Genomic DNA, 72,089 nt, shown 5'->3' on the forward strand with positions numbered 1-72,089 from the left:
GGGTTTTCAGGATGTGTATATTTACATCCATCAGGTGGGTGAATCCCATCTGACAGACCTTTCCAGTGGAAATGCAGTTCACTCCTGTTTTCACTCTGGCAGTTGCACTTAACCTGAAAACGGGTGAATTGCAGCTACTGTAAGCCTGGAGGGACAAGGAGGGACCATGATTACAGCAACTACCTTGGACATTCATTGTAAGAAGCAAGGATTGGACACCATTTCTCCAAACACTGCTCTTGGCTCTCTCCTTTCTGAAATATACCCGAGCTGTGAATGAATTGCAGGATCGAGTCACACACCTAGCTTCCAATCCTCAGAATTAAAACTACACCGACTGAAGTTCATGGCCAATGATATTTATTGACTCCAATGATATGATAAAATTAATGGAATCAGTCTAAACATTGTACACTTAAACTCAAGCCATGTGCTTGACGGAAAGTGAGAGGGAAGAGTGATTATAAAACACTTAATGATAAAATAAAAGTAAACCAGGCACAATACTTTCAAACCTCAGAGGGGAATTGGACAAGAGGACAAAATTTAAAGGTTATGGAAGGTGAGATGAGGACGGAGGTGAAGAATTATTTCTTTACTCATGGTGATCAGATGTCTCGGAAAGTCATTGAGGCCGGAATATTGATTCATGAATGAAAATCTGGATGTTGAAATGGAAAGACTGTGTAACTGACATTCTGGCCTGCACAACATGATCTTATTTTTATGCTTTTGATGAAAATAAGTGGGATATTTGTTGTTTATTTACTAGAAATTTATTGCAGAGGAAATTTACACTCTACCATTGACTTCTGTGAGAAAAATGAGTAAGTTTGATCTCAGGGTATACGGACTCGAGTTTAGAGTGAAAAAAATTAACACATCCAATATTTAGGCTGGTTTAATATCACTTGTTGGTTTGATCTTTAATCATTATTTTTAAATACGTAAATCTACTTTGATAAGTCCCAAACTGAATTACCTCAAGTGGTTGAAGCAGAATGTAGCTGAAGGTGTTCATTCTAACTCCCAATGTAAACACTAAAGAGCACACATTGGAAGCAAGCACATTTCACATGATTACTTTGTACCAGGACAGGGGAAGAAAATAACTTTTGAGGTTGCAAAATAACAAAATGAACCTACTTTCTAAGTCAGAAAACCTAATCGTCGTGAAGCCAAGTCAGGCGTTGTGGCCAAAAGCACAAATCACAGAGAGTAAACCTCGATAATGACTGTAGCACCATAAATGTGGACAAATGGCGTGAAAACTGATTGATATAATCTGTTGTTGACATCAACTTTGTGTCTGTAAATCTGCCTCCTGTTTATGAATTTGATGCATGGAGGTGAGGCACTTACTTAACATCATAATTATCTGACAGAATGAAAGATGACATTTTTAACCTTCTCTTATGAACCCTACAGAAAAATCCTATTAGTTTCTATAGTAACTGTACAGTGTTAAAATCATCAGTGTGTTGTACAGAAACAGTGAGTGCCTGAGAGGATGTCAGAGAATTCAGCTTTATCCTGAATAAAGCACCTTGTTTGTGCTGCCGGAACAGAAGGAATTTGGATCAGTTAAACCACTTCAAACTTCTCTTTCCAGTTTATTTGCATTCCGAAAGGTTGATTTAGATGAAACAATGTGAACCCCCCAACACACATCCCATTTCCAGCACATTCAAGTGTAGATATTCCTTGTACAATCAGCATCATCAATGTTAGATCTGTAGGTTTTCCAGCTGTCTGGAAGAGCTTGTCTGTATTTGATCCAAATGATCGGTCTTCACATCAACCAGTCTAAAAATACAGGAAATATTTTACAGCTGAAATAGATTTGAAATCATCAGTACGATGGAGAAGTGGATTTTAAATTTAAATTTGGAATTTGGAATGAGGCGAGACTAAGTCGGTTAGGATTATATTCACTGGAGTTTAGAAGAGTGAGAGGGGATCTCATAGAAACTTATAAAATTCTAACAGGGTTAGACAGGGTAGATTCAGAAAGAATGTTCCCAATGGTGGGGGGAGTCCAGAACTAGGGGTCATAGTTTGAGGATAAGGGGGAAACCTTTTAGAACTGAGGTGAGGAGAAATTTCTTCACCCAGAGACTGGTGAATGTGTGGAATTCACTACCACAGAAAGTAGTTGAGGCCAAAACATTGTCTGATTTCAAGAAGAAATTAGATACAGCTCTTGGGGCAAAAGGGATGAAGGAATATGGGGGGAAGGGGGGATCAGAATATTGAATTTGATGATCAGCCATGATCAAGATGAATGGTGGAGCAGGCTCAAAGGGCCGAATGGTCTCCTCCTGCTTTTAGTTTCTACGTTTCTATGTAATTGAAGTCAACAATTCAAGTTTCCAAAAACAAATACAAACTTGATCAACCGATGCCATCTCGAGAAACATTCCCCAGGTCTAATGACCATGGTTCCCCAAATTCTACTAAACACAAAAAGATTACCAAGGTCCAGCTGAACACTTTTAAACTTAAAGATGCCAAGCACTCACCCAGAGAACAGATGGACTCACCATTTCATAGAAACATAGAAAAACTACAGCACAAAACAGGCCCTTCGGCCCCACAAGTTGTGTGGAACATATCCCTACCTTTTAGGCTTACCTATAACCCTCCATCCTATTAAGTCCCATGTACTCATCCAGGAGTCTCTTAAAAGACCCTACTGAGTTTGCCTCCACCACCACTGACGGCAGCCGATTCCACTCGCCCACCACCCTCTGTGTGAAAAACTTCCCCCTAACATATCCCCTGTACCTACCCCCCAGCACCTTAAACCTGTGTCCTCTCGTAGCAGCCATTTCCACCCTGGGAAAAAGCCTCCAAGAGTCCACCCGATCTATGCCTCTCAACATCTTATATACCTCCATTAGGTCTCCTCTCATCCTATGTCTCTCCAAGGAGAAAAGACCGAGCTCCCTCAGCCTATCCTCATAAGGCATGCCACTCAATCCAGGCAACATCCTTGTAAATCGCCTCTGCACCCTTTCAATCTTTTCCACATCCTTCCAGTAATGAGGTGACCAGAACTGAGCACAGTACTCCAAGTGGGGTCTGACGAGGGTCTTATATAGCTGCATCATTATCCCGGACTCCTAAACTCAATCCCTCGATTGATAAAGGCCAGCACACCATACGCCTTCTTAACCACCTCCTCCACCTGCGGGGCCGATTTTAGAGTCCTATGGACCCGGACCCCAAGGTCCTTCTGAGCCTCTACAGTACTAAGAGTCTTTCCCTTTATATTGTACTCCTTCATCCCATTTGACCTGCCAAAATGGACCACTACGCATTTATCTGGTTTGAAGTCCATCTGCCACTTCTCCGCCCAGTCTTGCATCCTATCTATGTACCTCTGTAACTTCTGACATCCCTCCAGACTATCCACAACCCCACCAGCCTTCATGTCGTCGGCAAACTTACCAACCCATCCCTCCACTTCCTCATCTAGGTCATTTATGAAAATGACAAACAGCAAGGGTCCCAGAACAGATCCCTGGGGCACACCACTGGTGACCGACCTCCATTTGGAAAAAGACCCATCTATACCCACTCTCTGCCTCCTTTGGGCAAGCCAGTTCTGGATCCACAGGGCAGCAGCCCCTTGGATCCCATGTCCTCTCACTTTTTCTAGAAGCCTTGCATGGGGGACCTTATCGAACGCCTTACTAAAATCCATATAAACCACATCTACCGCTTTCCCTTCGTCAATGTGTTTAGTCACATTTTTGAAGAACTCCACCAGGCTCGTAAGGCACGATCTGTCTTTGACAAAGCCATGCTGAGTATTCTTGAGCATACTAAACTTCTCTAAATGCTCATAAATCTTGTCCCTCAGGATCTTCTCCATCAGCTTACCAACCACTGAGGTTAGACTCACCGGTCGGTAATTTCCTGGGCTATCCCTATGCCCCTTCTTGCAAATAGGAACCACATCTGCAATCCTCCAATCCTCCAGCACCTCTCCCGTCTCCATCGACGATGCAAAGATCATCGCCAGAGGCTCTGCAATCTCATCCCTCGCCTCCCACAGTAACCTGGGGTACATCCCATCCGGACCCGGCGAATTATCTATCTTGATGCCATTCAAAGATTCCAGCACAACCTCTTTGTTAAAGTCCACATACTCAATCTTTTCAGTCCACCGCACGCCCGCAGTACATCCACCCAGGTCCTTCTCCTCTGTGAAAACCATGGCAAAATACTCATTAAGCACCTCTGCCATTTCTACTGGTTCCGTACAGATTTTCCAGCCTTCACCTTTTATAGGCCCTATTCCTTCACGTCTCATTCTTTTACTCTTCACATATTTATAGAACGCCTTAGGGTTTTCCTTGATTCTACTTGCCAAGGCCTTCTCGTGACAACTCGCTTCTTCTGTCTAGCCTATTGTTAACAATGAAGTAAATATTTGTCCAGGAACTGGACAACTGCCATTGAACTGCTCGCTTTCAGATAACATTTTCATTGAACAATCAAATCAGGATCTCTGCTGTAAGGCTGGGGGGTGGGGTGGGGGGCGGGGGCGGTTTGATTCCCATTTACCATTCACTACAATGTGGAAGTCTGCAATCTGCATGTGCAAAGTGACTGTGCATATGTATCTGGCGATCGTGTGCTTCTGCATATTCATATACACATTCAGCATTACCAATGATGGTGTCACATTATACACATACTATTCCAACCTGGGACCAGCCACGCCTAAAATGGAATTGTCCCAACTGACATTGATTCAAATCTCGACACTTGTACGTTGGGTCAATGCGGATTGGGGAACAATTGCACAGAGCTGAATCTCCCACTATCAACTTCCTAGGATTACCACTGACTGAACTACCAATGAAATACTGTGGCTGCAACAGCAGCTCAGAGGCTAGGAGTCCTGCACTGAGTAACTCACTTCCTGACTCCCCAAAGCCTGCCCACCATCTACAAGGCACAAGTCAGGAGTGTGATGGAATCCATTTGTCTGGATGGGTGAAGCTCCAACAACACTCAAGAAGCTCACCGCAACAGGTCCACAGCAGATGCTATCTTCCTGGCCCTACACTCAACTCTGGAACACCTAGATAACAAAGACACCTATGTCAGACTCCTACTTATCAACTGCAGCTCAGTCTTCAACACCATTATCCCTATGAAACCGATCTCCAAACTCCGTGGCCTGGATCTTGGCTCCTCCCTCTGCGATTGGATCCTGAACTTCCTGAACTTCCTAACCCACAGGACCACAATCTGTAAGGAGAGGCAACAACATCTCCTCCATGGTCATCCTCAACACCGGTGCCCCACAAGGCTGTGTCCTCAGCCCCCTACTATACTCCTTATACACCTATCACTGTGTGGCCAAATTCCCCCCCAACTCAATTTTCAAGTTTGCTGATAACACCAAGTAGTGGATCAAATCTCAAACAATGACAAAATGGAGTACAGGAATGAGATAGAGAATCTGGTGAACTGGTGTGATGACAATAATCTCTCTCTCAATGTCAACAAAACGAAGGAGATAATCATCGACTTCAGGGATCATCACGGAGGACATGCCCCTGTCTACATCAATGGGGATGAAGTGGAAATGGTCGAGAGCTTCAAGTTTCTAGGTATCCAGATCACCATCCCTCCCTGCCGATGTTATAGTTACGAAAGCCCACCAACGCCTCTACTTTCTCAGGAGGCTCAGGAAATTTGGCATGTCCGCTACGACTCTCACCAAATTTTACAGATGCACCGTAGAAGCATTCTTTCTGGTTGTATCACAGCTTGGTATGGCTTCTGCTCTGTCCAACACCGCAAGAAATTGCAAAGGGTCGTGAATGGAGCCCAGTCCATCACTCAAATCAGCCTCCCGTCCATTGACTCTGTCTACAGTTCCTGCTGCCTTGGAAAAGCAGCCAGCATAATCAAGGACCCCATGCACCCTGGACATTCTCTCTTCCACCTTCTTCTGTCGGGAAAAAGATACAAAAGTCTGAAGACACGTACCAACCGACTCAAGAATAGCTTCTTTCCTGCTGCCATCAGACTTTTGAATGGACCTACCTCGCATTAAGTTGATCTTTCTCCACACCCTAGCTATGACTGTAACACTACATTCTGCACCCTCTTCTTTCCTTCTCTATGAACGTTATGCCTTGTCTGTATAGCGTGCAAGGAACAATACTTTTCACTCTATATTAATACATGTGACAATAATAAATCAAATCAAATCATCCAGGACAAAGCAGCCCACATGATCGGCACCCTATCCACAAACATTCACTCCCTCCATCACCAATACACAGTAGCAACAGTCTACAAGATGCACTGCAAGAACTCACCAAGACTCCTTTGACAGCACCTTCCAAATCCATGACAGTTACCATCTAGAAGGACATGGACAGCAGATCATGGGAACACCACCATCAAAAAGATCCCCTCCAAGCCCCTCACATTCCTTACTTGGAAATGTATCGTTTCTTCACCGTAAATGGGTTAAGATCCTGGAACTCCCTCCCTAACAGCACTGTGGATGTAGCTACACCAGAGGGACTGTAGCAGCTCAAGGAGCAACTCACCACCACCTTCTCAAGGATAATAAGGGCTGGGAAATAAATTCTGGCCTAGCCAGTGACACCCAGATCTCTGAATGAATATAGATATGAAGATCAAAACTCTGGAAGAATGAAATGGACTCCTTAAGGGAAATGGGGTGTGAGAAAGAGCAATCAAAGTAACTGTGGGAGTCAGTGGTCTTCTCGTAAATATTAGTTGTTTCTATTTCTGGGAATGGATTGAGAAGTCACAGGCGGGAAGAGTCAGTGATGGACCATGTGAAAATGGGAGAGGGTGGAAATTGGCATTCCATCTCCACAATGCGGAAGCTGGTTTGCCGGATAACAGCAGCATTGTCCTTGATGGCAGGTTGGATAACAACGTAAGAGCTGGAACTGAGAGAATGGAATGGAGGGAGTTCAGAGGGAGGCTGGTCAAGTGAATGAGGGGAACAGAGAAGTTGAGATGGCTAATGTCAAGCAGGCAGTTTTCAAAATAAAAATCTAACAAGATGCCAGAGGGAGGGGTCGGGGGGGAAGGGAAAATACAGGAGTCAGGGACAGGGTATGCTGTGTGGGAGGAAGACACCTGCCAAAGAAATCAGCGCAGAGGGAGATCCAATCCATGCGAGGTGGTCTATAAGGGAATGAAGACAAATCAGTCACGATCTCATCGAATGGCAGAGCAGACTCGATGGGCCAAACTACACCTATGCCTCATGGTGTTAGGGAAATGTCAGAAGATATTGTCAGCGCATTGTGAGAGTGTGCACGTGACAGTGCATGGTGAGAGTGTGCACGTGACAGCGCATGGTGAGAGTGTGCACGTGACAGTGCATGGTGAGAGTGTGCACGTGACAGCGCATGGTGAGAGTGTGCACGTGACAGTGCATGGTGAGAGTGTGCACGTGACAGCGCATGGTGAGAGTGTGCACGTGACAGTGCATGGTGAGAGTGTGCACGTGACAGCGCATGGTGAGAGTGTGCACGTGACAGTGCATGGTGAGAGTGTGCACGTGGCAGTGCATGGTGAGAGTGTGCACGTGGCAGTGCATGGTGAGAGTGTGCATGTGACAGTGCATGGTGAGAGTGTGCACGTGACAGTGCATGGTGAGAGTGTGCACGTGGCAGTGCATGGTGAGAGTGTGCACGTGGCAGTGCATGGTGAGAGTGTGCACGTGGCAGTGCATGGTGAGAGTGTGCACGTGGCAGTGCATGGTGAGAGTGTGCATGTGACAGTGCATGGTGAGAGTGGATTGGAGGATGTGGCAACACCAGCAGTTGAAGGAACACTGAATGTCTCCGAGACGTTTGTAATTGCCGGTGGATCCAAAACACACTAAAGATGGAATATCCATTGGAATCCATGTGGAATCTTTTGAAGCTGGCAACAGTTGCTGAGGAAAGGGATGTGGCTGTGAAAGATCCCTGATTTTTTATTTATATTTGTTCATGAGATGTGGGCGCCACTGGCTGGTCAGCATTTATTGGCCATCCCTGAGGGCATTATGAGAGTCAACCGCATTGCTGTGGCTCTGGAGTCACATATAGGCCAGACCGGGTAAGGACGGCAGATTTCCTACCTTAAAGGACATTAGTGAACCAAATGGGTTTTTCCGACAATCGACAATGGTTTCATGGTCATTAGTAGATTCTTAATTCCAGATGCTTTTATTGAATTCAAATTCCACATCTGCCGTGGTGGGATTCGAACCTGGGTCCCCAGAACATTACCCTGGGTCTCTGGAATACTAGTCCAGTGACAATACCACTATGCCATTGCCTCCTCAAAAATCACGTGAAAGGAAATAGAAAGGTATGAAGATGAACAGAATAAAAGCAACAAACGGAATTCCCATCAGAAAGAACAGAATTTGTTCAGGGTGGCTGGCTGTTCCAGGAAGAGAAATAGCAAAGAATTAAACACTGAAATAAAAACAAAATTCAGAGGATGCTGGGTATCTGGAATAAAAACACCAGAAAATGCTGGAAATATTCAGCAGGTATGGCGAGAGTAACAGGGTTAACATTTCAGAACAACCACCTTTCATCAGAATGATGTGGGATCAGGAAAAGCCGCCATTCTGGTGATTATCTGGCTATAATTAGTTGGATAAGAATGGAATAGATGAGTAGAGTCCTACAGTGGACAGACATTGGAGAGAGCCTAGAAAATGATGTAGTTAACCGTGTCAAACTGTGTCAACCAGGTTGAGAAGGAGTTGGAGGAAGAGTTTATCGTCACAATTGCACAGGATGTCATTTGTGACTTTGGTAAGAGTTGTTTTGGTTCTTTGGCAGGGATAGAATCCTGATTAGAGGTTGAGTTTTGGAAAGATGGGTGTGAATTTGAGAGGTAACAGGTTAACAATGGTTGGAAAAGAATGTGTCCGGATTTCGGATCTGCTCTCTTGGCAAAGCAATGTCTGAAATGTATTATTCATTTTTAAAGTTGTAATGTTATTGCTTTTTAAGTTTCTCCCATCATTCCCATGAACCGTGGCTGTGCCATTATCTGGTATCTGTGACAAGTGACTATTCTTTATGAACAGTCCTTGTCGATGCCTGGAATCGGGCTGGAGGGCTGCTCTTATCGTTCAATCAAACTCTTCACATCACACTTTCCAGAAAGAGGGCTGGGCAATGATCGGGATTGAGTAACAGCATACATATCCCCTTTGTGTACCCATCCAGACTGTCACCAATAGCCTGGCTGAGATCAGCTAGCACACCACAGGGTGAACCTGGAACCTTCCTGGTCTCGATGACTTGATACATGACGGTATTCAGCGGAATGATATACTACACACTTAATATCACCTAGTTTGTCACTAATTGGAGACTAAACCATTTGTCAAAGCTTTGCAAGAATCAGCTACTGCTCTTTCTGCCACTCAACTTCTTACAAATCATTTATTCATTTTTAAAGTTGTAATAATGTTGCTTTTTAAATCTCTCCCATCATCCACATGAACCGTGGCTGTGCCATTGGGGCAGCACGGTGGCACAGTGGTTAGCACTGCTGCTTCACAGTGCCAGGGACCCGTGTTCAATTCCCGGCTTGGGTCACTGCCTGTGTGGAGTTTACATGTTCTCCCCGTGTCTGCATGGGTTTCCTCCGGGTGCTCCGGTTTCCTCCCACATTCTGAAAGATGTGCTGGTTAGGTGCATTGACCCGAACAGGCACTGGACTGTGGTGACTAGGGGAATTTCACAGTAACTTCATTGCAGTGTTAATGTAAGCCTTACTTGTGACTTATAAATAAACTTTATTATCTGTTATCTCCTATCTCATATTAAGTTGATCTTTCTCTACACCCTAGCTATGACTGTAACACTATACTCTGCACTCTCTCCTTTCCTTCTCCATGAACGGTATACTTTGTCTGTAAAGCGTGCAAGAAACAATACTTTCACTGTATATTGGTATACGTGTGACAATAATAAATCAAATCAAATCAAAAGTAGCTGACATTGACGTTGCACAGTTGTAATAACACTGCCGTATTTTCATTGCTAGCAGTTATTTTCAAAATGTTCCTTAATAGGTAGCTATTGAGCTGACTTATTTTGAAAATATTATCTTCATTTAGCACCATGGATTCAGCAGTTGAGAAATAATTGCCACATTCGCCCATAAGAACTTAAAGGCCAGTCTCTAAGTTTGAAAATTCATCCACATTGGGATCTGATAGCTTCTCTATTAGGTTTATGAATTTGGAATTTGCAGTCACATGTCAAATCAATTAGAATGATCTCAGATGCTAGGATTATTCCCAGGGTCAGGGAGGCTGATCCTGGGCCACGGGTCAGACACCAAGTGAAGAATCTGTTTGGAGCTGTATTTGGAACTGGGCCACACCCAATTCAATGTCCCAGCTTGACCAGCAGATATTTTCCAGCAGGATTTACTCGATGGGAATCAGAAGCCATCCTGGTCCCCCCATGCCAACACTATAGTTAAGAAAGCCCACCAACGCCTCTACTTTCTCAGAAGCTTAAGGAAATTTGGCATGTCCACTACGACTCTCACCAATTTTTACAGATGCACCATAGAAAGCATTCTTCCTGGTCGTATCACAGCTTGGTATGGCTCCTGCTCTGTCCGAGACCGCAAGAAACTACAAAGGGTTGTGAGCGAAGCCCAATCCATCACACAAACCAGCCTCCCATCCATTGACTCTGTCTACACTTCCCGCTGGCTTGGAAAAGCAGCCAGCATAATTAAGGACCCCACACACCCCGGACATTCTCTCTTCCACCTTCTTCCGTTGGGAAAAAGATACAGAAGTTTGAGAACACATATCAACCGACTCAAGAGCAGCTTCTTCCCTGCTGCTATCAGACTTTTGAATCGACCCACCGTATATTAAGTTGATCTTTCGCTACACCCTAGCTATGACTGTAACACTACATTCTGCACTCTCTCTTTTTCTTCACTATGAACGGTATGCTTTGTCTGTATAGTGCGCAAGAAACAATACTTTTCACCGTATACTAATATGTGACAATAATAGTTGAGTTCAGCAATATGGGTGCAAGCTGGAAAATCACGCTTGGATTTTTTGGTTCAGATGGTTTGACACGGTGTAATGACAGAGCCATCAGGAGATTTACAGCAAAGCTTTAAGCAAACTTAAGTATAGAGTTTCTGTGATAGAGAAGCCTGACAACAACAAGAACAACAACTTGCATTCGCATCGTGACTGTAACACAGCAGGAAGCTCCAAAGAGATTCAAGAGGGTGTCATTAGACAACATTTTACAACACGTCACAGAGATACAGGAACAGGGGGCCAAACGTTTGGTTTAAAAAGTAGGTTTTATGGTGTTACTTTTTGGAGAGAGGAGTAGAGAGGGGGAGGTTCAGGGAGGGGAGGTGAAGGCAACTGAAAGCACGGCCACCAATATTGGAGCAAAGCAAATTATTGGGGTTTTGGGGGGCAGAGTGGGTGACATGTGTAAGAGGCTGAAATAAGAGGAGTGTGGAGGTTAAGGTTTGCTAGATGGCCCCAATGTCATCCATCATCTGTATCTATCTTTGTGAATTATGTTCTTCAACCTATTTACAAACATCTGCAACGGATTCTTCAGCTATGGTCACATGCGGAGCATTTTTAAAAATCTGTGCATTGCGTTGGAATATCCAACTCTTTGCTTTCATTTTATTTTTCTTCTGCCTATAACCGTCTTCTGTTAAATCCTGACAATGTTGGCTCTGTTTGAATTAATTATGGAGAACGAGGCAGGAAGCTGCTACGATGCAGTTTCAGCTGGAAATCAGGCCCACAGGCCTCAAGCAGAATGAATTTGATTATTCTGGTGGGGAAGCGGCGATTCCAGGAGCCAGCTGTTACCGCTCTGTCTCCTGCTGGTGGGAGAGAATTCTTTTCATCCAGCACTCGTCAGTGAAGCAAAATGTAGGCTCCAATATTGTCTCCTCTGAGGTGCTTCTCTCATGGACTGTCGCTTTGTGCAAGGAAAGACATTCACACAGTTGCTGCCGCTAAGAGGGATTGAATTGATTGACTGACCCCACAAGGAGGGGAGGGAAAAAAAACAGTCAATCGAAAATAAAGAAATCCTGGTCAGCAGAGATGCAGTAACGCTGAGAGAAACAGCAATCCATTTCTAAGGCATCTTGGGATACAGGAAAATTAGGATAGCATTACCACTGTGTTTCCATGACTACCATTAACCTTGACCCCACTGAAGTATGACATTTGTATTCATCTGAAAAATGATCTGTTAAAGGCATTGACACACTGAATGGTGGATCAAATCTGCCTTGAATCGCTTTGCTATGAAGCCCCATTGAATGGTTCTTCTGTGCTGCATATCTCACAGCTGGCATCTCAAAAACACAATCCTATTTTTGAAAACATAGTTTGGCATAATTAATTTGTTAATCTGAACATACTCATTATCAAGGACATTCCCAATGTCTGCTCTGAAATGCTGTCATTCCAAATATGCTGCATCAAATCAGATGAAAGATAGATTATTTTTTGTGTCCCTTTGTTGCAATTACTTTCTGTGATTATTATTGCACATGAACCATTGCCGACCAAGGAAAACTACGTTTCACTCTCACTCCCTCAGCACAGCTGCCATTTTCTTTTATTTCCCCAGACTTTTTTTAAATCTGAATTTGTCTTTTTTCCCTGATTCTGGGCAATAGCTGCAGGGACAGCAGTTTCCTGACAGTGCCTCACACATAGAATGGGCTGGTGTGCAGCTGGAGAATGACTATCACCAGGCTATTTGATCATAACCATCTCAATGTCTATATTCTTTTTGTCTTGCACTTGGGCATAAATACTTGCAACAAGGACCATAGTAGGGTGATTCAGTTCGCTTCCAACTACTCATCATGAGCAGCACGGTGGCACAGTGGTTAGCACTGCTGCCTCACAGCGCCAGGGACCTGGGTTCGATTCCCGGACTTGGGTGACAGTCTGTGTGGAGTCTGCACGTTCTCCCCGTGTCTGCGTGGGTTTACTCCGGGTGCTCTGGTTTCCTCCCACAGTCAAAAGATGTGCTGCTTGGGTGGATTGGCTATGCTAAATTGCTCCGTGTCCCATGATGTGCAGGTTAGACGTGGTTAAATACTTGCAACAAGGATCACGGCAGGCTGATTTAGTGTGCTTCCAACTATTCATTACGGGTGGCACGGTGGCACAGTGGTTAGTACCGCTCCTTCACAGCGCCAGGGACCCAGGTTCAATTCCGCTCTCGGGTCACTGTCTGTGTGGAGTTTGCACATTCTCCCCATGTCTTTCTGGGTTTCCTCCAGATGTTCTGGTTTCCTCCCACAGTCCAAAAATGTGCTGGTTGGGTGGATTGGCCATGCTAAATTGGCGTTAGTGTCGGAGGGATTAGCAGCATAAATACCTGGGGTAACAGGAATAGGGCCTGGGTGGGATTGTGGTTGATGCAGACTCGATGGGCTGAATGGCTTCCTTCTGCACTGTAGGATTCTATGATTCTAGGTGGATTAGCCATGGTAAATGTATGAAGTTGTGGCAAGAGGGCCAGGGTAAGATTCTGGCCGGAATTCTACTGGCACGCCCACCCCAATTCCGGGAGCGGGCGAGGCTTGGAGAACGTTATTCTTCATTGGCCTTGGGCTGGATCGTACAAATCTCGGGTAGATGTGCCGGTAAAATTCCACCCACTGTATCAGAGAGTTGGTGCAGACTCGCTATGCACTGTTGTAGGGATTCTAAGATTATTTCTTCAGAAGCTTCAGCAAGCACTAGAAGGTGCAGCTGCTGCATGTTTGGTGGATTAAGATAGTGTAAGATTGGGCATTGCCCATTTACTCCAGAATCAGAATTCGCTCTCTTTTAAAGTTTTCCTGCCTTATACCTTCTTATCCATTTTCAAAGATTATTATAAAGCAAAGTTTTCTTCTGAGAAACAACCATTGACTGACGGGCAATATTCCCTTGCTCTGCAATGGTTCTCACAGGTTCGAAGGGAAATGAGTTGAGCCAATCTTAAACCAGTGTGCACTGTGCAAAACCAGGCACAAATTTGTTCCTAATTAACACTAATTTAGCAATTCTGTGTCAGATAGCACAAGTGCTGAGAAATAGATTGGTGTAACAGGGAATGTTCTTCTGAGGTCAGTGCCAAGGTTCATTGTCAGGGCAGTGCATGGGGGCTTTGCATTCCATTTCTTTCTGCTGTGGGAGTACCTGATACATTTACAGATTGTAATTAAGAGTCAAGTTCCATTCTTTGGTACCCCCATTTTTCAGTTTGATAAGAAACACGAGTAAAAATTTACTACTATTTATGCTATTTATGTGGTAATATTTCAATAGAAATAAATAGTAAAAGAAATGTCTGTATAAAGATAAATATAATTGAAAATATCCTGTTGCGTTAATTTAATAACGTACATATTTTATTTTTTTCTGTTCCCATATCAACGATCTCTTTATTAAACTGCAAATATTGCAAATTGGTTATATTTTGTTTTCATTATGAATGTTGTAGGAAGTGTCTCTTCCCTCATGGGAAATAAACCCAATTCAGAAGATGGTCTGAAGAGATGTTTTGATATATAATATTAGCGAACAGCATGCTGAGATACTACATGTATTGCATAGACGCAATTTGAATAAATTATATATACCGTACCATCATAAAAATCCATACAAATGAATGATACAGTTGCTTAGAAAATTAAGTATTTCCAAATGTTAAGGCTTACAAAGTGTTTGAATTAACTATAGCTCTATTAATTACTGATTTCCCCCTGTGCTTTCTGGCAGATACTTAGATTTTCAGAGTGGCAAGGGATTAAAGCAGATTATTCTGCAAATGAAAGTAACTCGAATTAATACAAATCCTTGGACGCAGGATAACGTTTCTCTCAAAAGTGTAAACTGACAAAAATTGGAGTAAGACGGATGAGGAGGTTTAGGGACGAGATAGGTAAAGGCACCAATCGTGGAACAAAAGGAATGGGGAATTTATAAGAGGCCAGAATTGGTGAAAGGCAGAATTTTGCAGAGTTCTGCAGAACTGAGAGGGATTACAGAGGGAGAGAATGTAAAGCCCTGGAGAGAATTGAACATGTTTATGAGAATTTTATGTTGAAGGGCTTGCAGGGTTGATTAAACGAGGGAATGAGGTTGCTTGGCTCGCTCCACAGGGGGCCAGCATGGGTTCAATGGGCCAGATGGCCTCTAGGTGAAAGTCAGTGGGAGCAGAGGGGCACTAGGTGAATGGTCCGAGTGCAGGTTAAGATACAAACACCAGAGGTTTGGAGAAACCTGGGTTCATGGAGGACAGAGGATGGAAGGCTGATAAGGAAAGCATTTGAACCTACAGTCTGGAGATGACAAAAGCATAGCAACAAATTAGCTGAGGTCAGTTTGGAGACTGATGTTAGAGGTGGATGTAGATGAGCATTATGATGGAGACAATGCAGTGTCAGAAACTCAGCTCTGAGTGAACAGGGTATCGAAGTTGGAGACAATCTCGTACACAGCATTCTGCAAATATACTGAAAATAAACAATATTCTGCAAATACACTGCAGATACATGGTTCTCTGCAAATACATGTTGATCTGCAAATACACTGCAAATACACAATATTCTGCAAATACACTGCATTTTGCAAATACACTGCAAAATACACAGCATTTTGCAAATTCACAGTGATCTGCAAATGCACAGCATTCTGCAAATATAAAACATTCTGCAAACATACAGCATTCTGCAAATGCAACATACACTGCAAATACATTGAATTCTTCAAATACACTAAATTCTGTAAATACGCCGCATTCTGTAAATACTCTGTGAATCGTGTCCTGCAAGTACACTGCAAATAAACAGTATTCTGCAAATAAATAGTATTCTGCAAATAAACAGTATTCTGCAAATATACATCTTCTGCAAATACACATAATTCTGCAAATTTGCTGCGAACACAATGTTCAGCAAACACATAGCGTTCCGCAAATATACAACATTCTGCAAACGTGAAACATTCTGCAAATACACTGAAAACACAGCATCATGCATTACACAACTTTCAGAAAGAATTGGGTGGAAAACTCAGAATCCACGTAGCAAGGAAAGTCATTTTGTATGAGTGACAAATACAAGAATGGAGGAGGAACAACAGATTAAAGATTGAGCACGGTTGATATTACAAAGAGACAGCCGCTGGATTTCATAATCTGTAAATAGATTTCTCTTAAATGAGAAAGAGGTAACTCGTGTTGGATGATAAATAAAGGCCATGTCAGTTGGGCAGTGAAAAGACTTTGGCGAGGCAGAGATGAATAAAACATATTTGAGATGGAAACAAACATGAGGGTAAGTTCAGTGATTCTGTGCTCCCGGCAGCAGGCAGCACTTGATGGGAATTCCAGTCAGAACAGAGTACGATGGAGTGACGCTGATTCTACAACGTACAGTGACTTCCAGCAACATTCCTGCACCAGGCACCTCTCTGATTTACTCGATTGTGAAATGTGAATCGTAGAATCATGAAATAAATAATGTGCTTCAAATGACTCCAGCTGGTGTTGAGATTCCAGTGCTGGAAATGGTTGGAGAAATGAAACACTGGGGTCCATGCCCAGCAGAAATCAGACAGGAAAGCAGCTCTAAACGAGCAGTTACTTCTCCCGTTTAGACTCATAGAAGAATCATAGAATCCCTACAGTGCAAAAGGAGGCCATTTGGTCCATCGACAGTGAAGAAGGTTATCTCAGATTGCAACGGGATCTTGGTCAATTGGGCCAGTGGGCTGACGAATAGCAGATGGAGTTTAATATAGATAAATGCGAGGTGATGCATTTTGGTAGATTGAACCAGGGTAGGACTTACTCAGTTAATGGTAGGGCGTTGGGTAGAGTTACAGAACAAAGAGATCCAGAGGTACATGTTCATAGCTCCTTGAAAATGGAGTCACAGGTAGACAGAGTGGTGAAGAAGGCATTCAGCATGCTTGGTTTAATTGGTCAAAACATTGAATACAGGAGTTGGGACATCTTGTTGAAGTTGTACAAGACATTGGTAAGGCCACACTTGGAATACTGTGTACAGTTCTGGTCACCCTATTATAGAAGGAATATTATTAAACTAGAAAGAGTGCAGAAAAGATTTACTAAGATGCTACCGGGACTTGATGGTTTGAGTTATAAGGAGAAGCTGGATAGACTGGGACTTTTTTCTCTGGAGCGTAGAAGGCTGAGGGGTGATCTTATAGAGGTCTATAAAATAATGAGGGGCACAGATCAGCTAGATAGTCAATATCTTTTCCCAAAGGTAGGGGAGTCTAAAACTAGAGGGCATAGATTTTTAAGGTGAGGGGAGAGATACAAAAGGGTCCAGAGGGGCAATTTTGTCACACAGAGGGTGGTCAATGTCCGGAACAAGCTGCTAGAGGTAGTAGTAGAGGCGGGTACAATTTTGTCTTTTCAAAAGCATTTAGACAGTTACATGGGTAAGATGAGAAAATAGAAGGATATGGGCCAAATGCGGGCAATTGGGACTAGCTTAGAGGTTTAAAACAAAAGGGTGACAGGTTGGGCTGAAGGGCCTGTTTCCATACTGTAAACCTCTATGACTCTATGAGTCTGCACCGACCACAATACCACCCAGGCCCTAACCCCGTAACCCCACATATTTACCCTGCTAATCCCCTGACACTGGGGTCAATTTAGCATGGGCTATCAACCTAATCCGCACATCTTTGGAGCGTGGGAGGAAACTGGAGCACCCGGAGGAAACCCACACAGACGCAGGGAGAACGTGCAGACTCCACACAGACAGTGACCCAAGCTGGGAATCGAACCCGGGTCCCTGGCGCTGAGGGGCAGCAGTGCTAACCACTGTGCAACTGAACCCGACCCTTTTCCTGCCATCTCCAATATTAACCTGCAGGATGTTGCAGGTAAATGAAGAATTTGTCTGAAGTGGCAGTGAGGATGGGGACTTATGAATTTATATGAATCTGGCTTCCTCTAATGGCATTGGGATCCTAATGGAATTTTAACTTTGCCTGAAGTGAGAAGTAGCTGCCATAGAACATAGAACATAGAAACAATAGAGCACAAACAGGCCCTTCGGCCCACAAGTTGCACCGGTCATGTCCCTACCTACCTAGGCTTATATATAGACTTACCTATAACCCTCAATCCTATTAAGTTCCATGTACTCATCCAGAAGTCTCTTAAAAGACCCTATCGAGTTTGCCTCCACCACCACTGATGGCAGCCGATTCCACTCACCCACCACCCATAGTCAGCCTAAAATTGGTCAGCGGCTGGTAAGAGGATCGAATAGGCCCTCCGGATAAATTCAACAAATTTCTTTTATTCGTCCATGGGATGTGGGTGTCGCTGGCTGGGTCAGCATTTATTGCCCATCCCTGAGGGCATTTAAGAGTCAACCACATTGCTGTGACTCTGGAGTCACATGTAGGCCAGACCAGGTAAGGACGGCAGATTTCCTTCCATAAAGGACATTAGTGAACCGGATGGGTTTTTACGACAATCGACAATGGCTTCATGGTCATCAGTAGATCCAAATTTTTACTGTATCCAAAAGTCACCATGGTGGGATTTGAAACCGGGTCCCCTGCGTCTCTGGATTACTAGTCTAGTGACGATACCATTACGCTGCTGTCGCCCCTAATTCCCTCTGTGTGGCCAGGAAGTGCAGGAATGTTGTTCGAAACTTATAAGACCATGAGACGTAGTAGTAGAAGTAGGCCATTCGGCCCATTGAGTCTGCTCCACCATTCAATGAGATTACGACTGATCTAATGTGATCATTCTCATTTCCATTTACTTGTCTTTTCCTCATAACCCTCAATTCCCTGAAACCCTTTCGGCCAATTACAGAGAAGGTGGTGGCCGATGAGTGACTGTTCAATCTACTCTGCTAGCATCTGCTCTATGCCCTCTTCAGCACCAAGGCCCCCACCCTCCCTCCCCATTTAAATCAGGTTCCGCGGTGAACACTGTTGTGGCCTCCTGCTGCCTCTGCTGATAGGAAAATGGGCTCAGTTCGTTGTCTGAAACCTGCTACCAAGTTCAGATCCATCTCACTGTTCTTGAGGTCGCCACCATCCTTGTGTTGGAGACAATGAGCAAAGCAATGAGAGGAAACGCCATGAGGGGCTGAGCAGAGGCGAAGGGAGGTCAATATCACACTTGCAAAAACAGAGTGAAGAAAGCAGGCAAATGTCAAGAATGTGGCATAAAACCAGGAAATACTGGATAAACTCAGCAGCTGGAATTTTACTGCCTGCCCACCACGGGAATCGCAGTGAGAGAGGGGCGGACAATGGGAAGATCTGTTGACTTTGGTAGGATTTTACAGTAGCTGTAAAATCATACCCAGCAGGGCTGGCAGCTTCTGTGGAGAGAGGGAAACAGAGTTACCGTTTTGGATCTAAATGACTCTTCAATAGAACAATGTCATGCTTATTTGGAGGAGGAAGCTGTAAATCTGTTTCGCACTAAAAGAGTCCTTCTTGTCCTGGACAATAGCATATGGAGAAATGAAAAATCCTCAAAAGACAGCGAGACTTGCAATTATATAGCGCCTACCATGACCACTGGACCTCTCGTAGCAATTTACAGGCAATCAAGTAATTCCCAACAGAAAGAGGTGGAAGAGAGAATGTCCGGGGTGCGTGGGGTCCTTAATTATGCTGGCTGCTTTGCCGAGGCAGCGGGAAGTGTAGACAGAGTCAATGGATGGGAGGCTGGTTGAGTGATGGACCGGGCTTCGTTCACAACCGTTTATAGTTTCTTGCGGTCTTGGGCAGAGCAGGAGTCATACCAAGCTGTGATACAACCAGAGAGAATGCTTTCTATCGTGCATCTGTAGGAGTTGGTGAGAGTTGTAGTGGATATGCCAAATTTCCTTAGTCTCCTGAGAAAGTAGAGGCGTTGGGTTTTGTGGAGAAAGTGGGGTAATGGCACTGGGTGTATTGCTCATTCAGAGAACTTAGAACAAAGAACAAAGAACAATACAGCACAGGAACAGGCCCTTCGGCCCTCCAAGCCCGTGCCGCTCCCTGGTCCAAACGAGACCATTCTTTTGTATCCCTCCATTCCCACTCCGTTCATATGGCTATCTAGATATGTCTTAAACGTTCCCAGTGTGTCCGCCTCCACCACCTTGCCTGGCAGCGCATTCCAGGCCCCCACCACCCTCTGTGTAAAATATGTCCTTCTGATATCTGTATTAAACTTCCCCCCCCTTCACCTTGAACCTATGACCCCTCGTGAACGTCACCACCGACCTGGGGAAAAGCTTCCCACCGTTCACCCTATCTATGCCTTTCATAATTTTATACACCTCTATTAAGTCTCCCCTCATCCTCCGTCTTTCCAGGGAGAACAACTCCAGTTTACCCAATCTCTCCTCATAACTAAGCCCCTCCATACCAGGCAACATCCTGGTAAACCTCCTCTGTACTCTCTCCAAAGCCTCCATGTCCTTCTGGTAGTGTGGCGACCAGAACTGGACGCAGTATTCCAAATGCGGCCGAACCAACGTTCTATACATCTGCAACATCAGACCCCAACTTTTATACTCTATGCCCCGTCCTATAAAGGCAAGCATGCCATATGCCTTCTTCACCACCTTCTCCACCTGTGACATCACCTTCAAGGATCTGTGGACTTGCACACCCAGGTTCCTCTGCGTATCTACACCCTTTATGGTTCTGCCATTTATCGTATAGCTCCTCCCTACATTATTTCTACCAAAATGCATCACTTCGCATTTATCAGGATTGAGCTCCATCTGCCATTTCTTTGCCCAAATTTCCAGCCTATCTATATCCTTCTGTAGCTTCTGACAATGTTCCTCACTATCTGCAAGTCCTGCCAATTTTGTGTCGTCCGCAAACTTACTGATCACCCCAGTTACACCTTCTTCCAGATCGTTTATATAAATCACAAACAGCAGAGGTCCCAATACAGAGCCCTGCGGAACACCACTAGTCACAGGCCTCCAGCCGGAAAAAGACCCTTCCACTACCACCCTCTGTCTTCTGTGACCAAGCCAGTTCTCCACCCATCTAGCCACCTCCCCCTTTATCCCATGAGATCCAACCTTTTTCACCAGCTTACCATGAGGGACTTTGTCAAACTTGATGGGCCAAAAGGCCTCCTTCTGTGCTGGAACCATTCTGTGATTCTGTGATTCTGAGAATGGATTTTTTGGTACTAGGGAAATGAAGGGACATGGGGATATCAGAAAATATTGAGGCAGAGAAGCACGCCACTCATCCAGATCAGCTACTTGATCCAATCACATTCTCAACTATTTCTCCCCCCCAAGAAATCCCCCCCCCACGATGGCACAGTGGTTAGCACAGCTGCCTCATAGTGCTATGGAGCCGGGTTCAATTCCAGCCTTGGGTCACTGTCTGAGTAGAGTTTGCACATTCTCCCTGTGTTTGCATGGGTTTCCTCCGGGTGCTCCAGTTTCCCCCCATAGTCCAAAAGATGTGGAGGTTAGGTGGATTGGCCATGCTAAATTGCCCCTCAGTGTCTCAAAATATGTAGGGCAGGGGGATTTGAGGGCTAAATATGTGGGGTTGCAGGGATAGAGTGGGGGGATGGGCTGAAGTAAGGTGCTCTGCTGGAAAATTGGTGCAGACTTGATGGGCCAAATGGCCTCCTTCTGCACTGTAGGGAGTCTATGAACTCGACTCAGTTTGGACAATGCTCTGTGGCACATTCTAACGATGCTCAGTATAATGACATTTTTCTAATCTTCATTCTTTTCTTGATTATCCAAAATATTTACACTTTCATTATTGCTTTGCTGAGTAATGGAATCTATCCACCTGACAGGAATCAGCCCGACTTGAAATGTTAGCTCTCTCCACAGATGCTGTCAGACCTGCTGAGATTTTCCACATTTTCTGTTTTTACATCACCATTTATCTTTATCAAAAACTTCTGTAAACTTGGAAGGTGCTATCTCAGTTCACCCCTTAACCTTCTCAGTGCCAGCGAAAAGATTTCTTTACCTAACTGTAGCCTCCTCATTCCTGGTAACATTCGAGTGAATCTGTGCTTCCTCCTTTTCATTGCTTTTACATCCTTTCCAAACAGCCAATACTCCATCTAGTCCTAGTAGGAATCTCAAGTTCTCCTTTGTCTTTTTGATGCTGACAGACTCAGTAAAGTAACGTTTTAGTAAAGTTTATTTATTAGTCACAAGTAAGGCTTACATTAACACTGCAATGAAGTTACTGTGAAATTCCCCTAGTCACCACATTTCAGCGCCTGTTTGGATCAATGCACCCAAACCAGCACGTCTTTCAGAATGTGGGAGGAAACCGGAGCACCCAGAGAAAACCCACGCAGACACGGGGAGAACGTGCAAACTCCACACAGACAGCGAGCCAAGCCACTTACTCTGAACTTGTGTTAATGTTTTTTTATATCTTTCTACCTAACCCCAACTTGGCTCAGGAAAGCTGCTGCACTGGATGGCATTTTATTAGCTAAAGAAACATCCACTCTCAACGTAGCAAAGCTTATTTGTGGGAAAATTCACAATGCATGACCCATAAATCACCTGCTCAGCAACTAAACCGTCATTGCTTATTTCCACTATCGTGCAAAGGCGCTGAATTCCAGAAGGACATGCATTGTAATCAGTAATATCATGGAATATTAATGCTGTACATGCCTAGATTGTATACTCTGCACACATTCATTTTGGACGAGCTTTTCCTTTTGGCTCAATGGAAGTAGAGGCAGCAGCGAGTGCAATGTGCCAGCCAGACAGTTCAAACAAAGAAAGGCTTCCTGCTGGGCATGACAATTAAACAGCGGGATACAAATCCGACTGGAGGAGGATCTGCTACATCTGCTGCAATGGATAGGTGGTAGTAAGGAGCAGAAATGGATAGTTTTTAATATTTCTTTCTAATTGACTGGATTGTATTATTGTGGGCCCCATCTCTTTAAAACTTGTGTTTGAAAGAACCAGTTTAGTGTCCGCCAATAGATTCAACTAATTTGTATTGGTAATAATTTTCAAAGTTGATGTGATTTGGTTCATCAGTCACACCATGTTATTACGCTCTCTCTATTTACATAATGATTTGGTTTACAAGTTATTGTGCGTGAAGGGAATTTGATTTTATGCTGCGGATCTTCACCATGATATTTACATCACAATGAATAGAAATGAGAAATTCCTACATGGGCTGTACTGGGTCTCCTGTGTTCAGTCCCTGATGCATTCCTCTGTACAGATTCAGCAGACAAGCTTAAAATTACAATATTGTGCGCATGGTGGAGTTATTATTGAAGTGATATTCTAATCATAGTTTTATCTAAGTTAACAAGTGGAATGTGGAATGCATAAAACATTTACACTATAAAAGCGGCCTTATGCATTACAACCACATTTCATAACAGCGTTTAAATCCTAGCAACACCCCAAAGCAACTGGGCACATTATGTAGCGCTGCTAGACTAAACCACGTTAGTGGGAAAAGCAACTCGCACTAAAATGTTATAAATCATGTATGTAATAAGTACCTTGAGCCTGCTGCTACTTGATAATAATTTTATATTACACGTACTTGAGACTGGTGTGATTTTTAATTGTTTTGACATCCAGGAGCCCAATTGAACATAACATATTCATGATTTTACTTATGTATGATTTTGTTGAAAACATCTCAATACAGTGGCCCTGGGCACATAGCTCGCTCTGTAAGAGTTCTCATCCATGCTGCACGCTGACTGAATATCGGGCTGGATCTCACTTTCAGTGCCATTCACAGGACAGTTCTGGTTGATCCAGTGATCTCTCTGTGGGATGGATTTCCTCCTTCCTGACAACAGTTTAAATCTGGCCAAGCGATCTCCAGGAACGCGGCAGCAGTGATGTCAGCAAGCAGATAAACGCCCAAAAACATTGAAATATTTACAAACAGCACACCAGCAAGTGCATAAAATATCCTTCAAATTTAATTTAAATATTCATTCAGACAGTGAAACAGATGATGGTCACCTTCGCCTGCATGCTCACCTCTTTGGGCGGAGTCACTCCCCTGCTCACTGGACACTTTCACCCATCTCCTGTAATCTCAAATCCACAAATAGGACTGTCCTGGTAAAGCCATCGTTTCAGCCTTGTCCTGCCCCAAGGAATGCATTCCTCTCCCCTTACCCAATCTCTGCCCACCTATATTCATGAATCTTCTGACTCCCTATGTGATTGAAAGCGTTTCCAGTTTCCTGGCTGGAACTGCCTCCTCTTCCTCTATGGGCATCCAATCTCTCTACACCTCCACCTGCCACCAGGACAGCCTGTCTGTTTCTTCATTGAATGGAGGCTTGAACAATCCCCATCCACCAGCACCACCCTCAGCCTGGCTGAACCTGTGTTCTTTCACTCAACAATTTCTCCTTTAGCTTATCTCACTCCCTCCAGATAATAGGTGTGGCTATGGGGACTGGCTTAGGCCCAAGTTTTATCTGTCTTTTTGTGGGGTATGTGGAACATTCCTTGTTCTGGTCCAACTCAGGCCCTCTCCCACAACTCATTTGTACTGGTGCCACTTCTTGTTCTCATCCAGAATTGGAAAAATACATTGATTCTGCTTCCAATTTCCCCTCTCATCCTCACAAGGTCCACCACCAATACCTTCTTATTCTCATGTTTTTGCTTTCAGACAGTGCTGACCTTTATTCTGCTATTAACACCTACTCTATCTGAGCTTTGTGTCTTTAATGCTGTCGTTTCCAACCCCATTGCTTGTGTTTCATAACATCTTTGTCATTTTATCTCCCCGGCTCTCTGTCCTATCCCTGACCTTCTCATTTGCTCCATCCGTCCTTCCCCGTTTATTCAACAGTATAAAACCCATCACATTTCTGCCTCTCTTCAGTTCTGAGGAAGAATCATACAGACTTGAAACACATCAGACGCTGCCAGACCAACTGAGCTTTTCCAGCATTTTCTGTTTTTATTTCAGATCTCCCTCATCTGCAGTCTTCTGCTTTTATTAAATAAATTATAATGAGGTTGGATTAAAATAGAGGCTAAAATAAAGATAAGAATTACTTTTAAAACATGTGGAGTTTATCATTGTTGGAGAAATTTGATATTCCAAGTTATAAAATTAACTTTCAGAGCGCCAGTGAGGGTGTTTACAATAAGTGAACTATTAAAAACCAAATTACACCTCATTCAACAAGCTATAAGTTTCTCAGTGAGAGAACATGCAGAAGTTCTCATCAATTTCCCAAATCTACAAGTTGCTGTTTCAGTTTCAGTAGGGTAGTGACAGTTCACACTGTCAGTTTCACCAGCATTCCCATCACAAAACACAACTGGAAAGAAAGATGTTGGGCTATAAAAAGACACCTTTCTTCCAGCCCAATGTAAACCTGTGGCAGGGAAGGGTTAACCTCAGTTACCCAAGGGCTTTGTAAGTAGTTACCAATGGAACTCCTCATAACGTTTCCATACATTGCACTTGTAATAGTATTGTTTCCATTCTCCATACATCATGAAATATCTACAAATTTGTATGTGAACTGAGGTGATGGAATTGCTGACAGATTAATGTGCAGGGAGGAATGAACCTGTGCCTGCAATAACATGCATGGAAATAGAAAAGCATGATTGAAAAATCAGAACTCATCAATCACAACTTAGCATCCACCTTGTTTATTCCGATGGATCGGCAAATCCATACAGGGCGCCATTTCAGTCAATCTTGTTTGGAGATGATGACAGGTTTTGAAGAGCAAGGAGTTGTGTGAAGTTGAGAGTTCAATGTTCCAGCTATAGGAGCTGATCTTACGGCAGGGCGTGCGATGTTTCCACCAGAGCTCATGGTGATAGGTTACATTATACCTTTTGTTAATGGCAGGTCATTGACATCATTATCTACTGTGTGAACAGAGGAACATAAGACTGAGGAGCAGGAGTAGGCCATTCAGTCCTTCGAGTATGTTCCACCATTCGATAAGATAATGGCTGCTCTGATCGTGGCCCCAATTTGACTTTTCTGGCTGCTCTCCATAACCCTTTACTCCCTTGTCGATCAAAAAGCTGTCTAACTCTGCCTTGAGTAAATTCGATGATCCAGCCGCCCCTGCCTCTGGGTAACAGAATTTCACAGACTAATGACTCTCAGGGAAAAAAACTCTCCTCGTCTCAGTTTAAAAGGGAGACCTATTCTTGAACAGTTTAAGACTAATTTCTAGTCTCCTCCACAAAAGGAAGCATTGGGCAGAATTCTCCCAACCTGCCCAATGTTTCCACTTTGGGAGCAGATATTCTGATCGGAACCAGAAAACTGTTGGCGTAAAATCATGTCGCACTTTTCCCGATGGTGGGTTAATGACGGGTTTGTCTTCCTGCTGGCTGGTGGCGTGAATTCTATTTGCATTCATTTGCATCTCATGAATACTGATCAAAACAGCTGCCCACCGGTATCCCATCAGGCCTTTCAGTCTCGTGTCACACCAGCAGCATCAAACCCGATTGTTAAAGGTGGTTAAAGGTGCACAAGGTGGCCCTCAGTTACCAAAACACTTCGCGGTGAGAGCAACACAGCTTTCTGCCGCAGTGCCGCGCTGCTCCTGATGCACTGAATATCACTCTGCCGGGGTAGCTCGGTTCCTGCCTCCATCTCCATGCCGATGGACAGCACCGTGCTGCTGGACCCGGGGACCCTCCTGCGTCACCATCTCAGTTCTGTATTGCATCTGGAGCTGGGAATAGTTATGGCGCAGAAGGAGGCCATTTGGCCCATCGTGTCTGCACTGGCTGTCCAAACAAAATTGCCACTCCCATGTCTTTTCCCCGTACCCCTGCAAATTGTCTCTATTCAGGATTCTCCTTCCCCCTCTGGTGCCATGCACCCATGTCTACCTGGCCAGCATTGTGCTATGAGACCTATGCAACCGCTGCATCAAAAGTCGTAATATCACCTGGGGTTTGAGTGCGAGGTGAGGGTGGGTGTGTGGGGGATGGGGAGGGAAGTTTGGTTGGCTGGTTGTCTGATGAAAACAAGGGGGATGAATGTGAGTCTGAACAAGAAGGGAAGGGGGCAGGGGTGAGGGCTCATGATGGCAGACAAAAGGTCGAGAAGGTTGATGAAGAGGACAAAAAATGGAAGACAGAGGGAAGACCGAGGGGAGGGGGCTGGACCCTGACAAAGCTGTGTGAAAAATTCCCAAACAAGGGCGTCGAAAGGAAACCACATTGTTTACTGGAAAGGGATGGATGAAGACTCTAGAGGTCCAGGTTGGGCACAGGCACCTCACAGGTGATGGGCTTGGAGTGGGGGGGAGGGTGTTTAAACTGAGGAATGGTCCTCTTGAGGCTGCTAGCTTTTCCCCTCTGGGTTGCTGATATCCTGCACGATCTGGTGAAGACAGGGGAACTGGAGACAGTGATATGAGTGGATGGGATTTTAATATGGAGCTGGGACCTTCCAACCCATCAGCAAAGGGTGGGTGGGTGAATCAGTGACCAGTCCACCAGGAGATTCAGAGGGGAGCACTCTGTGAATAATGAATGAGGTTCCAAGTGCAGAATCTGGTGGGATCTCACCATTCTGGCCAACAGGAAAGGTGCCATTGGAGCCGCACACCACCACACTTCTCAAAATGGGGGAATTCCAGCCATTCCCGCGGTGTGTACCCGATCAAATCCTCATCAGGATCTTCTGTGTTTCGTGTATATGTGCAATTATGACCAAATTAAAAATGGCTGTTAACGCACAGCAATGGTCGATTCTAGTGTAGGCAATAACCAGTCTGTCCCAGGTTCCATTTCCAGCCCAGGCTCAGTTACCTGATCCACGCAGCTTATTTGAACTAGTGACAAGCCTTCCAGAATTGAACTGCTTGCAGACACTCACTGTCGACACTCATGTGTGAAGAACGGTTACAAGGTGTGGGAGTAAAGATGTGAATGCCCTTCAGGCGTTTCTCATAACCTGTTTTCATTCCAAAAGCTTCAATATTGAATATTTGTAAACTATTCAACATTGAGGCATCACAGTGGGGCCTGATCCCTTTCTCACTTCACATCAAAATACACATATTTCCATTTGGGTAATGATAGTTACTCATGGCTGGAGTGGAACTCGGGGACTAGTCTCCCAAAAACATTCTGGGTGCTGAATACGTGTAAAAACGGCTGTAACTCTGGCTGGTTTTATCAGCGGGATTTTTAAAATGAATCTCCCACACTCTGTACATCATAGAGAGTCTGAGCGGGATTCATAAGAACATAAGAACTAGGAGCAGGAGTAGGCCATCTGGCCCCTCGAGCCTGCTCCGCTATTCAATAAGATCATGGCTGATCTTTTTGTGGACTCAGCTCCACTTACCCGCCCGCTCACCATAACCCTTAATTCTTTTACTGGTCAAAAGTTTATCTATCCTTGCCTTAAACATATTCAATGAGGTAGCCTCAACTGCTTCACTGGGCAGGGAATTTGACAGATTCACAACCCTTTGTGTGAAGAAGTTCCTCCTCAACTCAGTCCGAAATCTGCTTCCCCTTATTTTGAGGCTATGCCCCCTAGTTCTAGTTTCACCCACCAGTGGAAACAACTTCCCTGCTTCAATCTTATCTATTCCCTTCATAATCTTATATGTTTCTATAAGATCTCCCCTCATTTTTCTGAATTCCAATGAATATAGTTCCAGTCTACTCAGTCTCTCCTCATAAGCCAACCTTCTCAACTCTGGAATCAACCTAGTGAACCTCCTCTGCACCCCCTCCAGTGCCAGTATATCCTCTCTCAAGTAAGGAGACCAAAACTGTACACAGTACTCCAGGTGTGGCCTCACCAGCACCTTATATAGCTGCAACATAACCTCGCTGTTTTTAAACTCCATCCCTCTAGCAATGAAGGACAAAATTCCATTTGCCTCCTTAATTACCTGCTGCACCTGCAAACCAACTCCTTGAGATTCCTGCACAAGGACACCCAGGTCCCTCTGCACAGCAGCATGCTGCAATTTTTCACCATTTAAATCATAGTCCATTTTGCTGTTATTCCTACAAAAATGGATGACCTCACATTTATCAACATTGTACTCCATCTGCCAGACCCTGACCCACTCACTTAGACTATCTATATCCCTTTGCAGACTTTCAACATCCTCTGCACACTTTGCTCTGCCACTCACCTTAGTCTCATCTGCGAATTTTGACACACTACACTTGGTCCCCAACTCCAAATCATCTATGTAAATCATAAACAATTGCAGTCCCAACACTGATCCCTGAGGCACACCACACCACTGATCGCCAACCAGAAAAACACCCATTTACCCCCACTCTTTGCTTTCTGCTAGTTAACCAATCCTCTATCCATGCTAATACATTACCCGTAACACCATGCACCTTTATCTTATGCAGCAGTCTTTGGTGCGGCACCTGGATTCACGCTGGAAATCAGTGGGTGGGGCCTTTTCTCGCCCGGGAGGCCGGCAGCATCACGCTGAGTGGGCCATGGTGCATGCGCCAATCTGTCAGAGCAGAGATCAGCGCATGCACAGTAGCCCCACATTGCCACTCTCCCGATTGCTGGCCAGCACAGCAACCCCCCATCGCTGCCTCTCCGATCCCCCCACCCCCTGATCGCAGGCCCCTGGACATCTCCGGGGAAGCCCTCCCCTCCTACCCCCCCCCCCCCCCCCCCCCCGCCACCCCCCCCCCCCCCCCCCACCACACCCACCAGCAGCCACAATCTCCCTGGTGCCCCCCCCCCCCCCATCCCCCTCCTCCCCAATGGCCAACCCCGATCAGCCCCTTCTCTCCCTCTGTCACTGATCCCAACACAGTCAGAGTTTTAACAACACCAGGTTAAAGTCCAACAGGTTTATTTGGTAATTAGCTTTCAGAGCACTGTTCCTTCGTCAGATGGAGTGGATAACTGCTCACAAATAAGGCACACGGAGACACAAATTCAAGTTACAGAATACTGATTAGAATGCAAATCTTTACAGCTGATCAAGTCTTAAAGATACAGACAATGTGAGTGGAGGGAGCATTGGGCACAGGTTAAATAAATGTATATTGTCTCCAGACAGGACAGCCAGTGAGATTCTGCAGATCCAGGCAAGCTGTGGGGGTTACCGATAGTGTGACATGAACCCAAGATCCCGGTTGAGGCCGTCCTCACCCGGCCATTTCTTTACACATTTCTTTAACCTGTGCCTAATGCTCCCTCCACTCACATTGTCTGTATCTTTAAGACTTGATCAGCTGTAAAGATTTGCATTCTAATCAGTATTCTATAACTTGAGTTTGTGTCTCTGTGTGCCTTATTTGTGAGCAGTTATCCACTCCATCTGACGAAGGAGCAGCGCTCCGAAAGCTAATGGCATTTGCTACCAAATAAACCTGTTAGACTTTAACCTGGTGTTGTTAAAACTCTTACTGTGTTTACCCCAGTCCAACGCCGGCATCTCCACATCATGACTGATCCCAACTGCAGAGTGGCAGCGGGATCCCCCACCGATCTCCCCACTAAAGCCCTGCCCCTCCATAGGCCTGCCCCTCCTGGCCCCACCCCCTTGGTACTGCCCAATGCTGGATATCCAGTGACAATGTACCCCTTGGGCATTGCCACTTTGCCCCTTGGGCAGTATTGGGGGGCCAGACTGGCACTACCCAGGGGGCGCCCCCCCTTTACCCCCAACCTCCTGAGGGGGGCCTTCATGGTTCCCTTCCCTCCAACATTAGCGGGGAGCTTTTGTAAACCCCGCTGGAGTGAACACCCCTGGTGGGGCAGGAGGGGGCGACAGCGGGCCCGGAGACCCCCGTCCCAGATCCGCTGGGAATTTCACAGTAACTTCATTGCAGTGTTAATGTAAGCCTTACTTGTGACAAATAAATTTAAAAAAAGCTAATGATTGACAAATTGCGATTTTAATATTTAAATCAGCTCCGTGCCGATTTCCGGAGGCCGGAGCACTGAGCGGGGAGCCCACTAAACGCCCTCGGCTGATGTCTCCTAGCCCTAGAGCAGCACAGCGGACTGGGAGAATCATCCCTAGAATTACAGAATTGTTACAGTGCAGAAGGAGGCCTTTCAGCCCATTGTGTCTGCCCCAGCTCTCCAAATGAGCATCATGACTTAGTATCCTTCCCCTGCCCCTTCCCCATATCCCTGCACATTGTTTCTATTCAAATAATCATCTAACGCCTCGATGGAAGCTGCCTCCACCACTCTTCCAGGCAGAGCATTCCAGACCCAAATTGGAACTTTTTCGACTCGTTGTGTGAAAGGGTTTTGTCTCACATCACATTTGCTTCTTTTGCAAATCATTTTAAATCTGTGCCCTTTCGTTCTTGATCCTTTTCCGAGCGGGAACAGTTTCTCTCTATCTACTCTGTCCGGCACCCTCATGATTTTGAACATCTCTATCAATTCTCCTCTTAGCCTCCTTCTCTCCAAGGAGAACAGTCCCAACCTCTCCAATCTATCCTCATAACGGAAGTTTCTCATCCCTGGAACCATTCTTGTAGACCTCTGTGTTCACATCCTTCCTATAGTGTGGTGCTCAGAACTGTACACAATATTCCAGCTGAGGTCTAACTAGTGTCTTGTTTAAGCTCAGCGCAACCTCCTTGCTCCGGTACTCAATGCTCCTATTAATAAATCCCAGAATACTATATGCTTTATTAACTGCTCCAACTGTCCTGCCACCTCCAATGATCGATGCACAGATACACTCAGGTCCCTCTGCTCCTGCCCCCTTTAGAATATTACTCCTTATTATCTATTGTCTTTCCATGTTCTTCCTACCAAAATGCATCACCTCACACTTCTCCACATTGAACTTTATCTGCTACCTGTCTGCCCACTCCACCAATCTGACTACGTCCTTTTGAAATTCCACACTGTCCTCTTCACAACTTCCAATACTTCAAAGTTTTTTATCATGTGTAAGCTATGAAACTATCCCCTGAACATCAAGATCTGGAGCATTAATATAGAAACAGAGAAACTAGTAGCAGAAGTAGGCCATTCGGCCCCTCAAGCCTTCCGTGCCACCCATTTTGATCCTGGCTGATCATCAAATTCAGTATCCTGATCCCACCTCCCCCCCACCATATCCTTGATCCCTTTATCCCCCCCGCGCCCCATATCCTTGATCCCTTTATCCCCCCCGCCCCCCATATCCTTGATCCCTTTATCCCCAAGAGCGATATCTAATTTCTTCTTGAAATCAGACAATGTTTTGGCCTCAACTACTTTCTGTGGTAGTGAATTGCAGACACTCACCACCCTCTGGATGAAGAAATTTCTCCTCACCTCAGTCCTGAAAGGTTTACCCCTTATCCTCAAACTATGACCCCCTAGTTCTGGATTCCCCCACCATCGGGAACATTCTTTCTGAATCTACCCTGTCTAACCCTGTTAGAATTTTATAAGTTTCTATGAGATCCCTTCTCACTCTTCTAAACTCCAATGAACATAATCCTAACCAGCCTAGTCTCTCTATATCTGGACAATGTTGCTATTGCTCCTTGCAGGGGATTCACATCTGAGTTCCATTCTGTAATTCTGATATATAATCATAATCAATTTCCAGCAACAGTCATAGGTCAGAATTCTAATATTCTTGGAAGACTGAGGGGAAGTTAATGCGGAATATTTACAGAATCTGCTGAGGTAAGAAAACCTTATTGAGAAAGAATTTACTATTGGCTGTATTTTGTCATGAGGTTAACAAAAGATGATGAGATATTGCATCACTTCCTGTGATGATGTATACTGTCTCATTAGCATATTGCACGGTTAGAATTAACCCCTTACCTCCCTGCAAATCTGATTCTCCCCATTACACTGCAACAACAGACCAGTCATGAGTGGAAATGCTAGGTTATGTTTCCCGACTCGAGCCCATGGATGCTCATTTTAATTCATCCACTTTAGCTGAAACCCCAACATATCACAGACTGGAAACTGAACCTGGAACTTTCCCATACTCTTTACTACAACACCAGATGGTGACCTTACCCATTGAACAATTGGAGTGGCAAATAGATTTGAGATGAAATTTTGCAACGCAGCTTGAATTAATCTAAACCAGTAAAGTTTCAGGGCAATTTGTTCCATGGAATCTGAAATACTTGGACAAGCTTGTATCTGAAATCTGCATCACTGCTGATTTCTGTTAATATTATATAACCTTGGCAAAATAATACATTTACAGCCATTAAGTTTCCTTGTCCCCTTTTTATAGAGTATTTTTCCTGCAATTACACTTGAGTGAAAATATACACAGCTCTCTGGGGTAAGGAATTGTAAAGACTAACAGCCCTTTGACTGAAGAAATTTCTCCTGGTCTCAGTTCTAAAGAGCTGACCCTTATTCTAAGTATGACCTCATGTTCTAGGATCCCCAGCCTGGGAAAACACTTTCTCAGCATTTTTCTCTGCATCCAGCCCCTTCACAATTCTATATGTTTCATATTTTCGCCAGATGCTAATTGGCTCTGGTGATTGTTTGCTATGTGTTGGCAGTGGAAGAGGTTTCCTGGCACTCGCCTATCCTCAGAAGATTAGTGTCATTGTGAAGTGAGGTTGTTTTGAATCTTTATTTTCTTCTGAGGAAAACAATGGAACCCTGAGTGTGCATGAAAAAATCATTGTGTTCGGAGGAAATGCCCTCAAATTCCTGTAATATCTCGTGGAAGGATATGCCTCAAATATTTTAATCCCATTTCATACTTTTCCAAAAATTAAATAAAATTCTGAAATAAGATACAGCTGCCATGCTAACGCAACACGACAGGGACAGGAAGTATCCATCAATGTAGCCCAAGACTTTAAACAAAGTCAATCGGTTGTTATAGGAATCATCTTATTTTCTGAAGACATCAACGTCAAATACGTTGATTTATAGAATTATCGTCACCAATTAGCACGAGGTGTCTGCTTATTCATGGAATTAGTACATACGAGAACCAGTGGAACACTGATCGACTTTCTCCATAGTGAGCACGCAAACCATCTCCATGATCCATGGATAGAGGCAATTCATTTGTTATAGTTACATAGAAACATAGAGAATAGGTGCCGGAGGAGGCCATTCGGCCCTTCGAGTCTGCATCACCATTCAATATGATCATGGTTGATCTTGCACTTTCAGTATCCCACTCCCACTTTCTCTCCATACCCTTTGATCCCTTTAGCCACAAGGACCACTTCCAGCTCCTTCTTGAACATATCTAATGAACTGATACCAACTGCTTTCTGTGGTAGAAAATTCCACAGATTCACAACTCTTTGAGTGAAGAAGTTCTTCCTCATCTCAGTCCTGAACAGCCCTTATTCTTAGACTGTGACTCCTAGTTCTGCACTTTCCCAACATCAGGAACATTCTTCCCGCACCTAGCCTGTCCAATCCCATCAGGATTTTATATGTTTCTATGAGATCCCCTCGCATTCTTGTAAATTCCAGTGAGTACAAGCCCAGTCGATCCAGTCTCTCTTCATATGTCAGTCCTGCCATTCCGGGAATCAGTCTGGTGAACCTTTGCTGGATTCCCTCAATAGCAAGAATGTCCTTCCTCAGATTAGGAGACCAAAACTGCACACAATACTCAAGGTGTTGCCTCACCAAGGCCCTGTATAAATGCAGAAAGACATCCTTACTCCTATATCCAAATCCTCTTGCTATGAAGGTCAGCATGCCATTAGCTTTCCTTATCGCTCACTGTACCTGCATGCCAACCTTCAGCGACTGTTCCACCATGACACCCAGGTCACATTACATTTCCCCTTTTCCTGAACTGCCACCATTCAGATAATAATCTTCCTTCCTGTTATTCCCACCAAAGTGGATAACTTCACATTCATCCACATTATATTGCATTTGCCAAGTACTTGTCCACTCAGCCAGCCTGTCCAAGTCACTCTGCAGCCTCTTAGCATCCTCCTCACAGCACACACTGCCACCCAGCTTAGTGTCGTCTGCAAATTTGGAGAGTAAGTTTGAAGATCGCAGTTAAACTGTGTTGTTAAGTAATATATGTTTTGATAAAAGCGTCCTAGTTTGTAAGTAGAATCACACTTGGGGGTGAATTTTCCCATTCCACCCGCTACGGGAATCGTGGCGGCTTAAGGGTGGGCCATGGAATGGTCTGTTGACCTTGGGTGGGATTTTCCAGTTTTGGGGCCACTGTAGCCAGAAAACCCCGCCCCCGGAGTGAAATGCCTTATCCTCAAAATGCCAAATAGAAAAACTGTTGGGGTCTGGTCTAACATCATGACATACCTTGGGGTTTCTGACCTGGTACCTTTACACAGCCATTTGCAATCGGCTGACGCTACTCTGCATATTCTCAGAGAAATTATTCACATTTGAATACAGGAAAATAATAAAATGGGACAAATGCCGGATTAAGCTAAATGAAGATATTCAGGGTTTTTTTTGCCTTGTTTCTAAAAGGCTCACTGTAGCAATATCTAACAACAAGTATCTCTGATTTATTTTTGGACAAAGGTGATGGAAGGTGTCCATATGTGTGTTGCTCAGTGGATCCCCTTAACCTGAACCTGTGCCGAGAGAGTCAGTATTACAGATCTTCACCTTGAGTGTAATTGCAAGCTGCCCCAGTTCCTTAGTGGCTAAAGGCACCACCCAGTGTAATCCTACACCATTCAGATCACAGCTTTGAATCTGAGCCCAGTAGGTTAGCAATTGAGGCACGGCACCAGGGAGCAAGAGAAGAGGGAAGGTAAGCCAGGGTTTCCACTCTTTTAACCTGTGACTCTTGCTGGAATTGCATTTGTGTGTGTGTTCAAACTCTAATAGCTCTCACCCTGTTGTATAGTACACAGGTACTCACCATCTGGCTCCACTTATGAAGGATAGCCACTTTACCGAGATATCAAAGGGCTAATTGTGTCCATGGAACATTAGATTCCCAACCTGCTTTGTTGACTATGTCTCAAAATAAATAATAAGAAAGATTTTGATTTGCTGATGCTTTATCAAGCCTTTCAGAAACATCCCAAAGTGTCTCACCAATTATTTTTTGAAATACACTGTTGCTAAGGAGGCAACAATAATCTTCATTTAACCTGGAACTTAATCCTGTGTTGGTTTTAATTTATTATTTTCCTGCATCCACGTAAACTTTACCACAGCAGGATCCGCAGAAGAGATGTGAACACTGCATTCAAACCATGGTTGCCCATGTGTAACTGAGCTTATCTCTAGCCAGGATCTCTGAAGACGTATAACAGCTGCAGATTCCACCTAAATCTGCTCATTGTTTTCTTAGAAAATACAGGGGTCGGGGTCAAGAATAGTTTTAAAATTAATCTCAGGGTGTGGGGGAGGGAGAGGAACCAGGATGAGACTTGAATTTAAAAGTCTGGAATTGGAATATTTAATTACAAAAATACCTTTCCTGTCTCATGCTAAGAAACTTTAAAGTGCAGTCATAATCTGTTTTTGGTCAAAAGATTTATATTAGATGAATCACTTATTTTTACATCCGTTGTTAAAGATCCCACTTATCTTCCAGCTGGATAACAGTATAACATCCCAATCTCTGATCATCTGTCTGGAAGATTTTCTTTACTGATGTGTATCAAATAACTGCACATTATAGCGACATCTAAAACATTTAATAAAATAAATACAAATTCTATAAAAAGAATTCACAAGGGAGAAAGAAGAGTTCATAGGGTTGAATGAGAATGTTTGCAAGATTCCCATCGAATCTGATTAGCCCTGACCAGGATGAATGAAGATTACTGGGTAATTTTTGTAAGGGGTTGTTTCCAGAATGGGGTCCTGTTCAACAGCAACACAAAAGCAGGGATCAGGGCGAGTCGTGACTCTCTCAATCCTGGGATTCTTATACTCAGGTGCATTGTCAGAACACTCAGTTCAACACCTGGACAAGAACCTTCTTCAAGGGCAGCAGACAAGTCCCTGTAACTCTATAGCTCCTCGTTCACACAACTGTCTGGGGTTACAGTCCCTGTGCCTGGAAGGTGAAGATACCTAGGTTTGACTCACAAACCCAGTTTGCATTAGTGCTCTGGATCTGTCCATATTGCTGAGTAAATGAATTAACCCATTCTCTCCCATGAGCTAAGATTTCACCTAGTAGTTGGGAATGAAGGGCGGCACAGTGGCACAGTGGTTAACAATGCTGCCTCACAGCGCCAGAGACCCAGGTTCAATTCCTGTTTCGGGTGACCGTCTGTGTGGAGTTTGCACATTCTCCCCGTGTTTGCGTGGGTTTCCTCCAGGTGCTCCCGTTTCCTCTCACAGTCCAAAGATGGTAAGAAGTCTCACAACACCAGGTTAAAGTCCAACAGGTTTATTTGGTAGCACAAGCTTTCGGAGTGTCGCTCCTTCTTCAGGTGAGTCACTCCGAAAGCTTGTGCTACCAAATAAACCTGTTGGACTTTAACCTGGTGTTGTGAGACTTCTTACTGTGTTTATCCCAGTCCAACGCCGGCATCTCCACATCATGGAGTCCAAAGATGTACAGGTTAGGTTGATTGGCCATGCTAAATTGCCCCTTAGTCTCAGGGGATTAGCAGAGTAAATATATGGGGTTACAGGGGTAGGGTTTGGGTGGGATTGTTGTCGGTGCAGGATCGATGGGCCAAATGGTGGCCTCCTGCCATTCTGGATTCTATGAGTCTATGAATTCCAATAATAAAAACATGAACCAATTGTTCATAGAATCAGGAGAGATTAGAAATGTGAAACTTGCGAGTCACACAAAGAACCATTCCATGTTCTTCTTTCCTGCGCAGGCGCCAGTGGGCATATTTTAAAATCCTGTCACATCAAAAAGTATTTAAGTTGCAAAAAACTGATAAGTTTACAGCAATGAAACTATGAAAAGGTTCATTGATTTTTAAATCAGGTCACACGCGGTGGGGAACTGGAAGCCCATTTTCAGTCATAAAACCAGGTCACCAGCAACAAATATTCTTTCACACGAAAGATAAAAAATAAACAATTTTGTTTGATTCCGTTGCTTGGTTCTATTGGTTTAATGAAGACTTGTGATCATAAAAATGAATTTTTGTGGCGGCACGGTAGCACAGTGGTTAGCACTGCTGCTTCACAGCTCCAGGGACCTGGGTTCGATTCCCGGCTTGGGTCACTGTCTGTGTGAAGTTTGTACATTCTCCTCGTGTCTGCGTGGGTTTCCTCCGGGTGCTCCGGTTTCCTCCCACAGTCCAAAGATGTGCGGGCTAGGTTGATTGGCCAGGCTAAAAAAAAAAAATTGCCCTTAGTGTCCTGAGATGTGTAGGTTAGAGGGATTAATGGGTGGATATGGGGGTAGGGCCTGGGTGGGATTGTGGTCGGTGCAGACTCGATGGGCCGAATGGCCTCTTGCTGTACTGTAGGGATTCTATGATTTGAGCTGTAATCTAAGCAGCGCAGTATTGAGTGCACTTTGCTACTGAAATTTCTCAATTGCACCCAAAGCAGAATTAGAATATGCAAATAATTATTAAGTAATGGATAAAAGCAACACAAAGGCAGTTCAATCATGTCACTATACTTCAGAATTAAATTTATAATTGAAATCAGTGTCTGAGATTGATATAAACTGGTGAGATTAATTTTGGATTAGATTTTTTAAATGAATTAACAGCATTAGATCTGAACAGATTGAAGTTCATATGCTTATAGCTAGCAATGTTTCCAAAGTTTATACGACTTCATCCTTACTAGCTGGCATGGGGCTACTAATGGCTTTGGGCAGATGGTATTATCATTTGGAGTTTTTAGAGTTAGATGTATCATCCATTCCTCTTACATCCACCGTTTTTGGGGTAAATTCACCTTCAGCACCTGAATGAGTTTGATTTAAATCTCACCCTCCTAATGTCCAAGTGAAACATTTTCAATGTTTGGTTGGCAGAGCTGTACAATTTTAAATTTAGTAACTAATCCTCTTCTATATTGGAGATGCACTTTGCGATGTCACCGTGGGGGATGTGGCCAACTGAGGGGAGGTGGGGTCAGACAGGGGCAGGCCGTTTGGTGGAGATGGGAACCACTGTGCACTCTGCAACAGCAATCAATTGGAGGGGAGGGGTCACGATCGTTCTGGGTGGGGGGGGTGGCTATCAGCCACAGAGCCCCACGATATCGGGTGGGGGGGGGGGCGTGATGGGCCACGAAGGCCGGCTTGCTACAGCAGCAGAGGCAGTGGCAGGTTTCCGGGCTCCCGGAGCAAAGAAATCTGCACATGTGCAATTACGCCCTTTGCTGCTATCAGCCGGTTTTCGAGCGATTTAGGCCAAGCCCACTGCCCCCCACTGGCAGATTTCAAGTTTTGCCTGATCCTCTTGCCAGAGTGAGGTAAGATTCGGTTTTTAAGTCACCCAAAGAAAAAGCAGGACAAATTTCTCCCGTTTTCACGCTCATTTGGCACTCAGAGTTTTTTTGGTAAGATCGTCCCCTGAATCTGTTCAAGAAGCAGTTAGATGTAACACTTGGGACAAAGGAGATCAAATGATATGGGGGGTTGACGGGATCAGGCTATTGAGTTGGATGATCAGCAAATGGCCTCCTCCTGCTCCTATTTTCTATGTTTTTATGACTACGTGGATAACATTAGTTTCGATTGGTGCCGAGTGTAGCTGGCATTCAGCCCCTGCTGCAGCTGTTCACTTCAGCAGATAAAGGGCTGAATTTTCCTGTAGGCTTTGGGACTCCGATGTTGGGGCCAAATGGGCACTCTGCCAACAGCAGTACAATTGGCTGTCTCTGAGTTTGCCATACCATTAGCGATGGTGAGTGGGTTTCCATCATCAGGCCATCAGCTCTGCAAGTTTGGCAGCCCCAGGGAAAGGGGAGGATAGGTATTGAGATGGGTCAGGATGGAGGGGGCATCTCAACATGGAAGCACCCTCAGTGGGGTAGGATTAAACAAAATAAAGCAGACCCTTCTGATCAGAGGGGACAGGCCCTGGGATAGGCCCTGCCTTTCCTGCCCATGGTATCTCCATCTCCCACCATCACCTCGGTTCGCTGCAGGTTGGCCTTCTTCAAAGAGCTGAGATCACCCCCCATCCTCCCCCCATCCGCACCTCCACTGCCCCCACCACCAGGGCTGGGAAATTACTACCCAAGAGGTCCCACATCAGGATGGAAATTATTGTCCCATGGACTATCGACAAACATTGTTACAAGCTGATGTGCCTTCCTGTGCTGATGATGTTAGCCACTCTGAATACAACACCTCACATTGAAATGTATTGGTACATGACCACACACTGCCGCAAAGCGAGAATCTCGCTGTGATTCTATAAAGGGAAGCTAATTTATAGATAACAGATGTCACATTGCTATGGGTTATCATTCATTCAAGCAGTGTGATAGATTCATAACTTGTACAAGCTCAGGTACACGGGAGCAATAAAGCTCTGTCTTGGGGAGTGAATCATGGGAGTGTAGCACTCACATCGCCGCATTCTAATTGTTGGATTGCAGTATAGTGCGATTTCAAAGCAAAGTTTGAAATTCACTCCATATCTTTCCCCTCCTTTGGTTCTGGATTAAGAGAACATTGCAGAATGAAGGAAGCAGTTTAAAGAGGTCTGACTGTATTAATTAGTGAATATTAAATTGCCAGAAAAAAACAAATATATGCATTGACCACAAATGGTTCAAGGTTCCAGTTGAGTTTCCCTGACAAACGCTCGGTTTGTGATGATCTGTCAGGCCATTTATTTTCTAACTGGAGAAGATCAGAGTTAAGCCAAATGAGATGAGAAATATTGTGTACAGTGGCCTCAGTTGACCCATCTTCCATCACTTGGCTGTTGCTATGATTACAGACTGGTTATTTATTTGGTGAATAATATTCTGGTGAGCAGACTGCTTGTGCAACCACATGTGGTGGACCTAATGTGTTGTAGGCAAGCAGAAAATAGCAATTTCTCATTTGACTGGTCAGTAGAGAATCTTCCAATTCACTTGTTAATTAGATCAAAGCCACTGTTAAAGGTCATAGTCTTCAAATCCCAAATAGAAATTCATATTCAAAGGCCACCCTTTCTCTGAAAAAAATATTTAACATATTTCAGGAACAGTTGGAGGAACAGACACCTCCTACTGGGTGCTATGTTCCCATAGCATTCCAGACGTCAAATATGTTCCTACATCCTCGTGAACTTGTTTTCCAGTCTTTCCTGCAGTTTAAAGGTTAGAAATGTGACAAATATTAGGGCATGTTTTCAAGTTCCGTGAGATCAGTGAGACCAATGGGAAACTTTTGAGGAAGAGCTGGGAAATTATGTGTGGGCCCTCCCTGTTGCTACTTGGTGCAGTGCACAGTCTTCTGACCAGCCCGTTAGGTGTTAATCTGATGTTGCGTCATTTTTCACCTGCTTAAAATGGGATCAGACTATACCCCCTGCTTGCTCAGCTACAGCGAGTGCAAAGATAAGCTCCCTGTGTGAAGGAATTCTAATAATGGCTTAGCATGTTCTGAATTTTTTAAATGTATAATTGCTTTCTTTCCTGCTATTTTTTGAAATTGGAAATGTGTTTCCTTCAGATGCTTTTCGATTAATCAAACCAGCTTGATATTCTTTGAAAAATGATAGGGAAGACCAAAATAAATATTTCAGTGACAAGAGTTCACAGAATTGGAAGAACGTAAATGAATCGCAGTTCTGAAAATGGTTCTTGCATCGCACTAAAGCTCAGGGACACATCTCACTGCAGGCTCCTGAGTCACATACAGTCAATCCAGCAAGCCAGTGAAAATAAATGATGTGGGCTTGCTTCTAAAGTGCCATAATTATGGTATCTTATGGTAACGTATGAAAGCAGAGATCTCAGAGAGAACAGGACCATTTGCACTTAGCATTTCATCAACAACTCTATCTATAGGTCAGAGCACCGGACTATGGGAAACTGCCTCCACAAGCTCTGGGTTACGAAACCAGTGGCAGAGTTGTACCATCTGTTACAAGGAGCTTTCTAGTCAAGTTGTACCAAACAGATCACATTGCAAATGGCCCTCAAAGTAACCTTAACCCTGTCTGCTACTACTTGCTTCCAGGATTCGCAGTATTAGCTGCTTGACATTTATCAAGCAGGTGACTAATTCTTGGCCCAAACTTGACCAGCACTCCTCACTCAATGACACCAAAATCCATTGCAGGTTAAGTGATTAAACATCTTAGAATGTGATAATCCCATATTCTGTCTACATTATATTGCCACACAAGAATAAATTCACCAATCCCACAGTCTCAGCAACAGCAACGGGTGGCACAGTGGTCAGCACTGCTGCCTCACAGCGCCAGGGAGCCGGGTTCGATTCCCGGCTTGGGCCACTGTCTATGTGGAGTTTGCACGTTCTCTCCGTGTCTGTGTGGGTTTCCTCCGGGTGCTCCGGTTTCCTCCCACAGTCCAAAGATGTGCGGGTTAGGTAGATTGGCCATGCTAAATTGCCCCTTAGTGTCAGGGGGACTAGCCAAGGTAAATGCATGGAGTTATAGGGGATAGGGCCCAGATGGGATTGTGGTTGGTGCAGACTTGATGGGCCGAATGGCCTCCTGCTGCTCTGTAGGATTCTATGATTTTATGATTGCTTTGAAAAGAGATGTGGGATGGAAATGGGAAAACAGCGCTGGAGTCATCTTGTCCTTTGACTTGAAATTGGTAAATTTCCCTGGCAATATTATGTATTATCATAGAATCCCGACAGGGCAGACAGAGGCCATTTGGCGCATTGAGTCTGTACCAACTCTATGACGGAGTTTCTTACCCAGGCCCTTTTCCCCACTCTATCCCCATAATCCCACACATTTACCATGGCCAATCAGCCTAACCTGCACATCTTTGGAGTGTGGGAAGAAACCGGAGCACCCGGAGGAAACCCACGCAGACACGGGGAGAACATGCAATCTCCACACAGCCAGTGACCCAAAGCTGGAATCGAACCCAGATCCCTGGCGCTGTGAGACAACAGCGCTAACCACTGTGCCACCGTGCCACCCCATTTGTACTAAACATATTCTGATTATATGTAATGTCATAAATATTACATACCGTATATTTTTTATACTCATTGATCCTATATCTGATAGTTATATAATGAGCATCAGATGAGGTGCAGAGATTTCTGTATAACTGTGATGTCTGTGTAGCTCACACCCATTTGCATGTAGGGAGTTACAGGGAGTTACACCCAGACCATGTATCTCAATCGACATCACCAGAACAGATTATCTGGACATTGTCAAATTGCTGTTTGTGGGAGTTTGCTGTGTACAAATTGGGTTCCCTGTTTCTTGCATTATAACAGTAACTACACTTTAAAATACATCTTTGGTATAAAGCACTTTGATACATCCTGTGTTAGTGAAGAGAATTACAGAAAGCCATTGATGAGGTGTGTAAGGGAGTGAAGTAATTGTTCTAATAGAGAATGCTGAAAGGAACAATAAAACAAGACACAATCCAACAATTAGAGCAAGATTAGCAAAGCAACAATTGAGAATGAGACAGAGTCTTCTTTTTAACTTTGACAGCAAGCTATTGCAATCAGATCAATGAGTATTAATGTCAATTGTTATTAGGGCCACAGTGATTTTTAAAAATTCATTCATGGGTGTCACTGGCTAGGCCAGCATTTATTGTTCATTCCTTGGGAAGGTGGTGGTGAGCTGCCGTCTATGTGTTGTAGGTACACCCATAGTGCTGTTAGGATGGGAATCACTGGATTTTGACCCAGCGACAGTGAAGGAACGGCCGATATATTTCCAAGTCAGGATGGTGAGTGACTTGGAGGGGAACCTCCAGGTGGTGGTATTCCCCTTGGATGGGATTTTCCAGCCCTTCCCACTGGTGGGATCTTCCTGTGCTGTTCACAATAAATGTGCAGCAACACAGAGCCTTTTGTTTCAAGCATTTAGACACACTCCAAATCACGTCTATAATCATCAGAACAAGATTAGGACAGCATTGCTCTCAAATTCATATAATAGTGTAGCTTTTTGGTTTAGAATCACACCATTATTCGACCATGGCTTTATTCAGAAGGTGATAGCGTTATGTTCATAGCTATCTGTTTCTATTTTGCAAGGATTATAATTCTCCCCAGTGAGTCAGCAGGAAACAGCAAAACGCCCTTTGTTATTGGACTACATTACAGGCAGTTATATTCAATGCTCCAGTGCAAGATTATAGCTGATACTTGAGATACTATTTCACACTTTGAAACATCCAGCTGGAGTTAAGCACCCCCACTGTTGTCGCTGTGGAATATATGCTGCAGCCTGTTCTAGCAGATAACCTGATACCATGTCATTCGATTTTTCTTTTAAAAGTCGCCTGCAATGAAAAATATAGTTGTGAGAATCAAACAGTGTGTGAACAATTGGTAACATGCTGTGACTGTGGCACATTTGCAATAAAAGATAATTTGATATTCGGTGGAAAGATATGACAAATCTGTATAGCAGCAATTAAACAAAATGTAATTGCAACAAAGAAAACGGATACAAACTCCCATAATTATAATTTTTACCCCAACCTTACAATTAAATTAATGTATGTTATTTACATTATTAATGGGAAGAAAAATATTTCTATACAATATTTCTGTTCGGAGGAAGTGAACTAACAAATGATTGTGGGGCTGAATTTACTTGGCTATCCCACTGAATGTTCAAGCTGTTTTTAAAACATTTCAATTTTTTCATTTATCCTTTCACGGGATGGCGGTGTTGCTGACTAGGCCAGCATTTATTGCCCATCCCCCATTTCCCTTGAGAAGGTGCTGGTGAGACACTTTCTTGAACCGCTACAGTTTGTGCTGTGTAGGTACACCCGTGTGCAGTTAGGAAGGGAATACTCAGCATTTTGATCGAGCAACAGTGAAGGAACAGCAATATATTTCCAAGTCAGGATGGTGTGATTTGGAGGGGTTGGCAGGTGATGGTTTTCCCACATGCCTGCAGCCCTTGTCCTTCTAGGTGATGGTGGGCACGGGTTCTGAAGGTGCTGTTGAAGGAACCTTGATGAGTTGCTGCAGTGCATCTTGTAGATGGTACACATGGCTGGCACTGTGCACTAGTGGTGGAAGAAGTGAGCTCTGCTTGCAATCTGGCTGAGTTGTTCGGGAAGAAGCTGAGATCGACTTCACAAAGCCTGACATAAACAAGGCGTTTCCACACAATCCTCTGTTTGCTCCTTACCAAGTCTTCCCATTCTGGGGACTCTGCACTTCTTTGCCCAATAGGAATATCATTAGCCACAAGCTTCCAGGTGTATCCCACTGGGACAGGGAAGGTGCTGAGTCCCCCTGAAACAGAGGAAAATGTTATTTGACAAGATGCTTGCATTAGGCTCTCAGTTAATTGGGATTTCTCTGAAGGAACCTGGGCTTTTCTGCTATAATTACTAGTCATGTGGACAACTCCCACTTGGATGATGATCATGCATTGGAGTTTCTGAGGTGTAAGACCATGGGAGAGCTTGGACATTCTCATTTAGTGACCCAGACTCCTGGTCCACCATGTTCCTGCCATGAATGGAATGTTTTTTCTGTTGACACCCTGCATGAATGATGAGATGAAGCATTTAGAGATGAATTGAGATGTTATATTCAAGTAAGAAATTGTGCTCAAAACCACAAAAAAAAGCTTCCCTCCATTTTCCCATGAAACAAAACATATATTTTAATGATCCCCAGAATTCTGTGGCTTTTCATTTTGTCAGTAAAATGTGTTCAATGAAATTTCCTTCTCTGATAAGTGACTTTCTACTGATAATATTATCACGATGATGTGGCTTGTACATGAAATGATATTAATCTGTAATTTTATTGACTGACCAAATGTATACTGAACTGTTTAAAAAGGACTTCTTTAAAAGCAAGAGAAGACACTTACTAAAGATGGCTGCTACATGTCACCTGAAATCTGGCATTCCCAGTAACCAATTTCTGAGAAGTTCCAATAAGTCAAGAAGCGATTGCAGGATTGCTTTCAGAGCCAGAATTGTTCTACTGAAATGGATTGGGCATAGCATGAACCTGATTACGTCATTGGCAAGGGGCGCTGAAAATCAGAAGTCACAATCTCACCCGCGCGGTCTGTGACTACCGGGAATTCACCAAATCTTGAGCCCCATCGTTATTCCCACGGATGACAAGAGAGGGCTCAAGATCGCCCTCCCTCTCTCCACAATAGAAATGCAAATATAATGCCTAATATATTTCAGTAAAACACTTCTGCCTCTGAAAGCAATCATGCAATCACTTCTTGACATCCTCAGGTGTGTAATTTCAAGGAAAGATGTCATGTTTGAATTGTATTCCATATTGGAAACTTTTTGACAGGAATGTCCAGAAAATCCAGCTCCATACATTTTCATTCCTAACTAACTGGCAAAAGATTTGTGGTAGAGATTGACCACAAATCATTGGAGATAATTTGGTGAAAACCATTGACCAGTGAACCGTCTCTTGATAAAGATTTAAAGTTGTGAGATTAGAGTACAGAGCAGGTAGCCTGATGGTCACATCGGATACAGTTTAGTCAATTGCCTTATCTGCAAAAACAGTAGATATATCTTGGATATATCTACAAGTTGGTTTCATTGATATCGAAATTGTAGATGTTCTCCAAACTGATCTGATACATTTTGCTCAATGCAAATGGCAAGATCAACAAGAACCGTGAAAGATTCTATTCCACAGAAATGTGGAAAACCATCATTGAAGGATGGCTTGATTCAATTCAGCATGTCCATAAGCACAAGAGACAATTCTGGTCATCAGGACAAGCTAATCACCTTCTTGAGAGTGTTTTTTTAAAGGCAGGCAGATCACCATACTGGAATCTTAGCAACCTGATATTTTTCAACAACTTCATCACTCGCACATGGGCATTGATTGGACGAGAAGACTCACAACAGAGATAGCCTATTGGCTGGGTATGAACAATGAAGTCATTGTCAAGAAGTGCACGGCATGTCAAGAGCATTTGCTAAGTCAGCACAAAGAACCATTGATTCCACATGAAGGTCTCACCCATCATTGTCCTAATGTTGCATCTCACCTCCTTCATGTCCACGGCACTGATTTCATTGTCATCACCAACTACTTCACCAAGTACCCCATGGTTCAACAATTGCACAATATAGCAGCACAACCGCCGTGTGCTGTTTTGAGTATATCTGCTGTGTCTAGACAGATCATTATGGATAACGGTCTGCAATTTATTGATAAACCATTTCGGCATATGTGTGAGAAATGGAATATTGATCACACTACTTTTCTCCTCGTTACCCAAAATCTTACAACCCAGTTGAATGAATGATTCTCACAGTGAAATCTCTAATTCGCAAATGTGGACAGACCAAACAAGATCGACACATTCCAATGCTACATCTGAGAGTGGCACCTTTAAGTGCAACTATTCCATCACTGGCAGAGCTCATGTTTGGCAGACCAATGTGAATACATTTCCCTACTCTTACCCATTCTGCTCTCGGAAACTAGAGCAACTTTTAAAGCGACAAGAGAAAGTGACCAATGTGTCCGATTAAAATGCAGGTGCAGAGTTGCCAGGTTTAGAGCTGGGACAACAGGTTCAGGGAATCTACAGAAGGTTCATGACAACAAGCGGAGGTGACAAGGATTTGTTCAGAACCAAGATCCTTTGAGGTCATTACACAAAAGTTGCAAAGGTGAAGCATAACTGAGGATCTATCCCAGTTCTATCCCAGTTCCACAACTCTCCGTGCAGTCCTGTTACATCAAGGAAAAGATCCCAAATACAATTGGGGACAACACCCCAGAATGACAATCCTACAGATCACTGTGAGCAATTAAAGAAACCTTCAGACTGGGTTACCACCACAGGATCTGGGCGTACCAGCAGATTACCTCTACACTTTAGAAACTGATAGATTTGTCAGTTCTATACATTTATGTAATGGAACTAAACATGAGCATGTATTGCAATGGTTATACTTCTTTGGAAGGGGAGAAAATGCATTGAAAAAGAAAGGAGGATGTTGCAAAATGTCTTTAAGAGATAGCAACATGCCATCACTAGAAGGGAAGTGTGTCATGTGATCCAGCCTGTTTCGCTTTGGCCTGTGAGCAGAACACAGCACACACGGCTCTGCTGCTGCTTTCTACCTTGGTAAAAATATTTTCATGTGCCTAGTCTAAATAAATGAACCCACAACGTGTTTACCCAATCCTTATGAGAGATGCCTTTATATCATTATAAAAAATATTACAGTAGGACGGGGTAGTTATATTTTTGTCCCTCCTCATGTGACTGTGACAGTATCGATTGTAATAAGATTGGGGTATTTGCATATTCTGGGTTTTAGATTTTCTAAGAGAGCTGCATCGCCTAGCTACGATCATCTGCTCTCCTGGTAACCAGTGAGATCACAGCAATGAGATCACACACAGGGTAGAAATCTTTAATTACATTGTCACACTCTCAGTTTACTGGAATATCACCTTTAGCCAGTGAGACTGAGCAACAGCAATTAAAACAAAACGCAGACTAAAATATAAATAGCTCTCATGTTTTAGGACACGTTTCCCTTAAATAAGACTATTAAGGCCAATAAAAGACATTTCCTCGTGAAGAAGATCCATTTCTCGATCCGACATCTAAACCAGTTTTCATAAGAAACAGCACTTGATATTCTCATCAGAAAGCATTTTCTGTTTCATTGCAAACCCTGCGTCCTGAGGGTATTTCTGAGGCCTTGTTCAGCGCAAAATCAAATTCCATCTATATGGTGCAGTGTGATTTTTTTTTTTGGTTGAAGATATTGGCAATTCATCAATCTTTTAGTCACGTTTAATGAATTGCTTTCCGAATTGGGCACAGTGGAACAGAACTGGCTATATCTGATTTTGCTTTAGTTACCAAGAAGGAATGTAAAATAAGAGGATGGGCTGTTCAGTAGATACATTACCATCTGACTGCAAGATTGGCAAATGGAGGTTTCTGTTGTTCCCTGGTCCTTTGGGATTATTCTATTCATCGACAACTGCTTTGAAGACTAAACATGAACTGGCTGGTTGGACTCAGTACACTGGCACTCTGATGTGACTTGTTAAAAATATAACCTCACCCTGATGAATAAACAAGGACTCTGCACAAGCATTGATTATTGTAGTTTATTTATTTTAGTACTCAGTAATGTCATGTCCTCAAACCTTTAATATGCTCATGGCTGAGTGTACCAGTGCTATTTAGTTTTCAATTTTCTCCTGAAGGTGCTGATTCGTTGCTGGGGTACAGTTCCATGGCAACCCACAGTACCTCCCCATGTGGCCATTACTTAGGGAATGAGTGGCTGCAGATTATTTATCATCCATCACAGGCGAGCTTGTAGCACGGGCCGCAGGATTAGAGATCAGAAATGGAAACCGTAGTTAACCTTTATCCCCTCTATGGCCCAGGGGCACTGAGCTCAATTGCAGTTCTCTGAGTGCTGCCCTGGCCGAAATTAACTCTGTACAGACCTGGAATGCTGTGGTGTGTCTGACTCAGTACAAGGGCAACCTTACCCACAAAGACACTGGGATATCATGAGCATCATTACATGTCCTCATCAAGTTGACGGATTTAAGTGCGGCTAATTGTCAGTTTTATAGACTTGAAAACAGGCCACTGCATCAATCACTCCCAGGTCAAGTCTGGTAATGGTCTGGTGCGGTTTGGAGCTCTGGAGAATAGTGTGACGTGCGCTAAATTCCAGACAACTGCTTTTTACAGCATCACATCACTCCGGCCTCTACCGATGGGAATTAGGTCAGAATGGGAAAGTGCAGACAGAAACCCACTGGGACCCAAGTAAATGGTTGGTGTTCTGGCAGTTTGTCTCCTAATTCGAATTCTCCTTAAACCCTCCAAATGAAATCAACAAAGTTACTGCGAATATTAGAATCTCGAAACATATAACCTTCTTATATTTGGAAAGATTACTGTCTGGAGGCCCAAGTAGGCGTAATCACTGATACTCATTAATGCTGCATATTGCCTATTTGGTGAAGAAATACATCCACCGAGGGATGGATTGGTGAGATAATAGAGGGAGACAGGGTTGACATGAGCAGAATCTGAAGTTGGCATTTGGCAAGTGGGCAGATGGAATAAGTGAGGCATTAGATATGCAGGATGTGCAAAGATGATACAGAGAAGATTGATGAATCCCTTGCTATCGCTCTGTCTTGCAGTGTTGGCGACTATGATTAATTTAGCCGATAAATTTCAACAGCATTAAATTTATCGGAGTTGATTTTCACTTGAATCACCCGGTGATAACCTGGCAGCAAGAGCCTCAATACAGAGTTGTTCACCTTGCTGCCAACTACCGATGTTCATACAGCTGGTGGCAGAGTGAAGGGGATCTATGGTTAGGCCCCCGGCCTCTTCCGGTGATACACTGCTTTGGGATGCAAACTGGGGCTCTGTGACATAAATAGAACCCCAAAGGCCATTTCAGATTCGAACAAATTGAAGCGTGAGTCATACATGGGGAGTGGGAATGACGCAGGTAAAATATTCTGGACTGCTGCTACCCTGAAACACTCATTCTGTGAATGTGGCTCTCCCATTCTCAACCTCCCCGCCAACCACCAAATCTACTTCACTGGCAAGCTTTGCCTGATTCTGACTGTGTTACATCAATAACTGCCTAGAAAATTTTAATAGAATTAAAACCAATTCTAATTTCTGGGTTACTATTGTACAGGCCCTCAAACCCACACCAGCAAACCACTATCTCCGCATCCCCCTGCAGGGTTCCCCCACCCTTGAGCCACCAGGTGGCTCCCCCCACCCCCACTCACTACCCCCTGACAGGACAACACCCCCCCTAACAGGACTTTCCCCAACACCTACCGATTACCCTCTCTCCAAATAGAGCTTCCCATCCCCTGGTCTCCCCACCCCTGACTCACCCCTCATCCCCATAAAAGAGCTGCGATTCTCCCATTTAGTGCAGCGAGCCGGGAGTCAGCATTTAAATGATATTTTAAATATCATTTAAATGCTATTAGCGGGCCCAGGACTGAATTCTCCGGGCCCGCTCGCCTCTCCCACCCCGCCAGAGTGTTTCACTCCAAAGGAGATTACACTAGCTCCTCACTTTTGGGTTAACTATCAGGATGACCCCACTGGAATGAAGAGGGGGCAATCAGGGTCCCCACAGGGGTCTGGCGGCAGGGGAGTGGCCCTTGGGCATTGGCACACTGGCAGTGCCAGCCTGTGCCCCTAGCACTGCTTCAGGGGCAAAGTGCCCATGCCCTGGGTGCACGTTGGCATTGCCCACTGGGCATAGGGCAGTGCTAAGGGGGTGGGGCATATGGGGCCAGGGTCTGGGGGGTGATCAGTGGGGGTCCTGTTGCCACTCTGCCCTTTGGGATCGATGGGTGCAGTGGGGAAGCCAGCGGTCGGGGCGGGCTGGGGGAGGCAGCGTCTCGATCCGGGATGGGAGGGTGGGTTGAGGTTGTCCGGGAAGGTCAGGGGACCATGATCAGGCCATGAGGGGATTTGGGGAGGGGGGGGGGCAGCACTGTGGGGGTCCCGGGCTGGCCAGCGATTGAGCTGGCCAGCAATTGGGAGGCTGACAGTTCGGGGCCACTGCGCATGCGCAGCGTTCCACTGGTTTCAGCCTCCCACGCGGGAATAGCCCCTCCCACTGAAATCTAATGATATTCACGCTGGTGCCTCTGCAGTTCAGAGTGTGGGAGATTCTGGTCTAAACTCCCACTCTAAAAACCAGCGTGAATTACTCGTTTTCTCACAAATTCAACACCTTGAATTTTTGGGGGAAAATTCTGCCCAAGAACATTCAAATAGAGTAGTAATCTGACACAATCTCCATTTTACCGGAAGTTACGGCCCAATGGATATGTACTTCCAAATGCAGCAATAACAGATTCTATATATAGGAGCACAAGTGAATCCTCAGCTATTGCTCCCACCCACCACCCCCCCCCCCCCCCCCCCCCCCAAATACTATTAAAAACCCAATGAAAATACAACTATCAGGTGAGGCTCTGACACTGCGTTCGCAGAAATGGTCGAGAAACTTCAACAGGATGGATGTGCTGTTCAACTCAAACATCCAGAAGTTGTTGTGTGCGATGTGTCATTCCACCATTAGGTTGGGAACAAGGCATCTCTCTGCCTGCCTCACCACTGAACAGCTTGAAGCCTCTTGTAATTGTGCAGGAAACACAAACGAAACATGTCACAGAAAGTTAAGTCTTGTCCATTTTAGACTAAGTGCTCTTTTAACCGCATGATAAATGTTAATTACTGCCAATCAATCTTTCTAGCAGTAAAAATTGACTAATGCTTACATGGCAATCTTAACTATTCTGGTTTTGTTTTATGTTGGAGTATCTAAAAATGTAAAATGTTTGATTTTTTTTAGTTCTTCTTCCTATCTCTTTTCTCTATCTCTTAATCCGACCTTTCTTTTCCTCAGTTTCTCTTTCAGCATGTTATTTGACATTGAATTCATCCACTCTAATTTACACTACCACCCAGTCCTTGTGCTGTTAAACTCACAATCCTACAATCCGGTTAAAGGAAACTTCACTCAAATCCCAGACCCATGCTGCCCTCACTGTGACATTGTCAGTCTGTCCTTCCAAAAACTTGCTGTGTGAAACGAAACATTTGTAACTCCAAAGACAGAGAGAAAAGTCCAGTTAAGAGTAGATTCCATTAGGCAAAGTATGACCCCTTGTAACTTCATAGCAACACAAACCAAAATCACCGTGGTTGCAGTATTAAATAACTATTAGAATGATGCAGCTTTCGCATTGCTAACCAAGGCCTAAACATGTGGTGATTTCAAGAAGAAATTAGATATAGCTTTTGGGGCTAAAGAGATCAAGGGAGGAAGGGTGGAATCAGGATATTGAATTCAAAGATCATAATGAATGGCGGAGCAGGCTCGAAGGGCCGAATGGCCTACTCCTGCTTCTAGTTTCTATGTTTCTATAAACATTTCAATTTCCTCTGAATCTCAGTTCTAGCACAACTACCAACATATGTTCACACAAGTGACATTGGATATGATGTACATGCATGTGTATAAATGTTGACTGCACAATGTTAGCTACATGTTGTAAGTAATTATTACCTTGGATTTTCTATCTGGGAATAAAAAGCTAGTATCAGTAAAAGTGAGCATAATGCTATCAGATTGTATTAAAAATGCAATGGGTCCATTCATCTGGGCTATCTGTGACTCCAGTCGCGGTTGACTCTTGGCTGCCCTCTGTTGTGGCTGAGTAAAATATTCAGTCGTACCAAACTAATTTGCAACTCATCATCAGCTCTCCGGCCAATCAGGTGAAGGCAGTGTGGCCACGGCAGCGATGCCCGCATCCTAAAAAAATGTAACAGTCAACTTGAGGAGTCAGATTCAGGTCACAGGTGAGTATAACATGAAGATGTAGATCCTGGAGAATGGCGTGATCTCATCATGTTGAATGTTAAATCTATACAATTCATATCCACTGTGAGGTCCCCAGACAGGGCACTCCTGCTCCTGTGGTTACACTGCAGGGTAGAGTTGCGCAGAAGAGCAATAATCAATGTTCAGTGCTGGATTTATAATCAAACTGGATGGATTATAGAGCTAAGAGATATCAGCAACTGGGAAAGTCTTGGTCGAGCTCAGGGCTGTGGATTTGGCAGGGATCTTGGTGTTACCACACAGGAAAGCAGAAAATCAAAGATACAAGGAAAGTGGAAAAGAAAGAAAAAGTACATTTGGGGATCTCATAGAAACATATAATATCCTGATGGGACTGGACAGGCTAGATGCGGGAAGAATGTTCCCAATGTTGGGGAAGTCCAGAACTAGGGGTCACAGTCTAAGAATAAGGGGTAAGACATTCAGGACTGAGATGAGGATGAACTTCTTCACTCAGTTGTGAACCTGTGGAATTCTCTACCACAGAAAGCTGTTGGGGGCAGTTCATTAGATATGTTCAAGAGGGAGCTGGACGTGGTCCTTGTGGCTAAAGGGATCAAGGGGTATGGAGAGAAAGCAGGAGTGGGATACTGAGAGTGTATGATCAGCCATGATCACATTGAATGGTGGTGCAAGCTCGAAGGGCCGAATGGCCTACTCCTGCATCTATTGTCTATGTTTCTATTTATATCAAGCTTTATTATATGCGAGAGACATCACAAAGGGCTTCACAACTAATGAATTATTCCTGAAGTATGTTGGAAAATGCACCAAGCAGGTTGTACACAGGAAAAGTCTACAAGCAGTGAGCGGTCATTTAATCTGCTTTTAATGGTGTTGTTTGAGAGAGGAATGGTAACCAGGGCATTGTAATGGCTCCCTGCATCTCTCTGAACAGCTTTTTATTGTTTTGAATATAATTAATTCCTCTACACTGTTGTAATAATTAGAAAATCAGAATGATGGCACTGATTTCTTTCTTTATGAGATTTCTCTTCTCCTGGTGGGATTCACAATACCAAGAGAGACCCATCAATGCACCAGCAGAATCCCAACAGTGCTCTGGTATCTGGTGAGAAGCTTCAAAGAGACAGAGCACCTTGAAGACAAAACTGAAACGTTGTTTTAGGTTTTGGCCAAAGTGTAAAAGTTTTAAAGAAAGAATGGAGGGAGAAGAGGCTCCCACGCTAGGCTGCCTCCTCTATTTAGAGCGTTCTCTCAGCTGGATGCTCTATTTCGAGGGTTTACTCAGCTAGATGCTCTATCTAGAAGGCTCTCTCAGTTAGATACTCTATTTAGAGGACTCTCTCAGCTGGATGCTCTATTTAGGGGGTTCTCTCAGCTGGATGTAATAGATCCTATGACAATATTTGAGGAAGAGCAGCTGAATTCTCCCACTGTCCTGCCCAGCAATTCTCCCTCAACTAAGAGTCAAAAACAGATGGTGTGGACATTCATTTATATTTGTGGGAGCTTGCTATGCACAACCGTACAATCTAACAGTAACTTCACTTCAAATGTACTTCATTGCACTTTGGGACATCCATATTTATGAAAGGCACCTTAGAAATGCAAGTCTTTGTTCTTTGTAGTTCTACTTCCTTAGGTGGATCCAATGGAACAGAATTAACTGAGACAAGCAGGTGAAAAATTGGATGGGAGACCAGACGCCATCACTACACCGATAGCATACACAATGCTGCCTGGGTAAATTGGACAACCAGCTGTAATGCTGGCATTGTGACAGGAGAGATTTAAGGGTCAGGCAAAGAGTCAACATGTCCTGCTGTTTCCATGGTAATCCTACTCATTCCAGTGTATTATTACACAGGATACTCCAGCCTCCGGTATCCACATTACGCAAGAAAAACTGATAGAAATATTGCATGTTGATATCATTAAATTGAAAACTGATCAACCTTACACCTTAATGTTCAGTGACAGCACAAAGTCCAAATCCATTTCTCTCAAGTTTAGAGTACTTAAAAACATTAAGAAATGGTCCACTGTTTGTCTCAGATTCTAGAGGTCTTGGTGCCAGTTTCACTGCATTCTGGAACCATTTTATTCCTTATACAGATGGCTGTGTAAATACCCACTCTTCAGAAATGAATGGTGCTACTGTGATACAGTGAAACACACCAATACTATGACATATTTTGCAGTTACTGTAACCAGGCGCATCACTGTCATATTGGCTGCAGATGTTGTAATGGTCAGAGTCATAATGGTTACAGTACAGGAGCCCATCCTGTCTAAGAAAAATCCAGCTAGTCCCGTTTCCCCTGTAGCCCTGCAATTTGTTTTCTCTTTGGGTAATTATCCAATTCCCTTCTGAAAGCCATGACTGAATCTACCTCTACCACATTCTCAGCCAGTGCATTCCAGATCCCAACCATACCCTGCACAATAAATGTTTTCCTCATGTAATTTCTGGTTCTTTTGTCAATCACTTTAAGTTGGTGTCCTCTCATTCTCAACCCTTCTACCACTGGGAACAGTTTCTCTCTGTCTACTCTGTCCAGACACCACCTGATTTTTTGAACATCTCTATCAAATTATCTCTCAATCTTCTGTAAGGAGACAGTCCAAACTTTGCCAGTCTATCCAAGTAACTGGAATCTCTCATATCCAGAACTTTCCTCATGAATTTTTCCTGCACGCTATCCATTGCCTTCACGTCCTACGGTGTTTTGAGTCTTGGAGATATACAAAGATGGTACTGATCAGGTTCTATGTGTTAACAGGAGCTGTATTACAATGCTTTTAAAATGTCTGCCACCTGGTGCTAATGGCTTAGTTTCAGTTTCTCTGTAACCACACCCACAGACTTGACTGACAGAACACAGCACGGTGAGCGGTCAACAGCCATACACAATCAAACACCAAACAATTGAACACAACGCATTGCAAAGTGTGATGCCCAGAACTTGACACAGTGCTGCAGTTGAAATGGAACTAATGCTTTATAAGGATTTGCTATAATTTCCTCGCTTTTCTACTCTATGCCTCAAGTTACTAGGTAGACAAGGATCTTGTCTACCAAGTAAACTGTTTTGTCAATCTGTTCTGCCACCTTCTGTGCATGTAAACCCCCAGAGTCCTCGGCTAATGCATCCCCTATAGAGCTGTATTCTTTATATTGCCTTTCCTTGCTCTTTGTATCAAACTATATCATGTTGTAAATGCTACACAGCATAGGGGGATGTACACAACATTCCAATATAAAATGTGCAAAAATAATCTCTGCTTTTCCTCACTAAATGCTTATTGTGGATTAATTTTAAGATTTAATCCCGGTTAGATACTACAGCGTGCTATAGTCGAGATGCAATATGCTGGAACAATAGGGATTCTTTATAACTGTGGAAGGTTTAATGTATATTCAGTTCTTGCCTTGGCCCTGTGAGTCCTCTGTCTGCAATATGAGAGATTTTATTTAGTTTGTGGATCCAGCTACAGCACATGAGCAGAAAGTGCTACTTTATTCATGAGTAGCATTTCACAGTCAATACAAAGTTGTCATTTAATTATTTTACATTGACACCCCTAGGCAATCTTATCAGTTTTTCTAAGACACAATCAACTTGACTTGACCCAGCAGCTGAAGGGCAGGATGAAACAGAAAAATGTTTCGTTTCTGGGTTGGTGATCTGATTTCAATTCAGTTGCAATTGATTTGGATGTTAACTAAAGTTAAATAGTACGGCCACTCAGAGATTATCATGGAGCTTCCAGGCCACCAGCAATTTTACAGATTTTGTGAAATCTTTGAAGGGTCATAAGCTTAAAATTAGGGCAAAGCTTTACAAAACAGACTGATAGATCTTTATTAGGCAAAGATGTAAGGGTTACCAAACCAAGGAAAATCGATGGTGTCAGCCAGGATCTAATTAAATGGCAAATCAGACTGGAGGGGCTGAATAGCCTACTTCTCCTCTCCCTATGTTCCTATGTACTTGTAAATCTGGCAGCAACAGTTCAAAGTACCTGAAAATAGGCAATCTCACCTGAGAGAGTAAGAAGTTTAACAACACCAGGTTAAAGTCCAACAGGTTTATTTGGTAGCAAAAGCCACACAGGCTTTCGAAGCTCTAAGCCCCTTCTTCAGGTGAGTGGGAATTCTATTCACAAACAGAGCTTATAAAGACACAGACTCAATTTACATGAATAATGGTTGGAATGCGAATACTTACAACTAATCCAGTCTTTAAGAAACAAAACAATGGGAGTGGAGAGAGCATCAAGACAGGCTAAAAAGATGAGTATTGTCTCCAGACAAGACAGCCAGTGAAACTCTGCAGGTCCACGCAACTGTGGGAGTTACAAATAGTGTGACATGAACCCAATATCCCGGTTGAGGCCGTCCTTGTGTGTGCGGAACTTGGCTATCAGTTTCTGCTCAGCGACTCTGCGCTGTCGTGTGTCGCGAAGGCCGCCTTGGAGAACACTTACCCGAATATCAGAGGCCGAATGCCCGTGACCGCTGAAGTGCTCCCCAACAGGAAGAGAACAGTCTTGCCTGGTGATTGTCGAGCGGTGTTCATTCTCCAAGGCGGCCTTCGCGACACACGACAGCGCAGAGTCGCTGAGCAGAAACTGATAGCCAAGTTCCGCACACACAAGGACGGCCTCAACCGGGATATTGGGTTCATGTCACACTATTTGTAACTCCCACAGTTGCGTGGACCTGCAGAGTTTCACTGGCTGTCTTGTCTGGAGACAATACACATCTTTTTAGCCTGTCTTGATGCTCTCTCCACTCCCATTGTTTTGTTTCTTAAAGACTGGATTAGTTGTAAGTATTCGCATTCCAACCATTATTCATGTAAATTGAGTCTGTGTCTTTATAAGCTCTGTTTGTGAACAGAATTCCCACTCACCTGAAGAAGGGGCTTAGAGCTTCGAAAGCTTGTGTGGCTTTTGCTACCAAATAAACCTGTTGGACTTTAACCTGGTGTTGTTAAACTTCTTACTGTGTTTACCCCAGTCCAACGCCGGCATCTCCACATCATGACTATCACCTGAGAGAGCCAGGTTTACACTCATTTGGCTACCCAGAGTTGGAGACATGGGCGAAGGGAATTGGCAGCCAAGGGATTATATGAAAGTGGCTTTTCACACAAACTCCTGGTATCTTCCAGGCTCCTGCCTTGTTGTTGTTTATTTTTACAATGGCCTCTCGTCCATTTGAAAATTGCTGCTCAACACATTGCATCAATTAAATCTGGAATATCGCAAAGACACACGTTAACACACAGGGGTAAACATGCTCATTTAGAATGTAACATTGCACAAGTACATTTCTGTAGGATTGTTTAACTTGGGTTTCCTGCCCATTTGTCATAAATTGACAGTTATACTAGAATTGAACCAGTCCTTTAGAAGCTGCTTAATCCCATATATAAACACGACCGCAAAATTTGCCATGACTTAAATGTCAAAGCAGATTCATAGAGCAAAAATGTGAACTAAATTGTGCAGTTTATTCAGACATTTGATATACTGTTATAGTACTGGACACAGTGCTGAAACATTTTCAGCTTCATGTTAAATCTCTTATGTGAAGATAGTGTATTTTGAAATGCTCTAACATAGTTTCATAAAAATCAAAGAAATATTTCAATATATTTTCATATTGACCAAATTATATTACAACCCCAGACTTTCCCACCAGGGACAGGATTCATATTCTGTGCTTAAAGATAACAAAATAAAACAGGGAACAAAAACCCTTTGGTATTAGTCAGTTATGTTCTGGCCGATTTTATTCCTTTTTAAGTTTTCATGTGCTCAGCCCCCTTGGGTTCCACAAGCACCATTCCTGCTCGATGCAAAAAAAATCCTGAATGATGTCAAAATAAATAAAATTTGATTCCGGTTATATTACGAAATATTCGACCCCCCTGAAGACTTTACAGATAAAGTTACTCTCTCGTCGAAGTCTTTCAGACCAGGAGGTTTCATTTTCCTGTTGAATTCAAACAAGCTGCAGAGAAATTACCAGCCTGAGTTCCTTTTCCTAATTACCAGCCATGGTCCCAACAACTGACCGCCCCCCCCACCCCCCACCCCCCTCCACGCCCCCGCCCCTCCATCTGGATGTGAACCTCAGAAGTGTGGATATTGAGCCAGCAGAAAATTAGCAATGATGTCTTCCAGGGCCTAATTAGTTTTTCAATGCTCTCCATAAAAGTAAAGTTAAAGTTTATTTATTAGTCACAAGTAAGGCTTACATTAACACTACAATGAAGTTACTGTGAAATTCCCCGAGTCGCCACACTTCGGCGCCTGTTTGAGTCAATGCACCTAACCAGCATGTCTTTCAGGCTGTGGGAGGAAACCAGAGCACCTAGAGGAAACCCACGCAGACACGGGGAGAATGTGCAAACTCCACACAGACAGTGACCCAAGCCGGGAATCAAACCCAGGTCCCTGGCGCTGTGAGACAGCAGCGCTAACCACTGTGCCACCATGAATGGCGGGGCAGGCTCGAAGGGCCAGATGGCCTACTCCTGCTCCTATTTCTTATGTTCTTATGCTGCCCTGTAAACTCACACATGCAAAATAGCCACTTAGGAGAGGCGCAAGTCGATTGTCAGTAACATGTGCATCGTGGATTATTACCTTCAGCAGAAGATTGGAAATACAGGAAATTTTCCTGAGTTTTGTGTCCTCCGATTCTACATTGTAACACTCAACAAGCACAATTTGTATCAATATTGCAAACTTAATCCAATTAAACTCCTCCTTGGTCATCACAGCAGCATTATAAAGCAAAGTTTGACACTAAAGCATGTGTGGATATATTAAACCAAGCGACTAAAAGCTTGATCAAAGAGGTAGGTTTTAAAGAGCATCATAAAGGAGGAATGAGAAATAAAGAGTCAGAGAGAATTCCTGAGGTTAGGGCCTATGGAACTGGACATAGGTGGCCTAAATAATGATACGGGCATGTGCTCAAAAGTTCATCTCAGGGTCAAATATGACACCCAGGACGCAAACAGACTAGTTCAGCCTCAGAAAGCTGCCAGTCAGAGGGATGGAGTTGGTAGTTTGGGAGCGGAATTTGTTGAGGGGTCTGAAGGCAAGACTTCCCAATATTTAATTGTAGAAAGTTCCTACTCATCCTGTTGGATAAGCAGTCTGATAATTTCGAGGCAGTGGTGGGTTAGAGTTGGGTGTAGTCAGTGTGAAGAGGGATCCTGCATTTTGGGCATTGCAATTCATCTTTGGGATTGTGTGTAGCTTATGTGTCTGTTTTGAAATGGTGAGTGGAAGGGACCAATGAGCCATTCCAAATATTCATTGGGATTTGTGGGTTTCCTTGGGGGGAAATTTCTCAGGCTCTTGGAGACAGGCTAATAATTTAGGAAGAAATGACAGGCTGATTTGTTACGGTATTCCCACCTCTGGCGGCTTTGTGTTGGGTCCAATTCTGGTAACACACACATCTGTGGAAGCTGGTTAAAAATCACTTTTCAGCTAGGTGTTGCACACTCGCTGGTGGCCATTGTCAAAGGGATTTCCCATTGAATGCGCCCCTCGTCGCCGGGAATCCCATGGCGGGGGTGGATAGTTGGCGGGATTGAAAGATCCCACCAGCGTGAATGGGAGTAAGACTTCGGCGTTGGTATTGAAGAGCAGATCCAGAATTTGAAAGCAGATTGGGAAACTATTAAGTCACAGATTGAAGATCTGGCGAATTAATTGAAAGTGTGTAAGGAATAGTCAGTAACCATGGAAGAAAATTCCAAAATGAACTGGATGCCCAAGTGAAGTTGTTAACCTTGCTGAAGAATTCCATAACTGACCTTGAAACAAGGACCAACTGACTGTGGCACAGTGGTTAACACTGCTGCCTCACAGCGCCAGGGACCCGGGTTCGATTCCAGCCTTGGGTCACTGTCTATGTGGAGTTTTCATGTCCTCCCCATGTCTGCATGGTTTCCTCTGGGTGCTGTAGTTCCCTCCCATATGCCAAAGGTGTCCAGGTTAGGTGGATTGGCCATGCTAAATTGATATGTAGGTTTGGGGAATTAGTGGGGTAAATACATGGGGTTGCGGGGATAGGGCAGAGATGGGCCTGGGTAAGATGCTCTTGCTGGAGAGTTGGTGCAAACTTGATGGGCTGAATGGCCTCCTCCTGAGCTGTGGAGATTCTATGATTTTATGAAACATCAGAGTAGTTGCTAATCTGAATGAAAACTTTAAACGACATTGGAAAAGGATTGGGAAATGGGAGAATTAACAGACACATGGATAAAATTATGAAGGAAGTGGAAATAAAAGTTCAATTTTTGAAACACCAATGAGAAGAATATGAATGTGTGCAGAAGACTGTGGGACAGTCAAGGATAAAGTAAAAATGACTCAAGTAAAGAGGGAAAATCCTTCGGTAAAAGTTTATTCATCTGGTGTTAATCAAAAGGATGAACCGAAAAAATCTATTATGGAAAAATTGAGTATGGGAAAACACTGCTGTCCATTGCAAACGTAAAGGATCCATTGAAAGCTTCTTTCCCTCAGCAAAGAGGAAGAAAAATTCTGTGCTCTTCTGTATTAAAGTTGAGAAACCCTGGGAAAAGTCATTTGTATCACATAGATATGGACGCACATCAATCATATTTGATGCATACTTAAAGAGCGTAAGAGTTTTAACAACACTAGGTTAAAGTCCAACAGGTTTATTTGGTTGCAAATGCCATTAGCTTTCGGAGCCCTGCTCCTTCGTCAGATGGAGTGGAAATCTGCAGATACTAGCAGATATCCACTCCATCTGACGAAGGAGCAGGGCTCCGAAAGCTAATGGCATTTGCAACCAAATAAACCCGTTGGACTTTAACCTGGTGTTGTTAAAACTCTTACTGTGTTCACCCCAGTCCAACACCGGCATCTCCACATCATACTTAAAGAGAGGCAGACAGGCAGAGTATTGGCTCGCAGTCACCCCAGCAAGATTAAACACCCTGGTACAAAATCGGAATACGCTCTGGTCAGTCGTTGCTGGAGGAAACCTCAATGTATCTTCACCATCTTTGGTTGACTATGAAAAGATTATGGCCAAAAACCATGTCATTAATGATCTTCTAATTAGAGTTCAGAGGAAAGGTCTGGGAGACAATGCAGATTCTAAGTCATAATAATTCTATGATGTTTGAATTCTGTTAATTATTGCATGTATTGACTTTGTTTCAATTAAACCTTTGTAATTGTGTAATATAATGGAGGCCATTCTCCCAGCCTGCTGTGCTGCTCTAGCAACCGGCTGGGAGGTATCAGCGGGGGGCCATTTAGCTGGGCACCACGGCCTCCAAGCATCTCTGGTTCAAAGTGTTTTCGAGTCGTCAGCTCCGCACCGGAAATTGGTGCGAAGCTAATTTAAATATTTAAATTTTAATTTCCCTATAATTAGCAAGTCCAAGACTGAAGTCTCCGGGCCGCTAGCCTCTCTTCCCCCCCCCCACCAGGAAGCACCGCTTCACCCCCCGCCAGCCTGGCCCCCTGGCACTGCCCAAGGAGCAAACTAGCAATGCCCAAGGGACACCTTGGCACTGCCCACCAGGCATCGGGCAGTGCCAATGGAATGGGGCCAGTGGAGGACAGGGCCTATTAGGGGGAGCGTGTGAGGGAGCCGATTGGAGGGGGTGGGGCGGGGGGGGGGGGGAGGGTCCCGCTGCTACTCTGCACAGGGATCGGTGGCAGAGGGAGGGAAGGGGGTGATCGGGGCTGGCCATTTGGGGGGGTGGTCAGGGCTGCCAGGGGGTGGCAGCCAGGGAGAGCGGGGCTGGCTGTCGGGAGGGAGACATCGGGGCTGACCCAGAGAGGTCCAGGAGGCCAGTGATTGGGGGGGTCGCAGGGCTGGCCAGCGATTGGGAGGCCGGCAGTGCGGGGACATGGTGCATGCGCCAATCTCCGCTCTGACAGATCGGTGCATGCGCAGTGGTGCTCCCAGCATTATGCTGCCGGCCTCTCCAGCAGGAATAGGCCCTGCTGCTGATTTTCAGAGGGAATCCCACTCGTGCACTCGGCAGTGCTTAGAGTGTCAGAGAGGCTCAAAAAATCAGCGGGAGTTACTCCAGTTTTCATGTGAATTAGACACTTCAAATTTCTTTGGAGAATCGCCCCTGACATGTGTAGTTGTGAAACCAAATAAAAAGTTTATTTGTACCATATGTAATAAGTTATTTATTATAAGCCAATGATGCGTCTTTACGCAGAGAGTGGTTGGGGTGTGGAATGGACTGCCTGCAGTGATAGTGGAGTCAGACACTTTAGGAACATTTAAGCGGTTATTGGATAGGCACATGGAGCACACCAGGATGATAGGGAGTGGGATAGCTTGATCTTGGTTTCAGATAAAGCTCCGCACAACATCGTGGGCCGAAGGGCCTGTTCTGTGCTGTACTGTTCTATGTTCTATGCTAAGTTCCTGTAAAGGAACTTGCACTGTAGTGAAGCGTCATTTCTTCTGAAAGAAGAGATGTTGCGAAATTCAAAATTTGACACTAAGGAGTAATTTAGCATGGCCATTCCATCTAACCTGCACATCTCTGGACTTTGAGAGGAAACAGGAACACCCGGAGGAAACCCACATAGACACAGGGGACGGGACTTTACAGCGTCGCTCAAGCGAGACTGGAAAATCCCGCCCAAGGACAATGGACATTTCCATTGTCCGCCCCTCGTCCTGTCCGATTCCGTGGTGGGTGGGACAGTAAGATTCCGGCGAGGGAGAACATACAAACTCCACACAGACAGTCATCCAAGACCAGAATTGAGCCCAGGTCCCTGGCACTGTGAGGCAGCAGTGCTGACCACTGTGCCACCGTGCCGCCCCATATAGTACTGTTTATTTTGTTTGTTCAAAAATTGTGAAACCTTGTGTCTTTATTCTCTTAGCAAGTATGCTGAATCTCAAACTTGTCTATTTTAAACAAAACATATTGGTTCCTCGCCAGATCAGAACATACACTTGGGGGTCAGGTCCAGGATCATAACAGTAGAAAATCTGCTTAACTGGTCTTAACTGGTCTGGCCTACATGTGACTTCAGAGCTACAGTCACGTGGTTGACGTGTAACTACTCTTAAATTAGGGATGAGCATCAAATTCTGGCCTTGCCAACGAGGCCCTAAACACATGAATGAATAATGAAAAGAAAGATGTGAGAGGTTTGTGACTCCATGAAGAATAGCTGGACAGTGGTTGGACATTGTTGTCGTTGATGTTGGTACCAGCCATTGCATGATAATGAGGGCAACTCCAATGGCCATAATTTAATGCCCCCTCTCCCCTATGAGAGTGGGCTGAGAGCTAGGGGGAAGCCTTTACCCAGGAATGAAAAGCCTCTCATCTTCCCGACTCCCCCATGATTGTTAGGGGTCGGAAAGGGCTGAGGTTGAACTTCCTGCCACAAGGCTAATGAATGGACGCTTGAGGGCTTCATTCTACTCCTGTTGGTATATTTTCAGTGGTGAGGATTGTGGTGGCATGGGGTGGAGGGGGGGAGGTGGATATTGGGCACCCTAGGTTCCACAGAGGGCCCCACTGGTGGCAAGGACCGCCCTGCTGGAAGCAACACCTCCACCCCACTCCCCACTCCCACCCTCCGTAGCAATTACCACCTGCCCTCACTGTGGTTTGCTGGTGTCCCGCGACTAACCTTTAGCCCAAGTCCCGGCCACTCCTCTTGATCCCAGGCCTATTTAATTCCAGCAATGGCCTTCTGATTGGCCAGCAGCTTTTGGAGGTGGAATCTGTCTTCATGGGAATGCTGTTGGCAGCCATTTAAGTGACCAATAAGCATTTTGTTTTGCCAGGACTCCTGGAAATGGCCGCAGTAATGTTACCACGTACTTTCCAGCCAGAGACGCGTCCATTAAAATGAGCCCAGTATGTTCCTGTCCCTCAGCCGTGCTGACAGTGGTGGTGTGTGAGTGTTACTGACCATCCCAGCAGTCACCCCTTGCCTCTAGAAGCTGCCCAGATGAGACAGAAGGTGGGCTCTTCATTAACCGGCTCTTGTAAGATTCCACTTGTCTCACAGCTTTCTGAACTAGGTTGGGACCTGAAAATTTTCAAATTATGCAAAATTCTGCCCCTTGAGTCTACATGAGACAAGGTTGTGTGGCAAATGGATGCACGTAAACGTATAATTCCTCAGTCCAAGGATTTACCGAATTATTTCTGAACTCTAATGATTAAGGACCTGTCCATCATTCTTAACATCTCTTTACGTAACCCTCATGTCAGTCCAATATAGCTAGAATTAACAAAATTACCGTGTCTTCAGAAATTAACCGCATGTGTTGTATGGAACTAAAGGACGTGACCTTCAAAGAACTGGCAGTGTTTATGTTCCACATCAAAGAAGGAGAGATCAATGCTGGGAAAATGAAAAGCGGGCCTCTTGTGACATTTTGAACATTGGAACAAGTATTAGATATAAAAGTTTACCAATTCTTTGCTTTGTCCTATTTTAGTATAAATGATAAGCTTTTGAACAAGACAGTGTTAACTGGCCTCCCATAATCCCAAAAGAGGCTGGGAGACAGGTGCAAAAGAAGACAAAAATATCCTGTTCCCCATTATAATGAGAATCTGTTAACATGGACACGAGGAACTCTCCACAGTGCATCCAGGAGCAGAAGTTCGCTGAAGGGCAGAAAATTCTAACTAAAAAATTAAAACAGTGATATCACCTGTCAGAAACCTCCACATTGTTTAAAAAAGACCCTCCACGGATCATTTCATATTTGCATGAAAATGAGTGCAGGCAGATTCATAGCTTGGAGCATGTGACAGAAACATCCTGGTTCTATTTTATAGCATGCTGTTTCTTCCTGACTTCAGTCTTCTTTCAATGCTTTCATTTCCACATCCTGGGGGGGTTGGGGAGGGGGTCTGTTTTCACAGGAGAGGCACAGCCTCAGAAAGTGTTGTGGTGAATAGAAGATGCAATTCGTCCCACCAAAGGGACAAGTCATCCGGACCTAAATTATTCCAACTGAGTACAATTTAGAATTTTCCAAATTCTCAATTAGCCAACAGAACTGTTTAATGCCCGTCCAATAACGAAGCAACCAGACAAGCAACAGAACACATTCACACAGAACAAGGAGTATTAATTTTAAATAAAGTATGTGACACGAGTGCAGTCCTCATTTTACTTTTCATTGGGCAGCTTATTCTGGCTCACGGTTTGATGAGCTCAGATCGGTTTCGATCAAATATTTTAAAATTAAGGCAGATTTGCTAATTAGTTGAAAAAACATTGTGCTGCTCTTTGTGTCTTCATTCTCCAGACTCATCAAACCATTGATCTGCTGCTGTTAAAATTGATAGAACTTTACACAATCTCTGGGTTTTCTCACTGGGAGAGGAGAAGCTGTGAATCTTTTTCTCCTGCGTCGAGATCAAGCAAGTTGGCATTCTTTTTTGCGAAGCTGTGACGTGTTTTGACACAATTCCATCAGACTGTCTAATCTTCGGCAAGTCTTTTTCTGTTTGTTTACCACTTTCCGAAGATATCACCATTGCTTCCGAACGAAGGAATAAAAATAGAAAGTGAGACAGTAACCTTTTAAATCCGTAGCCAAGGAGATAGGTGGAGGGAACTATTTCAAATAAACCCCAGCACTGATATCAGGTGATGAAATCTTTTGTCTTGATTGCATGTTCCTGTGATAAGAGCAAACACTTCGAAATTCACGTTTCCATTTTTATTCTCTCTATTAGTTATATCATCTCCAGGTTTGGAGCAAATTCATTTCCTCCCCTGAATTTGCAATGAGGACAGATTGTAAGCTGAATCTCCAAGTGACGCTGGTTATAATCACCGCTGCCCCATTATGTACCATTTGTATCACATTTTAAATTTACGAAACCTTGGCGTCTAATCTCTTGAGCTGAGCAAAGCTGTACCTTGTTCTCCAGAACACATTCAAATTTTCAAATGCTCGCGAGCTTTAGAAGCTTCTCCTTTCAATTTTCTGTGGAAAGGGCCAATTTACTTCCCTTTCTGCTGGAGAGAAAGAGCTGGCAGTTTCGATTTGATGGCTGCCTTTCGCTGGAAGGAAATTTGCATTTTAACCTTAGATTCCATTTATCACTTCAAACATGTTTGATGAATCAATAAATTTATCTATTGCCTAAGTGATTAAAAATAATTGATGGGGAAAATGGTGCTGTTAGTCAACTATGTGATGTTCCTCACGCATGACTAGGACATCTTCAGTGTAACTACACACGCTGTATATCATACTAATAGGACTTCCAATAGTTCCTGGGTTATATTCATATTGTACTGTGTGTTCATAAAACAACATCTGCTATTATCAGCACATGAAGGTTGTACATAGCAAGGACTATATTTTTTTTATTTTTTAACTGCTATGAGCTAGTTTTGATGAGCTCCTGACTGCTGTAATTTAAATGCTTCTGTAGAAAATTAACATTCCATGTTAGAAAAGCAAATGAAATTGAAAAAAAAGCCATTTTGTCTGCCAGGAAGTGATTTTTCTGTTGGTAAACTATTGGATGGAGTTAGTGAAGATATGTGGGTCCTTCTGTCCATCATTTTAGCTAAAATAGGCTTCATGTATGTAACAAATTAAAATAAAGTGAAATCATTTCTTTCAACTTTGGAAATCCAATTAGTGGGTTCTGAGCTAGAACACACGAAACAGAAGCAGGAGGAGGTCACCAGGCCCCTCAAGCCTGCCCCACCACTCAATACGATCATGGCTGATCTATGCCAGCCTCAACTTCTTTTCTGTGCCATTTCCCCATAGCCCTCTATTCCCCGATCTATCAAACATTCATCCATCTCCACTTTAAATACTTTTAATGATTCAGCCTCCCTTTGGAGCAGAGAATTCCAGAGATTCACCACCCTCTGCGAGAAGAAATTTCTACGCACCTCAGGTTTAAATGACTGGCCCTTTGTCTTGTCGCTACGTTCCGTTGTTCGAGACTCTCCCACGAGTGAAACTATCTCATCATTAAAGGACCATTAATTCAGAAAACACACATCAATTACCCACACCAGTTATGTGATAGTGTGGCCCCCTTTAGGAGGCAATCACTGAGGGTCACATGATCGGGCTGGACCCTATGGAGTGGCAGTGCGAGAAGCAGAGCCAATCAGGTGCAAGCACGCGTGTCCCGGGTCAGGGAGGGTCCTCAGTTGGAGGCAGGGAGGAGCGGAGTGCAGTCAGTGTTCTGTTCTGCCAAACCCCTGTTTGTATACATTGATTTATCATTGGCAATAAACCCTTTAGAACTTTAAGCCACAATGAGTACTTGGAGTACTGTGCTCAGTTGGAGTACTGTGCTCACTTGGAGTACTGTGCTCACTTGGAGTACTGTGCTCACTTGGAGTACTGTGCTCACTTGGGGTACTGTGCTCAGTTGGAGTACTGTGCTCAGTTGGAGTACTGTGCTCACTTGGAGTACTGTGCTCACTTGGAGTACTGTGCTCACTTGGAGTACTGTGCTCACTTGGAGTACTGTGCTCACTTGGAGTACTGTGCTCACTTGGGGTACTGTGCTCACTTGGGGTACTGTGCTCAGTTGGAGTACTGTGCTCAGTTGGAGTACTGTGCTCACTTGGAGTACTGTGCTCACTTGGGGTACTGTGCTCACTTGGAGTACTGTGCTCACTTGGAGTACTGTGCTCACTTGGAGTACTGTGCTCACTTGGAGTACTGTGCTCACTTGGAGTACTGTGCTCACTTGGAGTACTGTGCTCACTTGGAGTACTGTGCTCACTTGGAGTACTGTGCTCAGTTGGAGTACTGTGCTCACTTGGAGTACTGTGCTCAGTTGGAGTACTGTGCTCACTTGGAGTACTGTGCTCACTTGGAGTACTGTGCTCAGTTGGAGTACTGTGCTCACTTGGAGTACTGTGCTCACTTGGAGTACTGTGCTCACTTGGAGTACTGTGTTCACTTGGAGTACTGTGCTCACTTGGAGTACTGTGCTCAGTTCTGGTCGACTCATTACAGGAAGGATGTGGAAGCCATAGAAAGGGTGCAGAGGAGATTTCCCAAGGATGTTGCCTGGGTTGGGGAGCATGCCTTATGAGGATAGGTTGAGTGAGCTCGGCCTTTTCTCCTTGGAGAGATGAAGGATGAGGGGTGACCTGATAGAGGTGTATAAGATGTTGAGAGGTATTGATCGAGTGGATAGTCAGAGGCTTTTTCCCAGGGCTAAAGTGGTTGCCACAAGAGGACACAGGTTTAAGGTGCTGGAGAGTAGGTACAGAGGAGATGTCAGGGGTAAGTTTTTCACTCAGAGGGTGGTGGGTGCGTGGAATGGGCTGCCAGCAACGGTGGTGGAGGCGGATTCGATAGGGTCTTTTAAGAGACTTTTAGATAAGTACATGGATCTTAGTAAGATAGAGGGTTATAGGTAAGCCTAGTAATCGCTAAGGTAGGGACATGTTCGGCACAACTTTGTGGGCTGAAGGGCCTGTATTGTGCTGTAGTTTTTCTATGTTTCTATGAGTTGCCTTTGATGTTATTACAAGTTAGCATCGGGATCACATGCATTTCCACAAGAATTCCCTCCACAATTTATGAGTGACCAGATACATAAAATCACCCTTACCATTCGGTTAAATTTCCCATTGAGATTACCGGGATGTTGCAATGCACTCACCCAGAAATCAGATGTTGCCATTAGAGCCCCAGTTGGCAGATGTCTTCAGCTTACAAAGTCACAAATTCAGCAACAGATGCCAGTCACTCAAATCATCACATTCCTAGCTGGCATGGATTTGTAATATGGCTCTGCACCTGCCCACAGAAGGTGCAATCTGCATCTGTCCTTACAACAACATTCCTAAAAGATCAATCTACTTGCCTCTTAAGGGCCCTATTTTACCATTTTGATTCTAAGTGCTGGGTGGACTTGAAACTGGGAGTGTTTCAGATCCGACTTTTAGACCCGTTCTCAGGCCCCCCATACACACTCTGCCTGAAAAAATATCAGCGATTCCGAAACCTGCTGTACAAGCCTGTGGGCGGGGCTTAATGCCCCCAAAATCCCGCAGCACCGATTGGTGCCTCCGACTGCATATGCACAGGTAAAGAATGACAGAATGCGGCTCCCCTGTCTCATCTCTCCCTGGCTGGATAATGCCTCCCCCTGGCCCCCACAGACATTGCCCCACCCCCCCACAACATTACTGACCCCCTTATCCCCCCATGCCCTCTGCCACCCAGACCGATCGTGGGCCCCTCCCCCCATTCCCCCCACACTGATCACAGGCAGAGCTGTCAGACGCTCGGCGCTTACCTCCTCACTAACTGGAGGATCCAAATCGGATTTTTGTGCAGCATGTGTGTGTTTCGTGCCGATTCTGGACAGGCGAACGCGGTGGTAAAGGGGGAAGTGCCGGTAAGGTTGTGCGTGCAGCCCATTAAGTCAATCCAAATGTCTGCAAATACATTTAATTGACGTCATGCCCATTTCGGGGGCGGTCCCGATCGCGGCCATTTCAGGCCTTGGTAAAGGGAGAACCGGTGCGGAGGCAGGTGTGGATCTCACTACTCATCTCACGCCCGACTTTACCAAGTTTTTGTGCCCAAAAACGCAACGCGATGGTAAAATCGGGCCCAAAGTGTCTGTTCGTCAACTATGTGGGGCGGGATTCTCCGACCACACTCGCCCCAAAACCGGAGAATTCGACCCGAGGTCAATGGACCTTTGCATGGTCCGCCCACTACGATTCCTGTGTTGGGCGGGACGGGAGAATTCCCCCCCGGGATATTCCTCACTGTCACAAAGACACAACACAAGAAATAGAAGCAGGAGTGGCCACCAGGCCCTTCAATCCTGCCCTGCCACTCAATACCATTATGGCTGATCTATGTCGGCCTTTCTGTGCCATTTCCCCATAATCACTGATACTTGATATTTAATGTTCTAATGATGCCGTTTTCTAAATGGCGGGATGTGTCATTTAGGTCTGAAATTATCCAAACTTAGAAATATTTGGCTAAATTGAAATCCCATTTTGATGGAAGCCCTCTAATTTAAATTCTTTACTTTTTCTGCCATGTTAGGGCTCTATTTGAAAATATTAATGGCTCGAGCCCAAAGACGTGCAGGTTAGGTTGATTGGCCTTGTCAACTTGCCCCTTAGTGTCAGGGGGACTAGCAGGGTAAATACATGGGGATAGGGCCTGGCTGGGATTGTTGTCTGTGCAGGCTTGATGGGCCGAATGGCCTCCTTCTGCACCATAGGGATTCCATGATTCTGTACTGTGAGTTCTTACCAAGAAGTCCAGAACGAGCGTGCAAACGGTAGAGTTTCAGATCTGTTATTTTGGCAAGGTCTGCAATATAAAAACCCTGGGCCTGTTTCTTGCTGGGAGGGGAAGTGGGCGGGGCTAAAAGAAGACATGAGGTTGCTTTGGCAGACAGAGTGAAGGAAAATCCAAAGAGCTTCTATAGGTATGTTAGGAGCAAAAGGATAGTGAGGGATAAAATTG

Source organism: Mustelus asterias, chromosome 21 (genome assembly GCF_964213995.1).
Source record: "Mustelus asterias chromosome 21, sMusAst1.hap1.1, whole genome shotgun sequence".
Classification (NCBI taxonomy): Eukaryota; Metazoa; Chordata; class Chondrichthyes; order Carcharhiniformes; family Triakidae; genus Mustelus; species Mustelus asterias.